This window comes from Oncorhynchus tshawytscha, linkage group LG03 (genome assembly GCF_018296145.1).
Source record: "Oncorhynchus tshawytscha isolate Ot180627B linkage group LG03, Otsh_v2.0, whole genome shotgun sequence".
NCBI lineage: Eukaryota > Metazoa > Chordata > Actinopteri > Salmoniformes > Salmonidae > Oncorhynchus > Oncorhynchus tshawytscha.
Window position 1 is genome coordinate 31,251,572 of NC_056431.1, and position 71,696 is coordinate 31,323,267.

The following is a 71,696-nucleotide window of genomic DNA, read 5'->3' on the forward strand; positions in this document are numbered from 1 at the left end:
GAGAAAGTATGGCTATAAGGACAGAGCTGGTTAGTGTGGCCGAGTGGTCTAAGGCGCTGGATTTAGGATCTAGTCTCTCTGGAAGTTCCACAGCCTTTGTTTCCCTTCAGTCTTTAGATAAACATTACTCTGTAAGCAGACAAGTAGCCAAAGTGCTGACAAGTCAGGATTGCTGTTTAATGTGTTGTCTGCAACCAGGGTATTTTATGGTGATTAAATCCATATCACAGAGCCACTATGATAAGCACTGCTCTGATAAGCCCTGAACCATAGATACCCTGGTACACCGAGACTTTTCCATGGCACACATTCAGGTTTCCAAACATTCTCCACAATTGTATACTTTTTCCACAATAGAAGCTTAATATATCTATGTATAATATTACCAACATATTTCAACACTATTTATATGACTGATAGCAGCTTGCAAAATATTATTTTTTTCTGCTATCAAATGTGGACAGTGAGTTCCTGATGTAGATGGGAAATTGATACAGGCTACATAAAGAATTGTAGTACAATCATGTAGCCTATATGCACCGCACATCATCAGAGAGATAGAAAGGCAACCAAGTCCAAAGGCCTGTTCAATCATTTACCTCAAAATCTGGTCATGACCTCATGCATGGTAAACTATTGAAATGTGCATGCAGGCCCAAACATTGTAAAATGCTGAGGCGGTGGTCTCACTGATCTTTGGACTGGCTGACCACTCATGCACTTCTTTCCCTGGACCCACCAACATACAACGTCAATAAGAACAGAACAGGATGCACCGAGAGCCATATTAGGGAGATTGTTTCAGCAATCTGAATCAATATCGGACCCAGTCAAGATGAAAAATGCTCCTTCAAGATTAAGAAATGGCTACACTTGGGTTACATTGGGGCCGAAAGTCTCGCAGGGTGCAAAGAGCTTATGCATTTATTATATGTCATAATAAACAACTGGCAGGTAGGTGTGACCCACATATAAAATGGTCTTACATATGTGGAAAGGAGACATGCAGACATAGCAGTGAGAAGTAGGGGTGCTGAGGGTGCTGCAGCACCCCCTGAAAAATCTGAATAAGTATTTTATTTTATTTCTGGAAGAAAAAAATCTCACAAAAGCAGTGCCTTTACTAGTCCTTTATTAGTGGACAGATATAGCCATCTGTAGCGCCATCATTGTCATCAACAAAAAATTCTCAGCTCCCCCACCCCCAAACGACTTCCCACGGCTATGCATGCAAATAGGTTCACCCTCAATGTCCAGCTATTTAATAAAACATTTCGATCCATCAGGTGTCAGTAGAAAGCAAGCAGAGCGAGCATACCTTCAGGTACCCAAGGCTCAGTCTAATCCAGTAGGCCTACATGCCACACTATTGATCCAATTACTTTTAGCTGGATCTCTGCATACACACACACCCAGCCCACCAACCACCATGCACACACATACAACTCACACAGAGATAATAAAACCCAGGTTACACCCATTAGAAAGACATGGTACACATATATATTGAAATGCACACAGTAAGATCAGATAACATGCTAGTGCAGAACTAGCCCAGAATTTCACTTCAACAGAGCTTCCTGTTTTAGTTCATGTTCTTACACTCCACAGGCCTAGTTGGCTTTGATTCATGTACTGTATGTGGGTGTCCTCACCTTCCATTCTGACAAATGGAACTGCCCCACCTACTGCACTTTCACACATAACCCAGCTAGCACATTTGGTTCCTTGGAAGTTGTGGAAACATACATTTTTGGTTCTCCACTGGTTCTGGGAATGAAGCCATAAATTTCCTGACCAGTAAAATATAACATTTTTTAAACGTTCTGAGAACGGAAGTGAAAATGTTGCCTGTTCTGGGACCCTTCATTTTAGGGTGCAAGGAGGTTGTTTGAAGGTAATTAAATTAACATTCCCAGAACATGTTTCAATAAGACTTTTAATAACACTGCTAGCTTAGGTTAACTATTTTGAACTCCAAGCACAGATAGGACACTTGAAAATTAATTTGCTCAGGCATTAATGCAAACATCATGCATTCACATGTATTTTTTATTGTGGCACGGCATCAATAAGTTCAAACCTATGATCTTCGATTCTCTATCCATGGAATAGGTCCACTGCCCCACCAAGATGGAGCTAGCATGCCATGTTTATTAACTCATACAAAGCTGTTCATTTTTGTCTATTCAAACAGACCCCATTTCAAAGGAAAAAAGCACTCATTAAGCTCAAGTGTGACCAATTAGTGGGCGCGGCCAACACACCTGAACACACTTAACAAGATAGAGAGTTTTGTTGAGGTTGAGAATGTTGAAAACATGTTTTTCAATAACATTCTTAGAACGTTCTATGAATATTACTAATGTTTTCTTGTGGTTTTTATGGAAAGTTGTCTTAATGTTCTGAGAACATAACATTAAATATAACCATGAGGAAATCTGCAGAAAATGTTATGCTGAAGAACTGAAATCCCACAGAAGAACGTTGTTTCTTAACATTCTCGGAACGTTCCCCAGAACATGACTTTAAATACACCCATGAAGATTTATTGTATTTAACCATTATTTAACTAGGCAAGTCTAGGCAACTAGGCAACAAATTCTTATTTACAGTGCCTTGCGAAAGTATTCGGCCCCCTTGAACTTTGCGACCTTTTGCCACATTTCAGGCTTCAAACATAAAGATATAAAACTGTATTTTTTTGTGAAGAATCAACAACAAGTGGGACACAATCATGAAGTGGAACGACATTTATTGGATATTTCAAACTTTTCTAACAAATCAAAAACTGAAAAATTGGGCGTGCAAAATTATTCAGCCCCTTTACTTTCAGTGCAGCAAACTCTCTCCAGAAGTTCAGTGAGGATCTCTGAATGATCCAATGTTGACCTAAATGACTAATGATGATAAATACAATCCACCTGTGTGTAATCAAGTCTCCGTATAAATGCACCTGCACTGTGATAGTCTCAGAGGTCCGTTAAAAGCGCAGAGAGCATCATGAAGAACAAGGAACACACCAGGCAGATCCGAGATACTATTGTGAAGAAGTTTAAAGCCGGATTTGGATACAAAAAGATTTCCCAAGCTTTAAACATCCCAAGGAGCACTGTGCAAGCGATAATATTGAAATGGAAGGAGTATCAGACCACTGCAAATCTACCAAGACCTGGCCGTCCCTCTAAACTTTCAGCTCATACAAGGAGAAGACTGATCAGAGATGCAGCCAAGAGGCCCATGATCACTCTGGATGAACTGCAGAGATCTACAGCTGAGGTGGGAGACTCTGTCCATAGGACAACAATCAGTCGTATATTGCACAAATCTGGCCTTTATGGAAGAGTGGCAAGAAGAAAGCCATTTCTTAAAGATATCCATAAAAAGTGTTGTTTAAAGTTTGCCACAAGCCACCTGGGAGATGTGGTCTGGTCAGATGAAACCAAAATTGAACTTTTTGGCAACAATGTAAAACGTTATGTTTGGCGTAAAAGCAACACAGCTCATCACCCTGAACACAACATCCCCACTGTCAAACATGGTGGTGGCAGCATCATGGTTTGGGCCTGCTTTTCTTCAGCAGGGACAGGGAAGATGGTTAAAATTGATGGGAAGATGGATGGAGCCAAATACAGGACCATTCTGGAAGAACCTGATGGAGTCTGCAAAAGACCTGAGACTGGGACGGAGATTTGTCTTCCAACAAGACAATGATCCAAAACATAAAGCAAATTCTACAATGGAATGGTTCAAAAATAAACATATCCAGGTGTTAGAATGGCCAAGTCAAAGTCCAGACCTGAATCCAATCGAGAATCTGTGGAAAGAACTGAAAACTGCTGTTCACAAATGCTCTCCATCCAACCTCACTGAGCTCGAGCTGTTTTGCAAGGAGGAATGGGAAAAAATTTCAGTCTCTCGATGTGCAAAACTGATAGAGACATACCCCAAGCGACTTACAGCTGTAATCGCAGCAAAAGGTGGCGCTACAAAGTATTAACTTTGGGGCTGAATAATTTTGCACGCCCAATTTTTCAGTTTTTGATTTGTTAAAAAAGTTTGAAATATCCAATAAATGTCGTTCCACTTCATGATTGTGTCCCACTTGTTGTTGATTCTTCACAAAAAAATACAGTTTTATATCTTTATATTTGAAGCCTGAAATGTGGCAAAAGGTCGCAAAGTTCAAGGGGGCCGAATACTTTCGCAAGGCACTGTACAATGACGGCCTAGGAACAGTGGGTTAACTGCCTTGATCAGGGGCCGAACGACAGATTTTTTACCTTGTCTGCTCGGGGATTCGATCTAGCAACCCAACGCTCTAACCACTATGCCCCATTATGCTGAAGTACTGAAATTCCCACCTAAGAAACATATGGTTCTCAAAACGTTAGGCACTAGCTGGGTATCCGCCACCATTCCCAAAACATTGAGGGAAGGTTGTATGCAACATAACCATAGGACAACCATGCTCTCATCAAGCTTTAAGAAAAATATGTGCTAGCTGGGAACCTAAAGACATGGCTAAAGAATAATCAGGTGTGTGAACAATCTCTAGCTGTGTATAGCCACTTTCCATGTTGTACATTGTTAGACATGGACACATTTTTGTAATTTTGTTTGCTTGCTTTTTGTGTTTTTACTTTGTCTATCTGCATGGCATAGTTTTGCTAGTTATATGTTGCTCTGTATGTGCTTATTGTCAGTCTGTATTGTCAGTGTTTTTAATAACCTGCCTAGGGACTGTGGTCGAAAATTAGCCAACTGGTTAAAACGGGCACTTTTACAGAAATGTTGATTAATGTCCATGTAAATAAATTACATAAATATAGGTGCGAACAGCAATGAACAGGGTTCACACGATGACAGAAAGGACACACGATCCATTGGATAACAAAGCAGGCACTCTATCATGTAGGAACTATAGGTAACTGACAAAATAATGGGAACATTTGATTGAGTAAATGAGGGATACAAAGTATATTGAAAACATGTGCTTCCACACAGATGTGGTTCCTGAGTTAATAAAGAAATTAACATCCCATCATGCTTAGGGTCATATATAAAAATTCTAGGCAAGACATTATTTTTGGCTACCATGGTTATGCCCCCATAGGATGACAATTACGCCATACACAGGGCACAAGTGGTCACTGAATGGTTTGATTATCATTAAAATGCTATAAATCATATATGCCTTGCCTGTCTCAGTCACCAGATCTCAACCCAATTGAAGACTTATTGGAGATTTTGGAACGGCGCCTGAGAGAGCGTTTTCCACCAAAATCAACAAAACACCAAATTGTGGAATTTCTTGTGGAAGAATGGTGTCACATTCCTCCAATAGAGCTCCATACACTTGTAGAATCTATGCCAAGGTGCATTGAAGTTATTCTGGCTTGTGGTGTCCCAATGCCCTATTAAGACACTTCATGTTGGTGTTTCCTTTATTTTGGAAGTTAGCTGTATCTTCCTTTATGTCCAATCAATGTAAATACAAAATCTGGAGTGAATCTGACATGGTCCATGAGGAGAAGATGATTTTGAGCATTAGCATTATATAGTTGAATGAGTTGTTAATAGTTTCCTTATCTTTTGCGATATCAATACCAAATTCATTGTGGTTCATCTTAGGGACGTCCGTGATAGCAATGACAAGTTTCAAGTTGATCGGCCACTGTGGAGTGGATTTACAGTGGTTCAACTGGACACGTAAAATGTTATATTTTAATTGTGAATAACTCAGCCGTCATTTCACCAATCCCCTATCTTTTCTCAAACTAAGTTAAGACGTACCATGGCCCTACATTTCATGGTGTCATTTGGTCCTGTAGTTCATGAGAAGAAGATTTTAATCTTTGAATGCATCAACATTATTTTCTCAAACACTTCAGGGACTATTGTGATGAGTTCAAAGACCAAATTTTGAGTGAATCTGACTTTGTCCATGAGAATATTATTTTTAATGATTATTTCAAACAGTAGTGTTACATAGTAATACAAGTGAATTGTTAATAAATATCAATGCCAAACTCAACATGGTTCATCAAGTATTGATGACGCTAAAATGATTCAAGTTGATAGCCCATTGTGAAGTGGATTTACAAAGGATTTAAATGGACATGTAAAATCTGATGTATCAGTAACTCAACTATATCTTAACCAATTCCTTAGCTTTTCTCAAACTACATCATGAGATGTGTACGTACCATGGTCGTTTTTTGAAGATGGAGGGAAATCTATCCTGACGGACCTTTTGGGTTTAAATTCTCTAGGTCAAACGGGGTGGTGGATACAAAGGTTTAAGTGAGACTGCTTATAACAGCACCACCTATCGGCCAATCGGTGTCATTCTTTTTGACCAAATTCTTGGCCTCCAGTTTACAGTAAGTGTGCCAAATTAGAAACAATGTTACCAATCTATGCTTGAGTTATTTGACCAATTTTTAATCAAAGAATGCAGCTGCCACTAATCTTAAAATGTTGGATGCCATCTACCATAGTGCCCTTCGTTTTGTTACAGTTGACAGTTTTGATAATCATCATATAATCAAAATGCATTCTGTATCAGAAGGTTAGTTGGACTTTGCTAAAGACCCGTAGATCTCTACATTACTCCCTTTATGTTTACAAGGTCCTACTTCATAGACTTCTGTCTTATCTAACTTTGCTGTTGAAGTCTAGACAGCTGAGTTTCCTAAACCATTGACAGGATTGAACTCTTGAGGTTCCTAGGGTCTATACTGAATTAGGTATATCTGCTTTTAGTTTTAATTCACTGTATTGCTAGAACAAAATTCTAAATACAGTGCTTTCGGAAAGTATTCAGACCCCTTGACTCTTTCCACATTTTGTTACGTTACAGCCCTATTCTGATATGGTTAAAAGTAATTGTTTCTCTCAATCTACACACAATACCCCATAATGACAAAGCAAAAACAGGTTTTTAGAAATGTTGGTAAAAACAGAAATATCACAGTTACATAAGTATTCAGACCCTTTGCTATGAGACTCAAAATTCAGCTCAGGTGCATCCTGTTTCCATTGATCATCCTTGAGATGTTTCTACAAATTGATAAAAGTCCAACTGTGTCAAATTCAATTGACTGGACATGATTTGGAAAGGCACAAACCTGTGTATATAAGGTCCCACAGTTGACAGTGTACGCGAGAGCAAAAACCAAGTAATGTGTCAAAGGAATTGTCCATAGAGCTCCGAGAAAGGATTGTGTTGAGGCACACATCTGGTGAAGGGTACCAAAAAAGATTCTGCAGCATTGACGGTCCCCAAGAAGACAGTGGCCTCAATCATTCTTAGACGGAAGAAGTTTAAAGCCACCAAAACTCTGCCTAGAGCTGGCCGGCAGGCCAAACTGAGCAATCGGGGGAGAAGGGCCTTTGTCAGGGAGGTTACCAAGAACCCCATGGTCACTCTGACAGTTCCTCTGTGGAGATGTGAGAACCTTCCAGAAGGACAACCATCTCTGCAGCACTCCATCAATCAGGCCTTTATGGTAGAGTGGCCAGACAGAAGCCACTCCTCAGCAAAAGGCACATGACAGCCCGCTTGGAGTTTGCCCAAAGGCACCTTAAGACTTTCAGACCATGAGAAACAAGATTCTCTGGTCTGACGAAACAAAGACTGAACTCTTTGGCCTGAATGCCAAGTGTCACATCTGGAGGAAACCTGGCACGATCCATACGGTGAAGCATGGTGGTGGTACATTCCGGCAGCACTTGTAAAAGAGTCTCAATATGTCCTACCTGTTAAAATAAAGGTAAAAAAAAAAAAAAAAGTAGTCACCGGGAATGCATTTCAATAAACAGGTGTGCTTTATTAAAAGTTAATTTGTGGAATTTCTTTCATTCTTAATGCGTTTGAGCCAATCAGTTGTGTTGTGACAAAGTAGGGGGGTATACATACAGAAGACAGCCCTATGTGGTAAAAGACCAAGTCCATTTTATGGCAAGAACAGCTCAAATAAGCATACAAACGACAGTCCATCATTACTTTAAGACATGAAGGTCAGTCAATACGGAAAATGTCAAGAACTTTGAAAGTATCTTCAAGTGCACTCGCAAAAACAATCAAGTGCTATGATGAAACTGGCTCTCATGAGGACCGCCACAGGAAAGGAAGACCCAGAGTTACCTCTGCTGCAGAATATAAGTTCATTAGAGTTACCGGCCTCAGATATTGCAGCCCAAATAAATTATTCACAGAGTTCAAGTAACAGACACATCTCAACATCAACTGTTCAGAGGAGACTGCGTGAATCAGGCCTTCATGGTCAAATTTCTGCAAAGAAACCACTACTAAATACACCAATAAGAATAAGAGACTTTCTTGGGCCAAGAAACATGAGCAATGGAGATTAGACCGGTGGAAATCTGTCCTTTGGTCTCATGAGTCCAAATTTGAGATTTTGGGTTCCAACCGCCGTGTCTTTGTGAGATGCAGAGTAGGTCAACTGATTATCTCTGCATGTGTGGTTCCCACTGTGAAGCATGGAGGAGGAGGTGTGATGGTGTGGGGGTGCTTGCTGGTGACACTGTCTGTGATTTATTTAGAATTCAAGGCCCACTTAAAACTTGTTAGGGAGGATGTTCCGTTGTGGGGATCAAATCAGCGGATATTTTAGAGCGTCACTGATCGTTTTTCGTTAAAATTCAAACTTTCATGAAAACACACAAACAAGGTATTGAATTAAAGCTACACTCGTTGTGAATCTAGCCACCGAGTCAGATTTGTAAAATGCTTTTCGGCGAAAGCATGAGAAGCTATTATCTGATAGCATGTAACACCCCAAAAGACCCGTAGAGGATGTAAACAAAAATAATTAGCATAGTCGGCGCTACACAAACCGCACAATAAAATATAAAACATTCATTACCTTTGACCATCTTCTTTCTTGGCACTCCTTGATGTCCCATAATCAATACTGGGTCTTTTTTGGATTAAATCGGTCCATATATAGCCTAGATATCGATCTATGAAGACTGTGTGGAAAACGGAAAAAAATAGCGTTTCATAACGTAACGTCATTTTTTAAAAGTTAAAAAGTCGACGATAAACTTTCACAAAACACTTCGAAATACCTTTCTAATGCAACTTTAGGTATTACTACACGTCAATAAGCTATAAAAATCATCAGTGGGCGATGTAAATTCGATAGCCTGCCGTGTGGAAAAATGTCCGAAAAAAAAAAAAGACAGACAATGCCTCGGGTCGGTGGTCGGAGAGAATCGGTTCCCTTTGGTCGGATCTACCAAGAATCAATTCAGATTCAAATGAGGAGACTCTATAGATCCTGTGGAAGCTGTAGGTACTGCAAGCTCGGCCCCATATATTACGGTTCACCTTTAACAATTCATGGGAGTGGCGCATGGATATTTTTTTCCATCTCCAGTGATCAGATTTTCCTGCGCTTTTCGATGAAACAGACGTTCTGTTATAGTCACAGCCGTGATTTAAACAGTTTTAGAAACGTCTGAGTGTTTTCTATCCACACATACTAATCATATGCATATACTATATTCCTGGAATGAGTAGCAGGGCGCTGAAATGTTGCGCGATTTTTAACAAAAAGCTGCGAAAATTCGCATCATCCCAAACAGGTTTTAACCAGCATGGCTACCACAGCATTCTGCAGCGATACACCATCCCATCTGGTTTGCACCCAGTGGGACTATCATTTATTTTTCAACAGGACAATGACCCAACACACCTCCAGGCTGTGTAAGGGCTATTTGACCAAGAAGGAGCGTGATGGACCGCTGCATCAGATGACCTTGCCTCCACAATCACCGGACCTCAACCCAATTGAGATGGTTTGGGATGAGTTGGTCCGCATAGTGAAGGAAAAGCAGCCAACAAGTGCTCAGCATATGTGGGAACTCCTTCAAGACTGTTGGAAAAGCATTCCAGGTGAAGCTGGTTGTGTGCGAGCAAATATAACACATAGACAAATGCATAAGATGTATAAAATAGCTGAACACTAAAAACAGACTACATGAAGGGAAGGTGACACATAGGTGCCAGGATAGCTGGACATACCAAGGCCAGAGGGATATACAAAGGAGGGGGTCAGTCAAATGACTAACTGATGACCAATAGACATAGTTCGCATATTTTTAGGACTTAGAGATGCAGAAGGAATGACAGAGGAGACACATAGTCTGTTGCTCTGAGATAAAGATACACATACAAAGGAACATATTGAGCTAAGTGCAGAGCCAAAGCATAGGGCTGTAAAATAGAGGAATGTATAGTATTTTTAGTATAGCTGGACACGCTAGAAACTGAGGAGACACATAGTCTGCTGATCCTAGATAATACACAAACAAAAGAATGCATTTAGCTAAGTGCAGGAACAAAGCAAGGGTCTTGTCATCATTATAATCTGACGGAAAGCAGGTATGGGCGTTATTGAGCTGAACAAGCAGGATGCACGGATTGGAATGTGGGATTCATTTGCATGTGGGATGGGCTCATATGCAATATGTGGATAAGTACTGGAGCCAGGGCTCTGGAAAAGGTGTGTGTTCCGCGGACCACTCCGGCTTGCAATACCTTTTTATTAAAAGCCTATTGATTTTCACAAAGTTCTTGATTGTGTCATATTTGAACCAATTTTCTACCACAAATGCCAAGAGTGTGAAAAGCTGTCATCAAGGCAAAGGGTGGCTACTTTGAAAAATATCAAATATATGCTGATTTGTTAAACACTTTTTTAGCTTCTACATGATTCCACGTTGTGTTATTTCATAGTTTGATGACATTACTATTATTCTACAATGCAGAAAATAGTAAAACCCTTGAATGAGTACGAAGGTCATTAATGTCCAAACAGTTCTATTTTTGTTTCATCAGACCAGAGGACATTTCTCCAAAAAGTACGTCTTTGTCCCCATGTGCAGTTGCAAACTGTAGTCCGGCTTTTTTATGGCTGTTTTGGAGCAGTGGTTTCTTCCTTGCTGAGCAGCCTTTCAGGTTATGTCAATATAGGACTAGTTTTACTGTGGATGTAGATACTTTTGTACCTGTTTCCTCCAGAATCTTCACAAGGTCCTTTGCTGTTGTTCTGGGATTGATTTGCACTTTTCGCACCAAAGTACATTCATCTCTAGGAGACAGAACGAGTCTCCTTCCTGAGCGGTATGACGGCTGCATGGTCCCATGGTGTTTATACTTGCGTACTATTGTTTGTACAGATGAACGTGGTACCTTCAGGCGTTTGGAAATTGCTCCCAAGGATGAACCAGACTTGTGGAGGTCTACAATTTTTCTGATTTATTTAGATTTTCCCATGATGTGAAGCAAAGAGGCACTGAGTTTGAAGGTAGGCCTTGAAATACATCCACAGGTACACCTCCAATTGACTCAAATTACATCAATTAGCCTAACAGAACCTTCTAAAGCCATGACATCATTTTCTGGAATTTTCCAAGTTGTTTAAAGGCACAGTCAACTTAGTGTATGTAAACTTCTGACCCACTGGAATTATGATGCAGTGAATTATAAATTGTTGGAAACAATTGTTGGAAAAATGACTGTGTCATGCACAACGTAGATGTCCTAACCGATTGCCCAAACTATAGTTTGTTAACAAGAAATTTGTGGAGTGGTTGACAAACGAGCTTTAATGATTCCAACCTAAGTGTATTAAACTTCCGACTTCAACTGTACAGTATATACTTACATACACACACACAGTTGCAAGAAAAAGTATGTGAACCCTTTGGAAATACCTGGATTTCTGCATAAATTGGTCATAAAATTTGATCTGATCTTCATCTATGTGACAATAGACTAACAAAATCTGCTTAAACTAATAACACACAAACAATTATACATTTTCATGTCTTTATTGAACACACCGTGTAAACATTCACAGTGCAGGGTGGGAAAAGTATGTGAAACCTTGGATTTAATAACTGGTCGACCCTCCTTTGGCAGCAATAACCTCAACCAAACGTTTTCTGTAGTTGCGGATCAGACCTGCATAGCAGTCAGGAGGAATTTTGGACCATTCCTCTTTACAAAACTGTTTCAGTTCAGCAATATTCTTGGGATGCCTGGTGTGAACTGCTCTCTTGAGATCATGCCACAGCATCTCAATCGGGTTGAGGTCAGGATTCTGCCTGGGCCACTCCAGACGGCATATTTTCTTCTGTTGTTGATGTACTTCTGTGTTTTGAGTTGCTGTCCTGTTGAATCACCCAACTTCTGTTGAGCTTCAATTGGCGGATAGATAGCCTAACATTCTCCTGCAAAATGTTAGCAAGCTGTCCAAGCCATGAGGCAGCAAAGCAGCCTCAAACCATGATGCTCTCTCCACAATAAATTACAGTTGGCATGAGGTTTTGATGTTGGTGTACTGTGTCTTATTTTCTCCACACATAGTAGTGTGCATCAATGTTTTTTGGGGACAGCATCAGCTTCTTCTGTGGTGTCCTCCTACGAACACCATTCTTGTTTAGTGTTTTACATATCGTAGACTCGTCAGAGATGTTAGCATGTTCCAGAGATTTCTGTAAGTCTTTAGCTGACACTCGCATGCTGCTCTTGCAGTCATCTTTGCAGGACAGCCACTCCTAGGGAGAGTAGCAACAGTGCTGAAAGACAATTTGTCTTACTGTGGACTGATGATCAAGGCTTTTAGAGATAATTTTGTAACCCTTTCCAGCTTTATGCAAGTCAACAATTCTTAATCTTAGGTCTTCTGAGATCTCTTTTGTTCGAGGCATGGTTCATACAAGGCAATGATTCTTGTGAATAGCAAACTCAAATTTTGTGAGTGTTTTTTTATAGGACAAGGCAGCACTAACCAACGTCTCCAATCTCGTCTCATTGATTTGACTCCAGGTTAGTTGACTCCTGACTCTAATTAGTGTTTGGAGAATCATTAGCCTAGGGGTTCACATACTTTTTTCAACCTACACTGTGAATGTTTAAATTATGTATTTAATATAGACAACAAAAATACAATAATTTGTGTGTTATTAGTTTAAGAATTGCTGTCTATTGTTGTGACTTATATGAAGATCAGATCAAATTTTATGTAAAGTTTATGCAAAATTCCAGGTAATTCCAAAGGGTTCACATACTTTTTCTTGCCACTGTATATACTGTATATATAAACAGTATATGAACTATGTTGTGTACATTCTTCAAGTACATATGATGCAAAATCAATAAAAGATATTTCATCAATCCACTCCAGTTAAATTACCCTCCACTGTGGAATTTCTCTATGTTCAAAATCATAAGCCTGGCTTCAATTTGACCAAAGACATATGTATTTATCCAAGGGAGGCACAGCCTTTTAAAATTAAAGACTTTTCTGCTTTAACCTACATTTTCCTTTTGCTTATTTCTCATTTAGAAAATGTGAATCTCTGAAAGTTGTAGACAAACAAATGTGAATTACCTCAAACCATTACCATCAAACTCTGAAAAACACTATCTGCATTATACTAATGTCATTCCATTCAGATATTGATGCCAGCAGATCCTTTTGAATGGAAAATCCCTAGGCAAACTATATATATAAAAAAATATTTAAAAAATAAGCTGAAGCGTTTCTTAATTGGCAAGTTAAGCCTAGTACCTTCTCATTTAACTCTATTTCAAAACACTCCCATTCCCAGCCTACTGAAGACAATGCTGTTGCCAAATTGTTCTACTGCAGTCAGAAGTCTCACATGCAGACCCATCAAAAACAGGGCCAGTTGTCGAGCAAGCCTAAACCCTACCATCAATACCTCTACATTTTTACATTTTAGTAATTTAGCAGACACTCTTATCCAGAGCGAATTATAAGAGCAATTAGGCTTAAGTACCTTGCTCGAGGGCAAATCGGCAGATTTCCCCCCTGTTTGGCTCAGGGATTCAAATCAGCGACCTTTCGGTTACTGGCCCAATACTCTTAACTGCTAGGCTACCTGCCGCCCATATGGTTGGATGGTATCAAGATTTTCATATTGTCATACCGTTTCTGTACGAAACCTGGATATACGGTACTACCAGAAGTGCACACAAGGGCACTATTTCAAAATATATATATTAAAAAACTATCTTAATCCAGGAAGGTATTGAATGTCTCCATTGTAACCAAGAAGCTTGATCTTGACATCTATCCACTTAGCTAGCAAGATGCCAAAACAAATGCATAGCTGGAGCCCTGACTGGATATAATTTATTGTGCACGCACATCTTAGATTTCTTCTAGTTATCTTTAACTTACACATTGAAAATCGTACCGTCAGTATATCGCCCAAACCTACAATCCTCTGAGCCCTGGAGGTGGATCAGTTAATCTGAAACACATTAGACGCATCTGTTTCTCACCCCTATCATTGGCCTGGACACCTACTTGTAAATGCTGCCCCTTCTTTCTGATCTGCTCCCTCCTTACGTCCCCATGTGCTCTCCCTCAGCTCCAAACATGCCCTCCAGCTCAACCCTCAGTGGTAAGGCAGGCCATGCGCCCCCAATACTCTGGTTGGCCTGAGCTGGCCTCTGTCCCGTAAAATATTTGGGGTTATGTATCATAGTAAGCCTCAGCCTCGCCATCCAAACCGAGTCAGCTATAAATCCAGGCTGCAACACATCCGTCTGTGATTGGGAGTCCCATACGGCGGTGCACAATTGGCCCAGCGTTGTCCGGGTTTGGCCGTCATTGTAAATAAGAATTTGTTCTTAACTATCTTGCCTAGTTAAATGAAGGTTACACATAAACAGCAATGAAACATCTACCGGTTAATGTTTTCTGGTCCAGATGTCACACAATGGCACAACTAGATGTTACTCTGATTCTGTTTGATAGTAAGGGTGGTAAATATTAGCCAAATAGAACAACAAAATTACAACATCTGTTTTAAAGTAGATTATGGTCAAAATGTAACATGCTGAAACACCTGATGCCATGGCTTCCTCATTTTGTGAGGCGCATCTACTTGATTTCTGACCAGCCATTTGAAGTTAGGATATGTATTTATAACATTGACATGCTGCAGTGAGAAGGCTTTTGATGTGGGATGAGATACAACATACAGTTTTAGAGGGAGTTATGTAATAGTAACTAGTCTAAGATTTGTTTGTTCACGCTCCAGTTTCTCTTTTGTGTGTATATGCAGAATCACTTGGGAAAAGGACACACACAGAACCTACAATACAGGCTCTTACTTACAGCCTCTTAAATAATATAATACAGGAAATACAGTATTAAAAGTTTCCATACCCCTCGACTTATTCCAGATTCTGCTGTATTACAGCCTGAATTCAAAATGGATATTACGGTTCAATTTTTTTCTCACCCATCTACACACAATACCCTATAATGACAAATGTTTTCAGAAATGTTTGCAAATGTATTGAACTACAGAACAATCTCATTTCCATAAGTATTCACACCCCTGAGTCAATACTTTGTAGGCAATCTGTGAGTCTTTCTGTTTGAGTCTCTAAAGGGGCAAATCCAATACAACACATTACTGAGTACCACTCTCCATATTTTCAAGGATTTTTTTCAGGATAAAAAATTAATGGAATGGAGCTAAGCACAGGCAAAATCCTAGGGGAAAACCTGGTTCAGACTGCTTTCCACCAGTGACTGGGAGATGAATTCACCATTCAGCAGGATAGTAACCTAAAACACAAGGCCAAATGTGGAAAGCTCTTTTTTGCACTATTACTTTAGTGCCTTGTTTCAAACAGGATGCATGTTTTAGAATATTTTTAATATGTACAGGCTTCCTTCTTTTCACTCTGTCAATTAAGTTATTGTGGAGTAACAACTGCTCTGTTTTCTATCACAGCCATTAAACTCTGTTTTAAAGTCAGTATTGCCCTCATGGTGAAATCCCTGAATGGTTTCCTTCCTCTCCAGCAACTGAGTTAGGAAGGACCCCTGTATCTTTGTAGCGACTGGCTGTATTGATTCACCATCCAGTGTAATTAATAACTTCACCATGGTCTAAAGGGATATTCAAGGTCTTTATCAATCTAGCAATAGGTGGCCTTTGCAAGGCATTGGAAAACAACCATGGTCGAATCTGTTTGAAATTCACTGCTCCACTGAGGGACCTTACAGATAATTGTATGTGCGGGGTACAGAGATGAGGTAGTCATTCAAAAATCATGTTAAACACTATTATTGGACACGGAGTCTAAGCAACCTATGTGACTTTACTCCTGAATTTATTTAGGCTTGCCATAAAGGGGTTGAATACTTATTGACTCAAGACATTTCAGCTTTCATTTTTAATTCATTTGTGAGCATAATTCCACTTTTACATGATGGGGTACTATGTGTAGGCCAGTGACAAAGAATCTCAACATCAAAAGGTGGAAAAAGTCAAGGGCTATGAATACTTTCTGAAGGCACTGTATAATGGCATGGCAAAAATGTATGGGAGGATAAGAGATTAGTTTCAGAAATGTATTAAAAAATGTTTATACAAACAGCACAAAACTGCTCAGAGAGCGTCGCTCAGTAGCAGAGTGACAAAACATTGTGCAACGTTGTGCAACCTCTTATCCGTTCCTATATACACACACACACACACAGTGGAAGTCGGAAGTTTACATGCACTTAGGTTGGATTCATTAAAACTCATTTTTCAACCACTCCACAAATGTCTTGTTAACAAACTATAGTTTTGGCAAGTCGGTTAGGACATCTACTTAGCGCATGACAAGTCATTTTTCCAACAATTGTTTAGACAGATTATTTCACTGTATCACAATTCCAGTGGGTCAGAAGTTTACATATACTAAGTTGACTGTGCCTTTAAACTTGGAAAATTCCAGAAAATGTCATGGCTTTAGAAGCTTCTGATAGGCTAATTGACATAATGTGTGTCAAAAGGTGTATGGAAACTTCAACTGTGTGTATATATATATATATATATATATATCTTTGTACCCGTATCATAAACATACACCCACAAACTCTGTCAGGAAACTTGGTAATCTATGGTCAGGCCAGGGTATCACACATGCACAAGACCCTTTTCATTATTGGATGTTCCCCAAGCAAACACATGGGGTTATCATACACTTTCTCATTGTGTGCTCTTCATAAGAGGGAACCCTCCGATTATTTAATTGAAAGTGGCCATGTGCCAGTTTGGGAGCATTGTGGTCTGACCCAATTGGTCACAGAGATTCTGTGTGCTCATAGAAAGCCTGGGTATACCGTAGAAACAGTGGAGGCTGGTGGGAGGAGCTATAGGACAACAAGCTCATTGTAACAACTTGAATGGAATAAATAAATAAATAATGAAGTCAAATATGGTTTCCATACGTTTGATGCGTTTCATACCATTCCAGCCATTACAATGAGCCTGTCCTATCGTGCCTCCCACCAGCCTCCACTGAGTAGAATTGTCATGTCAGTGTTGCTACTGCAAAACCTCACAAATGACAACTGAAGTGGAAAACAATCTGAACGAGACTCCTCTGAGGCAGGGGAAAAAACAGGTAGAAAGCAATGGTACAGTTCCTCCGTTTAATCCTCACAGGAATGATCTACAGACTACAAAACCAAATCAAACAGCCCATAATAGTACAAGCACAGCTTATAGTCATAATAACAGTTGTAGGAGCGCTGAACATCTTTGATACAACTGACCTAGTTATAAGGTTTCAAATGAACAAATACACAAAATGGTTGACTACCACACAGCGGTCCTCCACAACTACACACACAGTTCATTTAAGTATATTGAAGGAAAATTAGGCATCAATGGACCTACCCCAATTGCTCTACAGTCTATAAAAAGGTACCTAGAACGTAATAATGGTGTTATTTGAGGAAAAAATAACGCCCCCTTGTGGCCAACGGCATTACCTTCAGTGTAATGTCACATTACAGATATTAGTCTATGATAAACGACCAGTCCAAGGGATATATGGTTTCATGCCACTAGCAGCACAGGCAAAGTTCACTTCAAGGCAATGCCTGCAAGCGGTATCATCTTACACTTCTAGATGTTCTGTGCTTCAAACAGTTACATATCACATTATTAATCTGTACCTTACTTCTCTACAAAAAAACAATATGCCATTACAGTAAAAATGCATGAGGAAAAACAGGGAACCAGGTGTCACATTTCAATATCCTTCGCAAGTTAATTGAATAGTTAACATTGTGTCAAAATATATTAACTGGCCTCCAAAACAAGAAACTCAGCAGGCAGTAGTGGATCTGTATTTGGATCAGTGCTTAAATTAGAATACATGTAAAAGGAACATTTAAAAAGGACAATCAAAAATGCAAGCTCACAATGAACTTTTTTCCTAAAGCACATGTTCATTTAGCTTGGACAGTCAAAGTCTAGTACCAGTCAGTTCAAACACAGAATACCAGAATAGATTCCCTATCACATTTACACCCTCTCTCTGCCTCTGACACTCTCATAAACACAGTGAGAAATAAATATAGTTTAAATCCAACAATCAATCTGAACACTTTGAGCCTAAGTAGAAGATAAATAACAAACAGAGGCCCAACAGATTACAATGTCAGTCATCAGCAACCTTGGGAAACAGCCCACTACGGACAATAAGCTTGTCTCATCCAATCAAAATGAGTCACTGTCTCAACTGCAGCCAAGGACTAAATCATACGTAACAATGTCCACAACATGGCCGATCCAAAAGCCAGTAGAGAAGGAGGGAGTGGAACTTCAAAGAGCCCTTTTACACTGGGAGACCTTGGGTGTTTTCACTACAGCTAAGACCAAGAGCATAGGAAGCCAGGTAGCCCAAAACCTACTTATCCACTAACAAAAGCCCTTTCACACACCCCTATTCTGCCATAAGTGTATGAATGATTTGCATAAGAGGTAATACAACTGAGTACATAAAAGGCAAAGAGACTGCTTACTTAGTTACTATGCTGGAACACCAGCCAAGTGAGTACATATGGCTTGAAGCTTTGTGAAACAATGTATAAAACTTGTATAAAATCTATGCTTGTCAGTGTTACCAAGTTTAACTTGCTGCCAGTAGGATATCTTTCCTTTGAGGAATAAAACATTCTATGAAAATAATGTTTACCAGCTAATTCATCACCAACAGGACAGGGGAAAACAGTGGCTTAAGTCCTGAGTTTAGAAGAAGACGTAGTAAGTTCCATGAAAAAGAGAATGGTTAAAAAAAATGCCCGTACAAAGGTTAATGGCAGTGTAGCCACTAATGAGTTCCAGGGAGCTGTGTGGAAGGGGAATGTTCACTGAAGCAGTCCTACTGGAGCCACTGAGTCCGCTCAGTGCAGTGGGATGAAGCCCATGTCAGGAGCGTCTCCCAGGATGATGGTATTGTGGGTGAAGGAGGGAGAGGGACTGGCCAGGCGGAAGGCCGGGTTGTTGGAGTGCAGTGAGGGTCTCTTGCTGCTGTTCACAGGGGGACATTCCATGGACGGGGCCTGGCGCCCTGAGCACCCTGTGGGGGGATGCACATTGGCAGAACTAGAGCAGCCCGTGGGGGGAAACCCATTGGCGGACCCAGAACAGCCGGTGGGGAGAGGCCCATCAGCAGACCCTGAGCAGCTCGAGGTGGGAGGCCCAGCGGAGGAGGAGGGGGCTGGGGACCTGGACTCTGGTCTGACTCGCAACTCCTGGCCTGGGGCAGTCTTGGGGGTGCCAGAGGGCCAGAGGCCCTGGAGCTCAGAAGAGCGGAACACCCTCTCCAGAAGGTCCTTAGTTCTCCGAGTGCACTGTGTGAAGAAAGGAGGAAGGCAGAGAAGTCAAGAAAAAGGGAAAAGTGAGAAAAGGAAACGCAAGAGAAGGAAAAAGATGAAGGGATATGAAGAAGTGAGAGACAGACAGCAATGACATGGCAGAACATGGTTAATGAAGGGAAATGCACAGGAGCTGAAAACAAGCATTAGTTTGGAGCGGCACAGTGAGATTAACGTAAGAGCAATAACCAGGTTAGGTGTGACAGCATGGCATTATGGAGAAAGAGTAAGTTGTTGGCGACAATCCTGTTAGCACAGGAAAGGGAGGAACAAAGGCGAAAGAGACAATTAGATACAAAGCTTGGGGAAGCTTCCCTTCCCTCCTGTTAGGGGAGTGATGGGATATGTAGGAAAGGACAAAGTGTATGGTTCCCCTTGGGTCACCGGGGTTGACAAGATGGGCTCGTTTATACCAGGGAAAGTATCCATTATTTGCAACAGCAAGGAAAGCAATACTGTAGTAGTAGAGGGTAGAATGTCATGAGTTACAGTTAGGCTACTTTAGTTTGGCTGCTGTGACATGAAGTTTATTCTGTCCAAAAGTACAGTAAATAAGAATAGGGTATGTTCGTCAGTACACCATCATGCCATATCCTCATTACACTGGGTTATATGATACTTTCCTCCCTCAATTGCATATGGGTAAGTACCTTTCCTTATCAAACTGGATAAGAGACAAACAATAGATGAGTGTTTAGCATTAAGGCTACCGTAACCTCTGACCTTACCACATCTGCTCAGCTGCCCCAGGGCATAAGAGACAATGATTGATAATGGGAATGGCCCAAGTTTGAGAATATGATGCTACAGTTGTTCTAAGCTGTGAGTTCTACATCAAGTCATCAACATGACATCCACATACCTAGAGATGAAGGATAAATTATGGCTCAAATAGTGGCAGAGTGGCATGCAGTTCCAGAGGTAAGGCACATCATGATGCCCCACAACATACCATGGCTCAATTCACAACACCTTTCCACTTGCTCTACTGAGTGATGAATACAATGTACTAACTGAAATTAAAACCCTAACATTGGATGGGTGATAAGCCAGTATCCCAACAGATATTTCTCACAAATTGTGATGTAATTTCACAGTTACTTATGATAGCAGCCACACATGATGAGCATGCAAACTGAACAGATAACAGCAAAAATAAACGTGTGGTGATGGATTGGAGCTTGAGCCCTACTCTTACCATCGACCCTCTACATGCAGAAGTTACCCTTCAGGCTGTGCAGGACAGAGCAAAACCCTGACAATTCTCCTCCTATAGTGGGGTGGGAGGGACACATAAAACTGAGAGTTAAAAGTGTTACACACTGTGGAGCAGAGATGAGCAGTTTAGTTCTGGAATAAAAAGGAGAATCACTCAAATTGTAAAAAGCTACCAAGGGAAAAAAGGCCTCAGGACTGCAGGATAAACTGATGGTAATATGGAGTTACTGAAAGATTAAAAACATAGAATCATTGAATAAAAACAGGTAAAGATCATTACTAAGCCAAGATGAAGGAAACTTAGAGGCCAACCTTAAAAATACATATTTAAGATGGGAACACTTTATAATTATGCTTCTACAATGCCTCATATTATAGGATAAAAATATATAATTCAGAGGGGTGTTTTCACCCACTCTGCCCAGAGTGGGTGAAAACACACTTTGGTTATGACATTTCACTTCATTATGTTATAAAATCAATTTTACCAAGACAAATATGATATTTCATGTTCCGAATCGTTCACTGGGGTCTTTCACATATCACTCACATTATATCTAAAAAGTCAGATTTCGTGAGCTAATGCATCCGATAATAAGCACTGAGCTCAGTGGACAGAGCGGTGCAGCTTTCAACGAAACTTAAGGATCTTACATTTTTGGGCCATTGTCTTACAAGTTGTTTCTGCGGGCCGCAAATAGATAAATTAGCATGACAAGGCTTTGAAAATAAAGAGCTTGCAGTACGCACAGTGCTCCATTGACAATTCAGTCTCTTTGAAAAAATAACAAGAACTTTGCAGTAATATGAACAGCATGTACTAAAATATGACAACCACGTCATGTCTCAAAATCGATATCCATCTTACCTCTATATTGTTTTATGTCCTCCGGATTTGAGAAGATGACGGTCCAAAGGGTAAGCCTGTCAAGTAGCCTTCATTTTTGCACAGCATCCAGCCTAGCTGACGCAGTGCTATTTTCCTGATTTGAGACTAGGGCTGTTACGGTTACCGTAATACTGCCACACCGGCGGTCATGTGTCATGACTGCAGTCAAATTCCACCTGACCGTTCAGTCACGGTAACTAAGCTTCTCCAAAACTGCGCTCTGATGCTGCTGATGTTCATTAACAGCCTACCAAACTCGCTAACAGCCAGGTACCCAGCAATCTATTGTCCCTCTAATCAAAAATAAAAATGTTATGAGTTTAAGCACACTGTGTTTGTCTGTTGTGAATTAGAGGTACATCAGATCAAAAATTGACCAATTTATACAGAAATCCAGGTAATTACAAAGGGTTCACAAACTTTTTCTTGCGACTGTACATAATCTATGCACTTAAATAGCAAATGGAGGACACTTTTCCTGCATTTCATTTTCGACAGGTAGGCTATACCCCTGTTGTAAAGTGAAGCACTGCGCTTAATATTAGGAAAGTTTAGAGGTAAATATTGTAGGCCTAGCCTATAGAAAGCTGATGGGATCCTCTTTTTAAGAGTCGATCAAAACTTAGTTCTCATGCAATTGCATAGCCTATAGAAATGTTGCACAACATGAGCTCATGGGCTCTCATGAATTGTTTGATTAGATTTGCCATTATACACTGCTCAAAAAAATAAAGGGAACACTTAAACAACACAATGTAACTCCAAGTCAATCACACTTCTGTGAAATCAAACTGTCCACTTAGGAAGCAACACTGATTGACAATAAATTTCACATGCTGTTGTGCAAATGGTATAGACAACAGGTGGAAATTATAGGCAATTAGCAAGACGCCCCCAATAAAGGAGTGGTTCTGCAGGTGGGGACCACAGACCACTTTTCAGTTCCTATGCTTCCTGGCTGATGTTTTGGTCACTTTTGAATGCTGGCGGTGCTTTCACTCTAGTGGTAGCATGAGACGGAGTCTACAACCCACACAAGTGGCTCAGGTAGTGCAGCTCATCCAGGATGGGACAACCCAAGCAGCAGGACCGCTACCTCCGCCTTTGTGCAAGGAGGAGCAGGAGGTAGCACTGCCAGAGCCCTGCAAAATTACCTCCAGCAGGCCACAAATGTGCATGTGCCTGCTCAAACGGTCAGAAACAAACTCCATGAGGGTGGTATGAGGGCCCGACGTCCACAGGTGGGGGTTGTGCTTACAGCCCAACACCGTGCAGGTGTTCTCTTTGCCAGAGAACACCAAGATTGGCAAATTCGCCACTGGCGCCCTGTGCTCTTCACAGATGAAAGCAGGTTCACACTGAGCACATGTGACAGACGTGACAGAGTCTGGAGACGCCGTGGAGAACGTTCTGCTGCCTGCAACATCCTCCAGCATGACCGGTTTGGCGGTGGGCCAGTCATGGTGTGGGGTGGCATTTCTTTGGGGGGCTGCACAGCCCTCCATGTGCTCGCCAGAGGTAGCCTGACTGCCATTAGGTACCGAGATGAGATACTCAGACCCCTTGTGAGACCATATGCTGGTGCGGTTGGCCCTGGGTTCCTCCTAATGCAAGACAATGCTAGACCTCATACGGCTGGAGTGTGTCAGCAGTTCCTGCAAGAGGAAGGTATTGGACTGGCCGCCCGTTCCCCAGACCTGAATCCAATTGAGCACATCTGGGACATCATGTCTCGCTCCATCCACCAACGCCACATTGCACCACAGACTGTCCAGGAGTTGGCGGGTGCTTTAGTCCAGGTCTGGGAGGAGATCCCTCAGGAGACCATCCGCCACCTCATCAGGAGCATGCCCAGGCGTTGTAGGAAGGTCATACAGGCACGTGGAGGCCACACACACTACTGAGCCTCATTTTGACTTGTTTTAAGGTCATTACAAAGTTGGATCAGCCTGGAGTGTGGTTTTCCACTTTAATTTTGTCTGTGACTCCAAATCCAGACCTCCATGGGTTGATAAATTTGATTTCCATTGATAATTTGTGTGATTTTGTTGTCAGCACATGTAAAGAAAAAAGTATTTAATAAGAATATTTCATTCATTCAGATCTAGGATGTGTTATTTTAGTGTTCCCTTTATTTTTTTGAGCAGTGTATTTGCATTAATGTCAGAGTGATTAGAGGGACAATAAATCACTGGTTACCTGGCTGTCAGCGACTGGCCGTTAGCGAGTTTGGTAGGCTATTAAAGAGGAATGGTCCAAAATTCCTCCTGACCGTTGTGCAGGTCTGATCCGCAACCACAGAAAGGTTATTGCTGCCAAAGGAGTTCAACCAAGGGTTCACATACTTTATCCACCCTACACTGTGAATGTTTACACGGTGTGTTCAATGAAGACATGAAAACGTATAATTGTTTGCGTGTTATTAGATTAAGCAGAATGTATTTGTCTATTGTAGTGACTTAGAAGATGACATTGTATGACCAGTTTATGCAGAAATCCAGGTAATTCCAAAGGGTTCAAATACTTTTTCATGCCACTGTATTTTTGACTCCCTGCCCTGTTCCGACAGGTGCATGACAATGGTCTATTCTAAATCAGAACTAATTTCACATGTATTATTTAGTATATTGTTGGGTTCTGAAAATATTAAATATACTTATTCATGTGACTGAGGGAGAGGGGGGAATGTATAATGTTTACAATCTGTCCTATTGTTAGCCATCAGGGTCCTCCTATGGGAGGAGAAGAGACACAGTCTTGTACACGTCAATATGACAGCCGTGAGTTGGGGAGGAGTGAGCAATTTGGGGCCGAAGCCAGGTCAAATGAGGTGAGGAAGAACAGATATCACTAAGGTTCTTGAGAGATACATTGGCTGTTCAGATGTGTAGGAGGAAACTCAGTATAGTGTTCAAGTGTTCAATATCAGTGCTTGTGTGAATATATATTGTCTTGTGCAGCTGTATGACCCAATGGGTGAATAAACTTGGTTTAAGCTTTACTAATCGTCTGAGTTTTACTAGATTCATTTAGAACCTAACAATATGTAAAGACAAGATTAAATTAAGAATAGTCTGATGAGTGACAATATCACTTGTGAATGATGCCCAGCATGTGCAGTAAGGCAAGAAACAGCAACTTTTTCAAATCAGTCACACACATCATGTAGCCTAGCTCATAGGCCTGCCTACATGTTTTGATATGGTTTTTAACTAAAGTGGCCAAATAACTCCAAATGTAAACTATAGGCCTAGGACCCCTGGAACACGGTTAGAGAGCACATAGCCTACAGAGTCTAGTGAAACGTGTTCTTATAAGAGTTATGACTGGCCACTATTTGAAAGAGGATCCCAGCTTCTTGTGCGACCATCTTTACTGCTCAATTCTTAAAATTAAGCACACAACCTAGCGTACATAGGCAGCACGTGAGTTAAGTTTGAGGAAGCTAATTTTCATCTTTAAAAAAATGCACCTTTATAATAAAGCGTTCCATGCATCCACGCATTTGCAGACTTATTATGTAAGATACATTATAAATAATAGGTTGATGAGTAGATTGCATAGCCATAACATTAAAGTAGCACTGACCCAACAAGGATAAATGGTGAATATGCAGAGTGCGCACTCACCAGGGATCGCAACTAAAGTTGCATAAATAACTGTAAATCAAGCATATAGGAGGACCTGTTTCTTTGTTAACTGCGCAACACAGAATAGCCACATAAGCGCACTCCCTCGAAATATCCTTTCAATTTTATTCAGTTATGTTCAATTGTATTCTTCATACTATAAAATAATGCCACAGAATTCTACGGAAATCATCTCTGCTAAATGAACTAGTGTAGCCCACAGCCATATAGCATAGCCTAAGATGAGGACAATTCCAAATATGCCATTCTGTTTGTCTGAAATAGACTGGTCTGAAAAAAATGTAGCCTAAGATAAATAATGGATTTATTGCGCTGGTGTAGGCTATGAATTTATTAGACTTTTTAAAATGTAGATGTTCCATGGTCTGCATCAGTTGCTTGTAGGCTATGTGTGGAAGCCAGGAGACACTAAAAGTGTTGATATTAATTAAATGGTCAATTACAGTAAAATAGGCAGTTATTTTGCATGACAATCACCAGCTGACAAAATTTCATGACTACCACAGCACTATTTCAGACAACTTTTTTTCCCTCTGGACTCGACTGATTTGGTCCCCCTAATTTTGACTACCCTACAGGGTGAAAACTCCAATACATTTTGAACGAATTATGATAGAGACATAAGGTTTGGACCATTTGTTATTTTACCAATTGGTCAAAAAGATTCGTTTTTGATTGGACACCCCAAATATTGTTTTGGGAGTCCAAACAATATTGCTGCGGTCTAAGGCACTGCATCTCAGTGCTAGAGGCATCACTACAGACCCTGGTTCGATTCCAGGCTGTATCACAACCGGTCGTGACTGGGAGTCCCATAGGGAGGTGCACAATTGGCCCAGCGTCATCCGGGTTAGGTTTCAGCCGGGGTTGGCCACCATTGTAAATAAGAATTTGTTCTTAACTGACTTGCTTAGTAAAATAAAGGTTCAATAAAATAAATAATCAAGACAAATTAGATGAACATGATGCAACAATATAAAGTGACTTGAATTTTCAAAGACCTGTCAAAAGTGAATACAATATGACTGGTGATAAAGTGCTTAATAAAAAACTTCTATGTAAACCCAGAGTTTACCCATGTAAACCTAAACTTTCAACCGTTTGCTGAAAGCACCTCTGTTGCAAGAAATTAGCTTCTACAAACCTAAGCCATTTCATTTCCATTGTGGATATCTACATTTATAGCCTGGTCCACACAAGTGCAATAAACACGAGTGTGGAAACCTTTCAACTATACAAACTTGCAAAAAACAGGTACAGTTAAGAGGTAGTTCCAATTCAGGCAAATAACAATTATTTAAAAATCAGGTTAAAAAAAACAAAACACTAAAAGCAAGACGTAATGTTCATGGATGCAGTGTCCTATCCCTAATGTGCATTATAAGAATATTATGTGCACCATCCTCCCTCTTATGACACAATATGTAACATACATAACATGTAAGCACATTTGGGGAAGGGGGGGGTCTGAAGGGGATATAGTGGGCTCATGTACGACAGGCACAGGGGCAGATTCTCCAAGGATCAAGGTGAACACTTTTGAGCTACAGCACGGTCAGGACATGTAGCCACTAGATGGTGGCCCTACCATGTTTGTGTCATTCTTGGCCAGGAAAGGGGGCCGCCCCATGTCCACTGCAACAGCAGGTGGAATGTCTTCAGGGGGTAAAAAGCCTCTTCTGTCAATTAGACTGAAAGACATGAGAAGAAAAGAGAATGTTAGAAAGATACATAGACAATTTCCATACCCAAGAGGACATTTCATTGATTGCAAGTTGTATCCTTGAGGTATTTATTTATTTTTTATTTAACAAGGCAAGTCAGTTAACTTCTTTGGGGTAGGGGGCAGTATTTTCACGTCCGGATGAAAAGCGTGCCCAGAGTAAACTGCCTGCTACTCAGGCCCAGATGCTAGGATAAGCATATTATTAGTCGATTTGGATAGAAAACAATCTGAAGTTTCTAAAACGGTTTGAATTATGTCTGAGTATAACAGAACTCATATGGCAGGCAAAAATCTGAGAAAAAAATCCAAACAGGAAGTGGGAATTCTGAGGTTTGTTGGTTTTCAAGTCTTAGCCTATTCAATATACAGTGTCTGTGGGCTCATATTGCACTTCCTAAGGCTTCCACTAGATGTCAACAGTCTTTAGAACCTTGTTTCAGGCTTCTACTGTGAAGTGGGAGAGAATGAGAGCTGATTGAGTCATGGGTCTGCCAGAAGGCCATGTGCTCAGTCAGGCTCACACCCGTGAGAGTTAGCGCCGTTCCCTTTCATTTCTAAAGACAAAGGAATTCTCCGGTTGAAACATTATTGAAGATTTATGATAAAAACATCATAAAGATTGATTATATACATCGTTTGACATGTTTCTACGAACTGTAATATAACTTTTTGACCTAGTGCCTGCGCATTTGGGTTACTGTACTATATGCGAACAAAAAGGAGGTATTTGGACATAAATTTACTTTATCGAACAAAACTAACATTTATTGTGTAACTGGGATTCCTGGGAGTGCATTCTGATGAAGATCAAAGGTAAATGAATATTTATAATGCTATTTCTGACTTTTGTTGACTCCATAACATAGCGGGTATCTGTATTGTTTGTTTTGGTCTCTGAGCGCTGTACTCAGATTATTCCATGGTGTGCTTTTTCCGTAAAGCTTTTTTGAAATCTGACACAGCGGTTGCATTAAGGAGAAGTATATCTTTAATTCCATGCATAAGTTGTATTTTCATCAACATTTATGATGAGTATTTCTGTAAATTGATGTGGCTCTCTGCACTTTCACCGGATGTTTTGGAGGCAAAATACAAACGCGCCAATGTAAACAGAGACTTGTGGATATAAATATGAACTTTATCAAACAAAACATACATGTATTGTGTAACATGAAGTCCTATGAGTACCATCTGATGAAGATCAAAGGTTAGTGATTAATTTTCTCTATTTCTGCTTTTTGTGACTCCTCTCTGTGGCTGGAAAAATTGCTGTTTTTTTGTGACTAGGTACCTAACAATCGCATGGTATGATTTTGTCGTAAAGCCTTTTTGAAATCGGACAGTGTGGTGGGATTAACAACAAGTTTATCTTTAAAATGGTGTATAATACATGTATGTTTGAGGAATTTAATTATGAGATTTGTGTTTGAATTTGGCACCCTGCACTTTCACTGGATTTTGGTCAGGTGGGACATTTAGTGTCCCAAGTACCCTAGAGAGGTTAAGAACAAATTATTTTTTACAATGACAGCCAACCCCGGCCAAACCTGGACGACGCTGGGTCGATTGGGAGTCACATAGGGCGGTGCACAATCACAGCCGGATGTGATACAGCCGGATGTGATACAGCCTGGATTCGAACCAGGGACTGTAGTGACGCCTTTTGCACTGAGATGCAGTGCCTTAGACCGCTGCGCCACTCGGGAGCCAAGTTTAACAAAGGGTGAACTGAGATACATTTCATATGACAGTAGCAACTTTGACTGACGTGGGGGTTTAGCCATACATACTGACCTGGGGGGCATGGGCCCACACAGCGTTGCACAGCAGTTGGTAAAGATGTTGTCGTAAGTGTAGGGATTCCCAGAGTCCTCTGCACCTCTTTTACTCAACCAGGAGCCTTTTATCTGCACAGGAAAGACAAGTTAAGAAGCAGTCTGGAGACCAAGCAGGATCAAACATTCAAGTACTGTATATTTAGGTTAATAGAATGTGTAGTGCGGCCTTGTGGTCTAGCAGGAAAACCGCTTCCTCCGGCACAATGTCTACCGTGTCTGAATAGGTTGAAATCTGCCACCTGCCCTTTCACCCAACCACTCTTATCTTCGACCTCTGTCTCCCTCACCATCTGTTCAGTAACATTTTAGAAACAATCCTCAAAAAAAAGTAAGTGTAGTGTACTAAACAAAACATAAAGCAAAAAAATAAACGGCCCCTTTTCAGGACCCTGTCTTTCAAAGATCATTTGTAAAAATCCAAATAACTTCATAGATCTTCATTGTAAAGGGTTTAAACACTGTTTCCCATGCTTGTTCAATGAACCATAAACAATTAATGAACATGCAAATGTGGAACGGTCGTTAGGACACTAACAGCTTACAGACGGTGGGCAATTAAGGTCACAGTTATGAAAACTTAGGACACTAGAGGCCTTTCTACTGACTCTGAAAAACACCAAAAGATGCCCAGGGTCCCTGCTCATCTGCGTGAACGTGCCTTAGGCATGCTGAAAGGAGGCATGAGGACTGCAGATGTGGCCAGGGCAATACATTGCAATGTCCGTACTGTGAGACGCTCTACAGGGAGACAGGACGGACAGCTGATCCTCCTTGCAGTGGCAGACCACCTGTACCAATATCTGCACAGGATAGGTACATCCGAACATTACACCTGTGGGACAGGTACAGGATGTCAACAACTACCGAGTTACAACAGGAACGCACAATCACTCAATCAATGCTCAGACTGTCCGCAATAGGCTGAGAGAGGCTGGACTGAGGGCTTGTAGGCCTGTTGTAAGGCAGGTCCTCACCAGATATCACCGGCAACAACATCGCCTAAGGGCACAAATCCACCTTCGCTGGACCAGACAGGACTGGCAAAAAGTACTCTTCACTGAGGAGTTGTGGTTTTGTCTCACCAGGGGTGATGGTTGGATTCGCATTTATCGTCAAAGGAATGAGCATAACACCGAGGCCTGTACTCTGGAGCGGGATCGATTTGGAGGTGGAGGGTCCGTGGTCTGGGGCGGTGTGTCACAGCATCATCAGACTGCCTGCAATGACGACAAGCTCAATCTCAACACGGTGTTACAGAGGAAACATTCTCCTCCCTCATGTGGTACCCTTCCTTCAGGCTCATCCTGCCATGACCCTCCAGCATGACAATGCCACCAGCCATACTGCTCGTTCTGTGTGCGATTTCCTGCAAGACCGGAATGTCAGTGTTCTGCCATTGCCTAGCGAAGAGCCCGGATCTCAATCCCATTGAGCACGCCTGGGACCTGTTGGATTGGAGGGTGAGGGCTAGGGCCATTCCCCCCAGAAATGTCCAGGAACTTGCAGGTGCCTTGGTGGTGGAAGAGTGGGGTAACATCTCACAGCAAGAACTGGCAAATCTTGTGCAGTCCATGAGGAGATGCACTGCAGTACTTAATGCAGCTGGTGGCCACACCAGATACTGACTGTTACTTTTGATTTTGACCCCTTTGTTCAGGGACACATTATTACATTTCTGTTAGTCACATGTCTATGGAACTTGTTCAGTTTGTGTCTCAGTTGTGGAATCTTGTTATGTTCATACAAATATTTACACATAAGTTTGCTGAAAATAAACCCAGTTGACAGTGAGAGGATGTTTATTTTTTTGCTGAGTTTATTATAGGTAATTAATCTTCAGTTACTTGTGAAGCCTCTAATTTCTCCAATGCAGTAATGAGTTATGTCCTGAGTAGCAACCTAGGGGTACCAAAAGCCCTGGTCTTCCCTAGAAAACCTATGTAAATTACCATCGCCAAAACAGGCCAAACACTTTTTTAGACAGAGGTTTTGGACTTTAAAATGTGCGTGATCAACTAGCATGATCAAGTTCGATCCCCACTGAATTATTTTAAGGTTCGCTACAAATCGAGATATTGTATTAAATAGGGATCCATTCTGACTACTACATTTGTCGTCACACAGGACCACGTGCTGACAGACCATTCACAGGCCGGCAGGCTATCAGGCAGGATGAAAACAACTACATTGACCATGATCCTTAGTGATTTTTGATGCCATTCAGCAATATGGGGCGCTTCAAATTCAAATAGTTCTTGCCTCATACACCATCTGGAGTTTTCTATAGGAATACATGGATGATGTCAGCGCTATCACTATCTACTATTTTCAGGATCTATGGTTGGTACTCACATCTTCATTTGTTGTGAGGTTGAAGGCCACCAAGTATGTATGGAAACCTGAAAGCCCCAGAATAGACCAAATGGAAAAGAAGCAAATAACTAGTTCAACCACAGTGAGAGGGCTTGTCAAGGCTTCAACATACAATAGCAAAGGTTATCAACAATGACTATCAATAACAAGAGCTACATGATCATCAGAAGGCCTTATTGTGTGAATTTTAGGGAATCACAATCAGTCACAATATCAGAGCCATGAAGGCCTAACTACTGGTTTCCCTGAACTGCAATTATACCATATTACTAACTGTTCTGGGTTTATAAGAAATCACAAAACCCACTATTGTAAACCACATAATGTGTCAAGCCAGCCAGTGTGACAACATTAGGTTGCACACCTGCTTCTGAAGTTTTGCCATCTGTCTAAAAGCCACAGGCTTACACCATTGCCAGTGTGTGAAGAATGGACTACAGGGAACTGATCCTATTAGGAATTAGTGGGCTTAGGCCAAAGTCTTAGAACCAGGAACAAAATCCTTGTCAACTTCTATCTCTGGGCTAAGAGCAAGAGCAGCAACGTGGGCATCCAAGTCACTATAGGGATTGTAATGAGATAGAGAGAATGTTTGGTGTGAAAAGGATATCTGGCAGGATTCTCCTGTAAGGCCAGAACTAAGCCATTCCCTCCTTGGGATCCTGAAAAACAGGAAGTTAAAAAGTCAGCAACCCAATACAAACACTCCACAGTCAATATTGTCACAGAACAGCAGGGAAGGAAACAACATTGTGCATTCGTGTTTGTTTGCGAGTGAGCATACATACGTAGCGTGAGGTGTGTGACAACACAACCGAAGATGAAGGAGGTGTGGAAGGAGAGAGAGACTATGAAGCTGTAGAAGAAGCGGTAGTTACGCTTGCCCACACAGTTCCCCACCCACGGGCAATGGTGATCGAACCGCTCTGATGGCAGAACATTAAAAAAATTGAGATATGGTATATTTGGACACTTTGAACAACAGTCACTACCCATACAGTCCTTACCCACACAGTTGTCACACATGCTGCAGTGTGAGGTTCGAGGAGGGCGGAACATCTTGCAGGTGAAGCAATACTTGAGCTTCACCACCTGCTGGTTAATGAGGATTTCTTTGGTGCGCGGAGGGGGGTGGTACGTGGAGGAACCTGAGGTGTCTTGAATCAGGGGAGGGTTAGAGGGAGGGATCGATTCGCTGACATCAATACAATTGTGTTGTTGACATCAACAAGATCACATATGAAACAAAATGTTAACTGAATACAAATGCCGCTGAAGGATATTAATCTCTACTATGAACACCACTGAAACAGTTGACCCCATATATACCCCAGCTGGTCTAGCTCTTCAGCCGTCACCCCAGTCGGTTACACTATATCCATCTTACCTATCTGCTTCTCAATGTCTGCAGCCTCATCTGGCAAGGTCCTAGGCAGGATTCCAGGGTCTGTAAAGCTGGTCTGCAGTAGGGAGGTGACCACAAACACAAACAACACTCCACCAATCACAGGTATGCAGACGGTCAGGTGAGTCACCAGGAATGGGCAACTGCAAGAACAAGAGTGGATATGAGAGCTTGTAGGTGCCTGGCCTTGAGTGGTTGAGACACCCATTCTAATAGGCCTACTGTACAACCCTAAAATCGACATGAGCCAGAGACAAGCTCAATTCAAATAGACAAAATAAACTACAGTAAAGACAGATGTTTAGGTAAGCCTGTATGGCCCTGAGCTTCACTGTTAGTTAACTAGTCAGCAACTTTGAATAACTGAGGAAGCCTACTCAACGAAATAATGTTAACAACCTAGTTAGCTATGCAACTAACGTTCGATGGCTGTCTAGACTGGTAACATTAAGTTAAACAAAAGCGAAGCAAAATTATGATGCATAGCCACTTACTCGAATGCAAAGAAGAGGCCACTTGTGACAATGATAAGGCCGAGTGTCAGAGGCAGGATACCATTTTGTCTGGCCAGAATAATCCGTCCATCGCAATAAAAGCGATTTTTCCCTGGAAATACTTCCCATTTTCTCCGAGGCCTCTGCACATTTTCGGTACAGGGTTGCGTTGACGAGGGTGTTGAAAGTCCCCGTGGGTCAATTTGCTGGTACTCACAGTTTTTCATAATGTAAAAGGGTCCGGTGATCAAATTAAGTTAGTTAGCTAGCTACAGTAGCTGTTTACGTTAGCTTACTAACCACCGGGCTGGCTAACGTTAGGTATTTATCTAACGTTAATCGAACGTTTCTGCTAGCTACGAGATCATTAAACGACCATGCAAGCAAACCAGTTAACGTTAGCTAACTATCACTATTCTTCTAGCAATTTATTTAGCCAATTATCAAGCTCATTGCAGCCAAAACAGCGACCGCGTTCCCATTCATACTAACGTTAGTTAGCTAGCCATCGACACGCCACCAAAACAGCTTCTGACGGTGTATCATACATACATACATACAATCGTTCGTTGTATGCTACTGCCAGAATCCACTATTTAGTCCTTTGCTTCACAATTAACGACAAGCTTATATTATGTTCTAGCTAGATAAATGCTCAACAAGCGGTGTGGCCATCTTTGCCTTCCGCCCAAAAAACTCAATAGTGTGCAACTGCAGCCTGCATTTCGAGGCGTTCCTGCATCTGCCTGCCGAACACATACCCTCACGGTCGTTAATAACATAACTGCGGGGAACCAGTAAATCCAAATCAAATCAAATTTTATTTGTCACATAGAAATGGTTAGCAGATGTTAATGCGAGTGTAGCGAAATGCTTGTGCTTCTAGTTCCGACAATGCAGTAATAACGAACAAGTAATCTAACTAACAATTCCAAAAAAACTACTGTCTTATACACAGTGTAAGGGGATAAAGAATATGTACATAAGGATATATGAATGAGTGATGGTACAGAGCAGCATAGGCAAGATACAGTAGATGATATCGAGTACAGTATATACATATGAGATAAGTATGTAAACCAAGTGGCATAGTTAAAGTGGCTAGTGATACATGTATTACATAAGGATGCAGTCGATGATATAGAGTACAGTATCAACGTATGCATATGAGATGAATAATGTAGGGTAAGTAACATTATATAAGGTAGCATTGTTTAAAGTGGCTAGTGATATATTTACATCATTTCCCATCAATTCCCATGATTAAAGTGGCTGGAGTAGAGTCAGTGTCATTGACAGTGTGTTGGCAGTAGCCACTCAATGTTAGTGGTGGCTGTTTAACAGTCTGATGGCCTTGAGATAGAAGCTGTTTTTCAGTCTCTCGGTCCCAGCTTTGATGCACCTGTACTGACCTCGCCTTCTGGATGACAGCGGGGTGAACAGGCAGTGGCTCGGGTGGTTGATGTCCTTGATGATCTTTATGGCCTTCCTGTAGCATCGGGTGGTGTAGGTGTCCTGGAGGGCAGGTAGTTTGCCCCCGGTGATGCGTTGTGCAGACCTCACTACCCTCTGGAGAGCCTTACGGTTGAGGGCGGTGCAGTTGCCATACCAGGCGGTGATACAGCCCGCCAGGATGCTCTCGATTGTGCATCTGTAGAAGTTTGTGAGTGCTTTTGGTGACAAGCCGAATTTCTTCAGCCTCCTGAGGTTGAAGAGGCGCTGCTGCGCCTTCCTCACGATGCTGTCTGTGTGAGTGGACCAGTTCAGTTTGTCTGTGATGTGTATGCCGAGGAACTTAAAACTTGCTACCCTCTCCACTACTGTTCCATCGATGTGGATGGGGGGTGTTCCCTCTGCTGTTTCCTGAAGTCCACAATCATCTCCTTAGTTTTGTTGACGTTGAGTGTGAGGTTATTTTCCTGACACCACACTCCGAGGGCCCTCACCTCCTCCCTGTAGGCCGTCTCGTCGTTGTTGGTAATCAAGCCTATCACTGTTGTGTCGTCCGCAAACTTGATGATTGAGTTGGAGGCGTGCATGGCCACGCAGTCGTGGGTGAACAGGGAGTACAGGAGAGGGCTCAGAACGCACCCTTGTGGGGCCCCAGTGTTGAGGATCAGCGGGGAGGAGATGTTGTTGCCTACCCTCACCACCTGGGGCGGCCCGTCAGGAAGTCCAGTACCCAGTTGCACAGGGCGGGGTCGAGACCCAGGGTCTCGAGCTTGATGACGAGCTTGGAGGGTACTATGGTGTTGAATGCCGAGCTGTAGTCGATGAACAGCATTCTCACATAGGTATTCCTCTTGTCCAGATGGGTTAGGGCAGTGTGCAGTGTGGTTGAGATTGCATCGTCTGTGGACCTATTTGGGCGGTAAGCAAATTGGAGTGGGTCAAGGGTGTCAGGTAGGGTGGAGGTGATATGGTCCTTGACTAGTCTCTCAAAGCACTTCATGATGACGGATGTGAGTGCTACGGGCGGTAGTCGTTTAGCTCAGTTACCTTAGCTTTCTTGGGAACAGGAACAATGGTGGCCCTCTTGAAGCATGTGGGAACAGCAGACTGGTATAGGGATTGATTGAATATGTCCGTAAACACACCGGCCAGCTGGTCTGCGCATGCTCTGAGGGCGCGGCTGGGGATGCCGTCTGGGCCTGCAGCCTTGCGAGGGTTAACACGTTTAAATGTCTTACTCACTTCGGCTGCAGTGAAGGAGAGACCGCATGTTTCCGTTGCAGGCCGTGTCAGTGGCACTGTATTGTCCTCAAAGCGGGCAAAAAAGTTATTTAGTCTGCCTGGGAGCAAGACATCCTGGTCCGTGACTGGGCTGGGTTTCTTCCTGTAGTCCGTGATTGACTGTAGACCCTGCCACATGCCTCTTGTGTCTGAGCCGTTGAATTGAGATTCTACTTTGTCTCTGTACTGGCGCTTAGCTTGTTTGATAGCCTTGCGGAGGAATAGCTGCACTGTTTGTATTCAGTCATGTTACCAGACACCTTGCCCTGATTAAAAGCAGTGGTTCGTGCCTTCAGTTTCACATGAATGCTGCCATCAATCCACGGTTTCTGGTTAGGGAATGTTTTAATCGTTGCTATGGGAACGACATCTTCAACGCACGTTCTAATGAACTCGCACACCGTATCAGCGTATTCGTCAATGTTGTTGTCTGACGCAATACGAAACATCTCCCAGTCCACGTGATGGAAGCAGTCTTGGAGTGTGGAGTCAGCTTGGTCGGACCAGCGTTGGACAGACCTCAGCGTGGGAGCTTCTTGTTTTAGTTTCTGTCTGTAGGCAGGGATCAACAAAATGGAGTCGTGGTCAGCTTTTCCGAAAGGGGGTGGGGCAGGGCTTTATATGCGTCGCGGAAGTTAGAGTAACAATGATCCAGGGTCTTTCCACCCCTGGTTGCGCAATCGATATGCTGATAAAATTTAGGGAGTCTTGTTTTCAGATTAGCCTTGTTAAAATCCCCAGCTACAATGAATGCAGCCTCCGGATAAATCGTTTCCAGTTTGCAGAGAGTTAAATAAAGTTCGTTCAGAGCCATCGATGTGTCTGCTTGGGGGGGATATATACGGCTGTGATTATAATCGAAGAGAATTCTCTTGGTAGATAATGCGGTCTACATTTGATTGTGAGGAATTCTAAATCAGGTGAACAGAAGGATTTGAGTTCCTGTATGTTTCTTTCATCACACCATGTCACGTTGGCCATAAGGCATACGCCCCCGCCCGTCTTCTTACCAGAAAGATGTTTGTTTCTGTCGGCGCGATGCGTGGAGAAACCCGCTGGCTGCACCGCTTCGGATTGCGTCTCTCCAGTTAGCCATGTTTCCGTGAAGCAGAGAACGTTACAGTCTCTGATGTCCCTCTGGAATGCTACCCTTGCTCGGATTTCATCAACCTTGTTGTCAAGAGACTGGACATTGGCAAGAAGAATGCTAGGGAGTGGTGCACGATGTGCCCGTCTCCGGAGTCTGACCAGAAGACCGCTTCGTTTCCCTCTTTTTCTGAGTCGTTTTTTTTTTTGGTCGCTGCATGTGATCCACTCGGTTACACTGGTTGTGAGGCAGAACACAGGATCCGCATCGCGAAAAACATATTCTTGGTCGTACTGATGGTGAGTTGACGCTGATCTTATATTCAGTAGTTCTTCTCGGCTGTATGTAATGAAACCTAAGATGACCTGGGGTACTAGTGTAAGAAATAACACGTAAAAAAACAAAAAACTGCATAGTTTCCTAGGAACGCGAAGCGAGGCGGCCATCTCTGTCGGCGCCAGATCATTGTACCCGACATACCAACGTGTTCTTATCCCTCGGCGTCCTAACCTGACGAATGGACATAGTTCCTTTAATTAAAACTTCTTTGGGATAGACCCCCTTTTTTTTTCTCCAATTTTTGCCTAAAATGACATACCAAATCTAACTGCCTGTAGCTCCGGCCCTGAAGCAAGGATATGCATATTCTTGATACCATTTGAAAGGAAACACTTTGAAGTTTATGGACATGTGAATTGAATGTAGGAGAATAACACAATAGAGCTGGTAGAAGAAAATACAAAGAAATACCGCCATCTTTGGAAATGCAAGAGAAAGGTCCCAGTTCTAGTCATCACTCTGGTAATTCCGATGGTGTCCAAAAGATGGCAGCAGTGTATGTGCAAAGTTTCAGACGGATAACTTGAAGTATGAGCATTCTCTATGACATTTAGTGTGTAGTCACCCAGCTACATATGGGCAAATCGTGAAGGAGACAGTTGCATTCATATGAACTTTTCTGCAAGAATATCGTCACATCTGTATACTTCGACTTTGATTTAGCTTTTCCAGTATAAGTAGCCATATTATAAGTTCGACATTTGCAAAACAACCAGTTGTCATACCTCTGAATATTCTTTGAATTTTTGTCCAAAAGGGAAAAGGCATGCTCTCGCAAACGGTTAGCACCTACATTTTGCGACAGACACATGGTTTCAGGATACTCCCATAAAGCTCAGCTCATTGGCTATCTAGCTAGATTTGTTTGACCCCGATTGGTGCTTGTTTGACAAAGTTAGAGTCGTTCAGGTAAAGACCGCCAGCGTCATCGGAGTGCCATGAATGGCGTCGCTCTCTGACCAAATATGGTGTCCTATAGGATATACACTGCTCAAAAAAATAAAGGGAACACTTAAACAACACAATGTAACTCCAAGTCAATCACACTTCTGTGAAATCAAACTGTCCACTTAGGAAGCAACACTGATTGACAATAAATTTCACATGCTGTTGTGCAAATGGAATAGACAACAGGTGGAAATTATAGGCAATTAGCAAGACGCCCCGAATAAAGGAGTGGTTCTGCAGGTGGTGACCACAGACCACTTCTCAGTTCCGATGCTTCCTGGCTGATGTTTTGGTCACTTTTGAATGCTGGCGGTGCTTTCACTAGTGGTAGCATGAGACGGAGTTACCAACCCACACAAGTGGCTCAGGTAGTGCAGCTCATCCAGGATGGAACATCAATGCGAGCTGTGGCAAGAAGGTTTGCTGTGTCTGTCAGCGTAGTGTCCAGAGCATGGAGGCGCTACCAGGAGACAGGCCAGTACAACAGGAGACGTGGAGGAGGCCGTCGGAGGGCAACAACCCAGCAGCAGGACCACTACCTCCGCCTTTGTGCAAGGAGGAGCAGGAGGAGCACTGCCAGAGCCCTGCAAAATTACCTCCAGCAGGCCACAAATGTGCATGTGTCTGCTCAAACGGTCAGAAACAAACTCCATGAGGGTGGTATGAGGGCCCGACGTCCACAGGTGGGGGTTGTGCTTACAGCCCAACACCGTGCAGGATGTTTGGCATTTGCCAGAGAACACCAAGATTGGCAAATTCGCCACTGGCGCCCTGTGCTCTTCACAGATGAAAGCAGGTTCACACTTAGCACATGTGACAGACGTGACAGAGTCTGGAGACGCCGTGGAGAATGTTCTGCTGCCTGCAACATCCTCCAGCATGACCGGTTTGGCGGTGGGCCAGTCATGGTGTGGGGTGACATTTCTTTGGGGGGCCGCACAGCCCTCCATGTGCTCACCAGAGGTAGCCTGACTGCCATTAGGTACCGAGATGAGATACTCAGACCCCTTGTGAGACCATATGATGGTGCGGTTGGCCCTGGGTTGCTCCTAATACAAGACAATCCTAGACCTCATGTGGCTGGAGTGTGTCAGCAGTTCCTGCAAGAGGAAGGCATTGATGCTATGGACTGGCCCGCCCGTTCCCCAGACCTGAATCCAATTGAGCACATCTGGGACATCATGTCTCGCTCCATCCACCAACGCCACGTTACACCACTGACTGTCCAGGTGTTGGCGGATGCTTTAGTCCAGGTCTGGGAGGAGATCCCTCAGGAGACCATCCGCCACCTCATCAGGAGCATGCCCAGGCGTTGTAGGGAGGTCATACAGGCACGTGGAGACCACACACACTACTGAGCCTCATTTTGACTTGTTTTAAGGACATTACATCAAAGTTGGATCAGCCTGTAGTGTGGTTTTCCACTTTAATTTTGAGTGTGACTCCAAATCCAGACCTCCATGGGTTGATAAATTTGATTTCCATTGATAGTTTTTGTTTGATTTTGTTGTCAGCACATTCAACTATGTAAAGAAAAAAGTATTTAATAAGAATATTTCATTCAGATCCAGGATGTGTTATTTTAGTGTTCCCTTTATTTTTGTAGCAGTGCATGTACTGACATTTGTTGTTTCTCTAAAATCTGCAATCTTGACACAAGGCGCTGCACGATTTACAACTGTTCCTTCGACGGAATGTCGATCCCTAACCTATACAGCAGACGCGGAAGGTGTCTGTAATGCGTCTTTCTTTTTACCAATGAGTTAAGTTGGGGCGGAAGGTAGCGTTGGGCCAGTCACCAAGAGGAAAATACTTTAAGTGTTGCAACCCCTGGAGTTGGATCCCACTCTGTGTATGGGTTTTTGTTTCGATGGCGCTTCAGTCATGTCAGGGAACAGAGGAGGGGTACATGTCCTACTAAAGCAAACCTTTAAGCAAGCGGTATATGTGCATTATTACTCCCACCGTCTGAATTTAGTTCTGTGCACCACGGCAAAAGTGTCGGGACATGACAGTACTTTGTTTGACACAGTAAACCAGCTACACACATTTATGAGTGGATCTCACAGACATGCTTGATTCATAGAAGTACAGAAAGAGTTGCATCCCGATAGACCATGTATCGAGCTAGAAAGATCCACGGATGAACGGTAGAGTTCAAAATCAGGGTCTGTGAGTAAAGTGCTGTTACTGCTAGAGGTCATTTTAAAGGTTTGTGGACAAAGAGCACAAGAGGCATGTGGACAAACCAAATTAGAAGCCGATGCCCTCTTACAACAAATCCAGAACAAGAAGTTTTTATTCCTATTAGTCACGTTTAAGTAAATTGTTTGACACTAGTGATTTTGCTACGAAGGGATTACAAAGCTCTACATTATCTGTGACGGACTGTATTGGCTCAATTGAAATCCTCAAAAGCAGCTTTTCAACGTTCAGAGAAAACTCAGGGGGAGACTTTGATAAAGTTCTCAAGCTTACTGAAGAGATGATGATTAAGCATGATATTTTTCTGGGCGTTTCTTCACTCTGCCAACATGTCAGGCTAGTCATCATGTTCAAGAAGTATTCACCTGCAGGTTATGGCTGCGAAGTACATTCTGATATGAGTCTCCAGTGCTTGTCAGTACCCTTCATTTGATGCATAAAGTGCTTTATAAAGTTTGTACTGAGAATGAGATCATCATGCTGACCTGGGTCTATGAGCACAGGAACAAAACAACCAATTCCGTACACGTTAAGGTCAACTTCATACATGCATTTTGGTTGTGCCGTTTTCCCCCCTACATCAACAAGAATAACTGGCTCTGATAGTGGCTTCTTCTCTAGACTAATACTTTCCGCAAGCATTCTTTGTTCTGCTGCTTCGCTTAAAGTATAGGCCATGGAGCTGGTGTCAAGCATCCCTTTCAATTGGAACTGGTTATTTACAGTGACTGGGGCATCAAACAAATGGCATTACTCTTTGTATATTCTTCGCTATGACCCAAACCCCTTCTGGTGCTGCACTTCATGCGTTCACATATCGTCGTTCTAAATCTTCATCACACTCGAGGGTTTGTTTCTCTTGACCCACAAAACTGACCATCCTACCGATCCTCGACTTCGGCGATGTAATTTACAAAATAGCCTCCAACACTCTATTCAACAAATTGGATGCAGTCTACCACAGTGCCATCCGTTTTGTCACCAAAGCCCCATATACTACCCACCACTGCGACCTGTACGCTCTCGTTGGCTGGCCCTCGCTTCATAGTCGTCGCAAAACCCACTGGCTCCGGGTCATCTACAAGTCTCTGCTAGGTAAAAGCCCCGCCTTATCTCAGCTCACTGGTCACCATAGCAGCACCCACCCGTAGCATGCGCTCCAGCAGGTATATCTCACTGGTCACCCTAAAAGTCAATTCTTCCTTTGGCCGCCTCTCCTTCCAGTTCTCTGCTGCCAATGATTGGAACGAACTGCAACAATCACTGAAGCTGAAGACTCATATCTCACTCTCTAACTTTAAGCATCAGCTGTCAGAGCAGCTAACAGATCATTGCACCTGTACATAGCCCATCTGTAAATAGCCCACCCAACTACCTCATCCCCATATTGTTATTTATTTTTTTGCTCCTTTGCACCCCAGTATCTCTACTTGCACATTCATCTTCTGCACATTCTACCATTCCCGTTTTTAATTGCTATATTGTAATTACTTCGCCACCATGGCCTATTTATTGCCTTTACCTTTCTTATCCTACCTCATTTGCACATGCTGTATATAGATTTTTCTACTGTATTATTGATTGTATGTTTGTTTATTCCATGTGTAACTCTGTGTTGTTGTATGTGCCAAACTGCTTTGCTTTATCTTGGCCAGGTCGCAGTTGCAAATGAGAACTTGTTCTCAACTAGCCTACCTGGTTAAGTAAAGGTGAAATAGATAAATAAAATATACACCCTCCAAATGCGGGCCTGCTAGTTGAGCGGCTCCGCTGCATGGGTTGCTTGTGTGGGCTCCTCACTATATCTAGACCCAGACTTCGGACAAATTTTCTACCAGTGACCTGACTCAAAGCATGACAAACACAGACCCTCCCTTCTAGTGTGCAAGCATAGTGGTTTGTATCGTTACACACCTTGCAATATTTCCTGTAAGAGTACCCTTGGTTAGGTGGGTGCTGCAGTCTTACTGTTGTCTGCGTGTTCTGCATTAGCACACGATCAAGTAAGCTTATCAAGGTTTGCATGCAGTTTCCCTCAGTTTGATTAGAGGGTGTGACCTCACAAGTACCTCACTCTGGCTAGAAGACACTGGCCAAGATGGCACTACATCTTCAAGTACAGGCATCTGGACATGTGTGGTCATCTGTCTCACAGCAGCAGGGCACATTGACCTGGTCAGCATTTGAGCTATCATTTCAGACTGATACTCGTCTAGAAGTTCTTGTATCTCAGCTGCTGTCCACCTATCAGCTGTTTTGAACTTTAAAACCGCAGAAAGAAGGATCTGGGCAGTGTTTCACAAACATCATCGTTACCTCTCGGCTGGAGTCCTCGATGCTCCAACCCTGCCTCCTCAAACACTCATCGGCCACATCTACTGCCTTGTTCAGACGGATCCAGTACTCCATGACATTTTCTCCTAATACTGGCAAAGTGTTCGGTAAGAGGCATGGATGATGGATGAGTACGTCAACTCACTGAAATGCTGTTTCAGTATATCTATTATCACTTTAGGGTTCTCGTGAGGTGTCAGAGATGTATTGCTGCAGAGTGTTATCTTTACGATGTCTCTAGCTCTCCCCATAAGCTTGGACATGATCTCCTGTGACTGTTCTATGACCGCACACCATGTATTTGTATTTTACCATTATACCCGAGGTATACTAATGAAGCAACACCATGTTTTAAATGAACGACAGCTAACTAGGCACATTAAACATGAAATACAAAATCGTCACATTTCACAACATACCCGCATGGAATGGGTACAAATACAAGGCAAACGTTAATGCTGCCATCTGGACTCCCATACAAGTATATTTGCCTGATAAAAGACAAAAGTCAGTGCAGAATTACCTGTAAGAAAATCATCGGAAAACTCAAGCTGTCTGCACCTTGAAGAGACCCACTCCCGCAACAAAGCTAACGGTAGCTGGGTTAGCCATGCAAAGTTGCACTCGAACATTATTCCCATTCACCTAAATATATATTACTATAAACAGTAATGCAACACTAAATCAGTGACAATATAACTTTTGCTTGTCTTTTCTTGTGCATTTGTGAACATGTGTATTCAAAAGACCGGAGCATACATAACACATAGCTCCCCTCATCAGGCTCTGTAAAATCATGGCTCCCGTTGATGACATCACCGCATTAACATAAATTAGATTAAATAAATACAATAAAATAATTCACTCTTGAAAGTAGGGTAATACTTCTCAAAATAACTTTTAAATAATAAATTTAAATAAATTAGGGATTTTCGGTGTAATACATAAAGTATATTTTACACCTGTTACACGTCGTGTGTCTGCAGGCTTTATCCGCACATTGCATATGATTACACGTTATGTAGTTTAGTCACACAACCAACATATTTTGTTAATTTAAAATCCGGCAGTCGTGGACTTGGTTGTAAAAGTGTTCCAACAGGAGAAACACTGTAGACTCCTATTCAAGACTCCTGTATTTGTGTCAATTGTTGGGTTCATTGCAATTACTCAAATGCAACACAGAAGATAGACTCTGTGTGTGTGTGTGTGTGTGTGTGTGTGTGTGTGTGTGTGTGTGTGTGTGTGTGTAAATATAATGAAACAACGAGGGGCCATGCAATCAGAGCTTTCTCACCTTGCCAGGGTTGCCAGGAAGCTTTTGTGCATTTCAGCAACCAGCGTGCCATCAGAGAGTGTTCAGTGCCAGCGGGCACATTGTCTCCCCTTGCAGGTCACTGCTTAAACCAGACAAAGTATATATGCTGACATTTTTACATTTCAATCTCAAGTGAACAAATATGCATACATACAGGATGTTAGGCCAGAAGCATCTAATTTCTTTATGAAGGAGAGAACAGACAGACAATCAGTGCTGTTAATTTCATTTGTTTACATATTTTGTGTTGTTATTTTAATGTCAACACCTACACATTGGATTTGTTTACATATGGTTGTATTGTTCTTACATGCACATTGGATGTGTTGACATATGGTTGTATTGCTCTTACATGCACATTGCTTTACTTGTGTTGCTTTTATATGCACATTTGATTTGCTTACTTAAGGTTGTGTTCATTCAAACCTGCACTAGGGAAACTTTTACCTCTCATGGCCACATGGTGCCATCTTTAATGTTAATGTTATTATTTTGATGTTTATGCACAATGCAAAAAGTGCATATTGCTGCTAATTTTATTTGTTGTTTGTTAGTTTTGGTCACTATAATCTATAATCGTGATATGAAATTTTCATACCGTTTCATCTCTACTTGTGACATGACATAAAACAAATTTGACTGGCAGCAATATGCCACCGCACCATATAACTCTACTAAGAAAATTAAAAAGAGCTCTACTAACTTCTAACAGACCTTCCCCCCCATCCCCCAAATAAAAAAATATTATTTTTGCTGTCACACTAATTGTTCTTCGTTTTATAGCATTTCAAAATATACAGTGCCTTCCAAAAGTATTCATACCCCTTGACTTATTTCACATTTTGTTGTGTTACAACCTGAATTCTAGTTTGTTTTCTACACACAATACCCCATAATGACAAAGTGAAAACATGTTTAAACATTTTTTTTGCAAATATTATGAAAATGAAGTACAGAAATATCTCATTTGCATATTTGTAGAAGCACCTTTGGCAGCGATTACAGCTGTGAGTCTTTCTGGGTAAGTCTCTTAAGAGTTTTCCACACCTGGATTGTGCAACATTTCCTCATCATTTTTTCATTTTTTTTTCTCCAAGCTCTGTCAAATTGGTTGTTGATCATTGCTAGATAACCATTTCAAGGTTTTGCCATAGATCTTCAAGCAGATTTAAGTATAAACTGTAACTATGCCACTCATGAACATTCAGTGTCTTCTTGGCAAGCAGATTCCGGTGTAGATTTGATTGTGCATTTTAGGTTATTGTCCTAGTGAGAATACTTTCTGAAGGCACTGTATATTTTTTTTATGGAATGTTTCTGGCACTGTGTTCATAATAGGTTATACTGTTGTTCAGGCATCATTCAAACCAACAAATAATCTTTGCTTCATATACTTAGCTAGCTGTGGAAGGTCGGCAGCCGAAATGACTATACATATTGTAATGCAACAGCAGGAGCAGGTCTCGAACCCTCGACCTTCTAGTCTGAGGTCCAGCGCGCTATCGACTGTGCCGCAAAAGCATGCTCATGCATATAAACCCAGGGTCGTTACAATATAATGAAATGTGTGAATACTTTCTGAAGTCACTGTATGTTTTTAAATGGAATGTTTCTGGCACCGTGTTCATAATATGCTATGCTGTTGTTCAGGCGTCATTCAAACCAGCAACCAGTTTGTGTCATATACTTAGCTAGCTATGGAAGGTCGGCAGCCGAAATGACTATACATATAATGGAAATTCTATGACTTACTGAAACCACGGTGAATCACCTGTTACTGAATCACAATCATAGGTCAAAGTAGTCTTGCTTTGATTTATTTACATTCCTCCACCTTAGGTTTGAATGTTTGGTTACACTCAAACATTACTTGAACCAGTGGATGTCTTCAGTGCACATAAGCTTAGAGAGGAGCCATCCAAAACACCCTCTTCTGTGTCCATGGCTTTCAGAAAACATCTCCACTGAAACTGAGAATATAATTAGACAGTCAATACTTTCTACAACAATTTACCAGAATATAATTCCTTAAGAAGTAGAGATAAACTTGTTGAAAGCAAATAGATGGTTCAAACCTGATGAGACCTCAGAAGATGACTCCCTCTGCATTTCCTTCAACCGAATTATCCTTTCTGATGGTGTGATATGAATTCCTCTGTGAGAGTGCTGTATTGACATACAAACCCATGGTTAAATCCTTCAGCTGTGAAAGAATGTCTACTAAACTGCATAAAATAAAGTGTATGAGATTTTAAGTCAAATAAACATGAAGTCACTTCAGTGAAATTTATATTTGAAATGAAATGTATATTTACTGCATAAGCACCTACTGTACCTTTTTTATTTTCACACTCAGGACTGTGTGCCTTCTTCTGCCAGTGTATGTTTGACCTGGCATCTGTGGTAGGCCCTTGGTTGCAAACACAGTGGAAAAGCAAGCCCTAGGTGACAAGCCCTTGGATGCAGAAATGGTGGAATGGCCCTTTGATACAGTGATGTTTGACTGACGCATGGGCCATTCTTCATAATTGACTTTGCTGCTCACTACATATGGTGGCGTTTGACCTGGCATCTGTGGTAGGCCCTTGGTTGCAGAAACAGTGGAAAGGCAAGCCCTAGGTGACAAGCCATTGGTTGCAGAAATGGTGGAATGGCCCTTTGGTACAGTGATGTTTGACTGACAAGTGGGCCAATCTTCATAATTTACTTTGCTGCTCACTACACATGGTTGTGTTTGACTCTCAGGTTGATGGTGGGAACCTGAGTCTACTTCAGGGGAGCTGCCATTGGTCTGATTTGAGATCAACAGCAGGGTCTCTTGCACAAGATGAGCAACAATAAAGTAGCTGAGAGCCTCATCTTGGGCATCCAGGGCAGAGCTTAAATTGTAGCCCATGAGGTTAATCTGAAATTGCAGGCACTCCAGAACACGGCCGCAGATTAACTCAATGGCCTGTGGATGGCGGCAGACGTCACAGATAGTCTCATCAGCACATACTGCTACCCCTGGAGACTCAGACAGCTTATTTATAGCACTATGAAAAAGATCCTGAGCATAAAGTTGGGGCTTTTCATCCATGGGCACGTTAGGACAAAGCTCCTGCAGCAGTCTGGAGATGATCTCCCACACAGCCTTGCAGTTCACTATGCACTCACTGGCAGATTGAGCAGCAGCAAGCTCAGGTGTGAGATGTCTGTTACTGTGGCTTGTAACAGGGCAGTCATCTTTGTGGCTGGTTTGGTCTGGGAGATATGTGGAGTCTGACTCCTCTTCTGAGAAGAGCTTGTACACTTGCTTTGCCACTACGTCAGCCAGTGCTGTGACTACACACTTCCTTTTGAGCTTGAGAGCGTCTTGCAAAGCCTCAGCTGAGCCAGTTTCCTTTACCATCTTCTTATACACTAATCTGGCAGCTTTCTCCAGATCTGTAGGGGAGGGTTTACACCATTTTTTCTGGTGCTCACCTACTGGAATCGTCAGCATGGCTGTGTTAGTGAAGAGCTCCACCATGACTGCATCCATGAGATCTCCGGTCATGTCAGTGGAGCATCGGCTCTGTGGCCCATTCCAGGTGCTGTCTGGTGACCGACAGTATGATATGAAGTCTAGGATTCTGAGGACAAGATCTTCAGAGATGTCTGAGGCTGCACAGGACACCCAGGAAGCATTTGTGTCTGTTCTGGGGCCGGGTGAGATTGGATTATCAGTGTGATCGACACTAGTGTGATAGACAGCCCCAATCCTGCTGGTTACTTTGGACACCTCCAGAGAAATTGAGCTGGCAATCTCTTTCACCATGTGTCCCGATGATACAGCCTTCCACAAGCTTTCTTGGGAACCAGTGCAGGAAAGCAATTCTTTGTGAACACTCTTGGCCACATGATGTTTATAACTAGATGGGAGGACCAGAGACTCGTCGGTATGTAAACCAAACAGATCACTTGGGGTGTTATTTAACTCATCAACCACATTATCAATGAGGTCCAAAGCTGTTTCACTCAGGCCAAGAATGGGGGTGTCTAGTTGGGTACCTGTCTCATCATAATAGATTTCGCTTATTAAGCAGGTCACAATATCTTCAATTGTTTCAACTTGCTGAGCGTGTTGATTCTCAAGAAAATAAAATAGACTGACGTCATCTGGTGTCATCTGATGGACCCTCACACTCTCCCGGGCTGACTTTGTCCTGGGCTGGTTCTCAAGTACATTAAACCATCCTGCCTTGTTGCTACACTCAGGTGTTTGTGGTGCAGTTGTTAAGGTTGGCTCCTTATTGGCTGGGGATTCCAGGGGCTTCAATGCACTTTTAATTTGCTCCTTGGCTCTCTGGGCCCATACAGGTGTCTCATGGTGTTTGGCCTGTGACTGGCTGGGTTTTCCCTCATTCTGGGTGGCTTTGATGTGAGGCTCCTGTTCAGTGTGCACGGCGGTCTTGACTGGTGACATCTTCCCAAAACACCTTCTCACACTGCTGGCAGCCTTACTGTGCCAGGGAAGTTCAGGTTTCACGCATTTAGACCACATGATCCTTTTCACATCTGAAAAACACAGGGAAACATAATCTGTGGTGTTGAAGTCCTACAACATGGTGACCAAAAAATGACCACCAAGCCAATAATCTTCTTTAACATGACTAGTGTACAGATCATGACAATGTTGCGGATGCGATAGCTTCTATTTCTATTTTGTTTGAAAAAGGTCTTCAGTGGATACGTTTCTCTTACCCTCAGGAAAAATTGATCCAGTTATTGATAACCATCACTCTCTGTTATAATAATGCCACACTGACAAACCACTTCTATGATGTAATAGTGATGTAACAGTCACTATCTTTATGGTACAAGTGCACATGATGTAATAATGCATCGGAATTTATCCAAAATCTCTTTGGTCACTTTCAAATAAACTACCAGTTTCATTTTTTAAGTATATTTTTGATTAACCAAATAGTTTATAGGAAATAACATTGTAGCCTTAATTTAATAAAAATGTAATTACTACTGATCAATGCACACATTGTTTTTTTTGTGATCATTTACTGCTCAATGCTCACAACGTTTGATGTTTTTCAGGTAACTTCCATTCCACAAAAGCAGCCTATTTTAACACCTACATAACATGAATCATAAAAGCATAGACTACAAATTATTAACATGGACAGGCGCAAATAGATATTTTATTCTCATACTTAAATATCTCATTTCTATTGAGGGAATTCATTCTGTACTTATTAGTAAAGGTTAATGTGAGTAAATACGCTCAAGTCTGTGAACCCACTCTCCGAGGGATATGCAAAAAGCTAATTTCCAATTCACACATGCGTATTGATACACACTTGTACATGTGTGAAATAGGAAAAATAGCAGCACCCACCAACCCTCTCCATAAAGGATACATTTGCTCTACAAAAACTGAAGCTGTGGTAGGCCTATGTAATAATATTATTTGGTTGGTCAGAAAAGTGCCTCGCCAAGAGAGGCCCTAACTTTTTACCTTTTAAATAAGATGATAGTTGTGGACTTACCTGTGTTGCTTGTTGAGGCCTGGGGAGAGTTATCCCACAGCAAATCATAGACTTGGTCACAACATCACAGAGTGAAGGTGATGAATCATTGAGCTCTTTGTGTTCATCTTCAGCTCCTCCCCTGATGCCTGAAGTCCAGACGTCACCACTCTAGGAATGCTGCATTTCGCTCAAAGCACTCCCTACTCTGACTGACATGAGAGGATGTCCGGTAGCTTGCACTGATCCATCACCTTCACAAACTTCTCCACTGTGGATTTGAGTAAGTACATGGAGGATATTGGCAGCTTTGCATGTAGTTTCGCTGACAGGTATCTGTAGTACGACTGCAATCAGTGTCAAGGGCCAAGGTCCGTTTGTTCTCAGGGGCACTGCATTGTTTGAGGTATTGTCTTAGTCTTGACTTCAGACAAAGGATGTTGAGCTTCCTGGTTACACTCCTTTGTGTGTCCATGTGCAATAGGGAACAACGCCTCTACTGTAACTCTCGGTACAATGATGTCTATGCTATTTACATAAGGCTGTATCACTCTGTTATTTTACATACATGTAAGGCTGTATCACCAGGTTTTCAAATCTTTGATATGAGATGCAGGCTGGAAGTTCCCTTTCCATCTTGAGGTTTGTGGATCGCTCACCATATGTCTCCTTCAGAAGAGACGTACTGACTTTGACAGCGAGTCACGGAATTTGGCCAGCTCTGTGCTAGTCACGCAGGGAATTAGAGAGCAGGTGATCTGTTTTATTTATAAACTTTTATTTATTCAGGGTAGCCCAATTGAGACCAGGGTCTCATTCCCAATGGTGACGTGATGTTTACTAGGTGTCTTTGCATTGTCTTTATGGAGGTGAGTCTCACTTGTGTGTTTGAATGTCTAAGAAATAGAGGAGGAAACATGGCCAATTGCCTTTGGCCCATACTGACTAATGTCTGACCCTGGACTGTGTCATTTCTTCAACAAAATCCTGAGCTTCACATGGAAAACCAAACTCTATTTGTTCCCCTGAATTACTCAAACTCCTGTCCGATTATCTTTTTTTTTTAGCTTTCCAACAATATTTTGAAGTATTTCCTCTGACACCAATTCAATTTGAGACCCTGAATCTGTCGGAAGAGATTCTGGGTTTTTGGAAGACAATGCTCAGACAAGGTTCTTAATCTCCATCTGACCTGAGCCAGCAGCTGTTTTACCACCAGAGATCTCCACGAGCTTATTCAGGACCACAGATATGATATCGGCAGCCAAAGAAGAGAGCACTCTCCAACTCCTTACAGCACACACGGAAACTTTTGGGCTGTAGTGGTTGTATGGAAGTTCAGCGATGGGGTGTCTTCACTAGAGCTGCCAAATCTTGCCACAACCTTTGAGGACAGCCCTGACTGGCTTAATTGAGATCCTTTTCATCTTTAGTTTGAAGTTCTCTGATATTCCTCGGCTCCTATTAGAAGCATCTGTCTCAGAGGAATCCCTCCTCACATGATCATCCAGCTTCTCCAATGCAGTTTCAACAATCTCAAGAACAAGGATGCCATCCACCTGCTCTTTGCTGTCCACCCCTGTCTGGATATCGCTCTGATCTATCTTGACAGGATGCATTTTGATCTTCTGGAATATACTGTGAGCTACCTTGACTGCATTATTGCATATTTGGAAGCCTGACAACAGAAGATCGCTACCAATGTCTGTGTGGTGTCACTTGTCTGATTTTCATAGGCTCATTCTTCAGTTCACTTACACCTTCGTCCTCAGTATTTTACTCAATGTTCTGCAAGATAACACTGATGATTTCATCAGCACAAGGTTCAATCTCATTGAGTGTCAGTTCTTCTTTCAATGCTAGGGGTGTAGGAGAGGTCATATTGGAGGAATGTCTGCCCAGAATCTTGCAATCAGAGCTGGAGTCCTCCTCTGCCCTCGGTGGTGGGCCTGGCCACCTGACACACAACAAAGTGCCTCGTCTGAGGTCAAAGGAACAGGATGATTTGCTGGATGACCTGCTAGATGACTGGATGGATTTCTCAAACCTCCATTACCTCAATTCCCTCCTTGGCAATCATAGAGCTAACCTTCTCCAGCATGGTTTACCAGCTCATTGGACATCAAGTTTGTCCTGGACAAACTTGCTGGAGAAGGTTAGCTCTATGATTGCCAAGGAGGGAATTGAGGTAATGGAGGTTTGAGAAATCCATCCAGTAAATCATCCTGTTCCTTTGACCTCAGACGAGGCACTTTGTTGTGTGTCAGGTGGCCAGGCCCACCACCGAGGGCAGAGGAGGACTCCAGCTCTGATTGCAAGATAATTTAATATTAATAGCCCTTATGCACATTCCATGATCGAACGTTCTAAACACACTTCCTATCGGTGTGACAATTTCCTGTCAGTCTAGTTGTTATCGACGATATAACGTTACTACCACTATGTCGCAGTTTTTTTACTAGGGGTCTTCAGGACTTGCCTCGAATTAATATCAATGATGTACATCGAATTGTTAAATCAGCCTCAGAGACTCCAGCTAGCAAGAATGAAAAGGGGTTCAAGATGTATATAGGAAGCTACATAGACAACTATGAAGGTGAGTACCAAGTCGGTGACAGATATAACGTTAGCTAGCTACAATCATTAGCTAGCTAATTTAACTATTAACTGTAGCTAGCTAGTTACTTCGTAAAATGATGTAACGTTGACAGAATCTACCTGAGAATGTGTGTATTTTCGTTAGCTTGCTTAAGTTATGCTTGGTAGCTATATTTGCTAGCTAAAAATAATTGTTATTCATGTCTTCTACACAGTATCTAACAAAGATACATTGACAGGGGAGATCACCGTGAGGGCTGCCTGTCACAGGTCCATGAGGAAGAGTGAAAAGCCACACAGCATGAGAGTAGGGAAAGGTTATAGATAGCTACTAGGGACCTTGTTAAACATCTTTTGTGAGAGACACTGTCATCATGGTCAAAATGTGTTGGGGACAGTGTCAACGTTTAATCTTATCAGTAGATAGATATTAATGATGGGTCCCAATCACAATTTAGAATTGCCCACTTTACCAAATAACCTGTTAAGATCTGTTGATGCAGTGTTTGGTAATTGTGTTACTGAGACACAATCTATTCCTGTATAGTTAAATGAGCCCCTAGTTAATAAGACTAGACACTACTATGTTTATTGTTATTTATGGGCCACATCATACTTGTTTCTCACTTCAGTCACTTCACTTATCTTCAGATGGAGTTAAAGCACCAGTGATAGTGGTCCAAAGCCACTGCTCATGTGTTGCAGGAAGTGCTCTATGCAATCATCTGGTGGCCCTTCTTTACCAGACAGCGCACTACTCTCAACTAAACATTCCTGCTGCAACACCAGTTCACAGCTGCACAAACACAGAACAGCATTGGCACAAGCCAATGTAACAGTATAGACTTTAAGTCCGTCCATCCCCTCGCCCCGACCTGGGCGCGAACCACACATCAACAGTCACCCTCGAAGCATCGTTACCCATTGCTCCACAAGAGCCGCGGATCTTGCAGAGCAAGGGGAACCACTACTTCAAGGTCTCAGAGCAAGTGACGTCCCAGATTGAAATGCCACTAGCGCGCACCACCGCTAACTAGCTAGCCATTTCACATCAGCTACACCAAGAACACTTGTTAGTCTATCAATATCCATAAAAAAATGCACCTGAAAAGTTTTCAGCCAATGTAACAGTAAATCTGTGTTAATTAGGGTGTGAAACCAGGTCCGATTGATGGGATAGAGTTCCGTAAACCTACTAACTCGTATGCTGATGGAATAAGGTAAGTTGGAGGTTCCTAGAATGGAAACATTTTAGAAAACATTTTCTTGTGATTGTATCCAGATGATAATGACAAATGTTTGGGACAAAGACTGGGGGTAAATATATAATCTATAAATCTGTATATTTTAATTCATTTTATTTGAACTTTCGGGCTTGTGCTGTTTCTGTAAAAGTTACATGAGTCTTTGTCATAGTAATCTCTCCAACATGATGTTAAGGTTTTAAAATGTTTTGCAGAAGTTCTCTCTACAAAGCACTCAATGGATACATGCCTGACATGGACCTTCTCCGCGTCTCAGAAACGTATGCCAACTTTTCTCCACTTTACTGCCCCTCGTGACAACAATGGAAATGTCAGCTGACCAAATGGTTGGTTGAGTCTGCCTTTGGGCCAGTGCAAGCCGGCAGTGTTCTGTCCTATCAGCTTCCACAGCCAAAGACCTGTTAAATTGTGAAGATTGCCAATGCCACTTCTCCACCAATACTTCCATTAGATGGCTACAGGCTTCAGGCTTCCCAGTGTGCTTACTGAAGCCATCAGGAGCAGTTACACCTCAAGGCATTAGAGACAACCTACGAGATGTCACACAAAGTTGAGGTTGCTACAAGGGAGCAGAGCAGCAGCCCAGAATGGCATCAGCTCAGGAAAATAAGAATTATCATCCTCTCATTTCCGAGAGGATTGCCATGTCCAGGGAGACACCTCAGCTGACCACCTAGCTGAGCGGATGTTCAAGGGATCTGGTATGCAGACCATGGAGGTGAAGGGGGCTAGCCATGGAGCCAGTGGCTGTACAGGAGTACTGCACACTGAAGAATGTTAACATCTTTCCGTGTGGCTTCGTAGTGCACCCAGATGCTCCATGGTTAGGATCCTCTCCAGATGGAATCATATTTGATCCCAGTGTGAGACCAAACTTTGGACTCTTAGAGGTCAAGTGCCCAAATGTACCAAGTTATGTTGACGGCCCTTACCTGAAGATACAGAATGGAGAGCTGAAGTTGAAGAGATCTCATGCTTACTACTGGCAGGTGCAAGGTCAAATCCTTCTCACAGGTTGTAGCTGGTGTGACTCTGTCAGCTGTGCACAGGAGGACATCCTAGTTGAAAGGATATATAAAGATCTACAGGTTTCAAAAACTATGAGAGGTGGTTGACCACTTGTATTTTTACCACTACTTGCAGAAGTGTCTTTCGCACCTGAATGGATCCCCTGCATGGGTGCCAAGTTTAGTGGTTTTATGAAAAATAAGTAGTGATGTTCTTGTGAAGAAATCTACAGTAGAATAGATTTGTTAAAAAAATTAAAAAAAATCAGCAAATGTTCAACAGTTCAGTTAATCAATTACACATCTCTAACATTGTATTCAATCTTGCATTCTGGCTATTCTGTGTTTACTTGATTTCTTTCCCCCCACCCCTGTCACTCATTGTCTAATTAAAGCTGTTAGATTTGCGTCAATTCGAATCTGGTATCAGGATAAATATGACAATTAGTCACCGATTTTATACTATGTATTTTTTATTAGCCAAGCAATAAGTGGTAAATGCAATTTTCGTATATACGGGCTCTCTGTCCCACCTCGCAGGGCAAACGGAGAACTGACAAGATGTATGTAAACAGTATTCTTTATACTGTGATAGACAGTTCCAACCCGTCTGTTGGCCTATCACAGTAGAGGCTGGGCGTGGTTTAAACTTGCTCAGTTTATTTATTGCAGGCGCTCATGCGGGTCCCCGCCTCTTGGCGCTTCTGTTGATAGATGTAACTGTTGCTGCGAAGAACATCCATGCGCTCATACCGTTATCTCGCACCTGGCTCCTGTTATCTAACAAAAGACCGCTTGTTCTCGCAACACCCCGCTCTGAATGTGCCCCCAAACACCAGGTCTCTTTTGAATGTGCCAGTTTCACGCGAAGACAGTAGGAACAACACCTCTTTTAGGTGTCGTCGCCTCCCCCCATTTTTCCCTCAACAAAGTCACTTTCGAACGAAATGTGTACTACACACCATTGTGTGTTTGGTGACAGCAAAGTTGTCACGACGTACTGCCACCAACCACCTTTTTCTGAGCTCTACATCGACCGGGAAACGATGGAAGCTCACAATACCATTACATTTGGAAGAAACTGAACACAGAGGCACTGAACAATGTTCATTAACACCTCCTTCGCGGGGCTGTAATTTAAATGTAGTCATTGCGAACTATTTCTGTCAGAAATGCATTGACGATAGCTAGTAAGCTAATGATAAAATCAATAGCAGAACTCGCTCCAGAAGTCATAAACCCGATCGGAAGTAAATTAGAACGTTGGAGGCGGTATAATGCATAGAGCCTATTTCTCTACCATAATGTCGTTTTAGAGAATTTGGCAGGGCGCTTAACCGGCCTCACAACCGCAGACTACGTGTAACGATGCCACCCCAGGACCTCCACATCCTGCTTCTTCACCTGCGGGATCACCCAGACAGCTGATGAAAGTGTGGGTTTGCACAACCGAACAATTTCTGCACAAACTGTCAGAAACCATCTCAGGGAAGCTCCAGTTTGGCGTCATAACTGACCAGTGGGAAGGCCACTGGCACGCTGGAGAAGTACGCTCTTCATGGATGAATCCCAGTATGGCATCGTGTGGGCAAGCAGTTTGCTGATGTCAACGTTGTGAACAGAGTGCCCCATGGTGGCATTGGGGATATGGTATGGGAAGGCTTAAGCTACGGACAATGAATACAACTGCATTTTATTGACGGCACAGAGATACCGTGACGAGGTCCTGAGGCATCACCTCATGTATCAGCAAGATAAGGCACGGCCCCATGTCCCAGTTCTTCCATGGCCTGCATACTCATCAGACAGCTACCACTTCCAATTCAAATAAGCTTGAAAAAAAGTGAATGACATTTGTTTTGTGACTACCAGCGCCAACGCAAATACGCAAACACGTTCTAATTGAGCTAGGCGTCAAAGTAGACAACCCGCCTGCGCGGCTTCGGTTGGGTCATAATTCAAAACAATACATTCACACTCACCTTTGAGTTTAGACCATCTGTTTTTAGACGCTCGATAATTATGTGCACTGCTCACCTTTCAAGTTTCAATGTCATTTGCTAGTAATGTTCTAGAGTAATGATGCAAGTTTTATCAGGTCAGCTACAGTAGCATGCACGGTCTGTATAAAATACAGCAAGCTCGCTAGCTTCATTTAGTTAAGATCTTAACTTTCTAGGTGTTTCAACTAGAAAGGCTTGCTGTCGGTGGTGCTGAAATCAATGGTTGAAATGCTGCAAGCAGAATCTATCAACAAACGCTAATTATTTGTGACGCATACTATTTGAATTGTTAATTTAAAAATCACAGCAATGCTTTATTACAGTATCTCTTTAGTAAACAAACACATGCACAAGCTGCACTCTGTACATTTTCAGAGACAATTTGATATAATCAGTGCATCAATGCTGGATTACGAATCAATCCAATGTTTTTCTTGTTAAAGAAATATTAAAAATATACAATTTTCTGAAAATTAGATGAGTGCAAATAAAACGCTTGAACTTTATTGCCGAACACTAACAGAGGGGAGTAGCCAGTTGCGATCTCAAAACGGAACTGTCTATTTATGAAGCAGGCAGAAAATGAGACGCTTCAGAGCTATTATTATTGCCCTCAAATAGTATTTTGTGCACACATCAGATCTTCAGTAGAAAGTGTCAGGTCAAGTCCATGGTAAGAAGTTACAGTGCAGTGCCAGGCCCATGAGCCAATAGGAGATGAAGTACCCTAGAATCCATTGTGTGGGAATAGAGCATGTCTTCCAGCGGGACAGTAGATGAACAATGGGGTTTTGGGGTAAGTACAAGAAGACAGTCCTAGGTGTCCCCCGCTGCTGCCCCTTATTGTATGTGGGTGGTGACCTTCGCTGAAGGAGAGGCTCGTAGAGTAAGAGCAGGTGGGCACTGATCCAGAAAGGTACAGGGGAGGAGGAAGACAGAAACCGGGTCAAAACCTGGAGAAATCAGTAAAAGAGAATAACATTAATGGACTAGACGAGCTGCCTGTATTTCATAAAAATCTTCAAACACAGCAATTTGTTTAACATTGTAACTGTTGTTCCCCCACTAGACCTGTTAAAATCCCCTTACATAAACATTTTCCACTAATTCCTTCCTTACCTGCACATGCATGCAGAATGTTCCAAATCCCAGGAGCATTGTAGCATGCACCACATACAAAAACACCCTGGGGCTGTAAAATCCAGGTGTGGGTTTGTCTGGCTGTTTATTTGCCCCTCCGTCCCACAGCCCCAATCTCAGACACCTGGTTGGGTTAGCCCTATAGTACATGTAAGCTGCCGCCATGCCCAGAGTTGCCATGGGCAGTGCCAGCAGGAAGTTGGGTATCTGCTTAAGCTGGAAGTAGCGCAGGAAGCCCACATCCCAATACACATCCTGGATATGAGAGTAGAGCAAGGGGAGGGGTCGCAGGCACCAGAGGGGTGGGGGTGCGTTTTCGTCAGGGACCCTGTAGCCTTTATCCTCAGCAAGCTGGATGAGGGCAGGGGAAACCTGCTCCAAGGAGAGGGAGGGTGTACAGAACACCCTGTACCCATAGTACTGGAAGACCAAGAAGGGGAGCGCAATAACCGCTGTGCCCAATGCAGCCGTGAACAGGAGACGTGCGACGATCCAGGTGTAGTGGAGGCATTTGTTGTGCCTGTTATTGTCCTTACGCAGTCCCCAGATCTTGGACAGGGCCTGTTGCAGGGGCAGATACAGCAAGAATCCTACATTAACAAGTCCATTGGCTCTCGCAGCAGTAGCTATACTCAGAGCCAGACAGGCTCTGAAGGTGTATCCTCTCTCAAGGAGAAAGAGGCCACCGAAGGTCAATGCAGCAAACAGGCTCTCTGAGTAACCAGCAGTCATGAAGACATTGGCAGGGGTGAGACAGTAGAGTAAACTTGAGACTAGAGCAAGACGGCGATCCTGCAGCACCACACGGCCGAGTCCATACAGTGCTACCACACTCAGCAGGAAGAGGGCGCTGTTACCCAAGGCAACAGCCAGTAGCAGGCGTCCACGCAGTGTAAGACAGCCACTGAGGGGCCGTAGTATAGTCTCTGCAAGCCCCCGCAGTATGACAGGGAACAGGGGGAAGAAGGCGTAGTTGTGCTCATACAGGTAACCCCTCTCAGCAATGAAGAGGAAATGCTCTGCATCCCAGTGGGAAAGGCCCCCTAGAAACCATTGCACTGCAGGGTCCAGAAGCCGAGGCTCCTCTGCACGTGGAGGAGTGAATGCATCAGCTTCGTGATCTGGGATTGCAGCATTTAGGAGAGCCTGAAAGGGAGGCATAGCAAACATGAGACACAAGCACACACTAATGACACTTTTCAAATCGATTAACATCCAAGTCCTTCAGTCTGTGGACGTCATGTTTTAGTTAACCAGCAACTATTGTAAATAAATACAATATTATTACTGACCTGTATTAGTAGTGACAAGCCTCTTGTGGTGGCGGCGAATTGCAGAACCGTCTTCACGTCCATCTGTCATTACAATGAACAGCCTTTCCCATAACAATATCTAGCGCAAGCTAGCTTGGTGTGGATGGTACGAAGGCAACACGATTTTCAGCCTCTACAAACTCGAAATAGACGGTGGCAAATGGGACGAAACGTTGACATTCATTTACACACGGTCTATTTTTTGCTTTAAAAAAAAATGAAACGTTACACGTATCTTTACCTTTTGATTAGAGGAGCCAGGTCAGAACCATAGACATTAAGGTCAGAAACCTTCATGTTCTATTGTTGGAACTGGTTGGTCCGCTAAATTTTTACTTCCGGTGGAATTTTCTTTATTTCAAAATAAAAGTTAGTGAAAAAGATCGTCTCCAGCTGTTAAGAGGGGAATACTATTTGCTTTGAATGATCAATTATCATTATTGCATAATGAAATACTACAATAACTTATGACCTTTCACAAATATACTAATTACGATACCATATAAATTATAGATGTATCTTACAATCGACTAGTTTGTCTTGATTCAAATCCTAGAAACTAGGAAGCTGAGACAAAGGGGATTGCACACCAGTGTGCAGGATTTTATCCCAGCCCAGTTCTAACATAATAACCTGATTCAGTTTATCAAGCTTGACTATTAGTTAAATCAAATGTTCTAGTACTGGGCTAAAAACAAAACAAAACAAACAAACATGCACACCCAGTACTTTCACAGGGCCAGCCAGGGATTGTAGAAAAATTGTGAAAGACAAACTGCTTTTTAATAAATTGTACATCTGAGAAAGACACCAAGTCCAACGGAACAAAACCAAACATTTTATGAAGATTTAATGTACATTTATTCTTACCACGTGGAACATATAGTATAAAGATTTCATACTGAATGATATTCATTGAGCAAAAAAAAGGAAAAGGAGGAATTTACATGTTTTTAGCTACATAGTTTGAAATACAAATATGCAAAATCCTGGAGAAATGAATTGTTAAGTGTGTTTCTTCATCTAGAGTTTTTTTTGTTGTACCAGGAGATAACAGATTTGATCTGAGTCTGCCGTACTATGGAGCCGTGGAGTGAGAGGGTCTATCAGCAGGGACTGGATGACAGGAACCAAACTCATGGGTCACCTTCCATTCCTCATCAACAAAATGAGTGGGAATAGTGACACAGAGACAGACACAGAAAGGAAGTGTAATGTACAATATCATATATATACACCACAGCAAAGCTGCATCTGAAGTTGAAAACCAATCCTAAGAGGTGATTTATTTTACAAGGGTAAATTCATACAATCAAGGACTAAAGAGAGGAGGTAAGGGTGTTGTAGTAGGTTCTCGGTACTTTGGGGAAGGCCTTTTTAGCTTTTAACGTCAAAACTAAAATGACCTTTAACTCTAGTAGAGCTGCATTGGCAACGTTTTTCTGTATGAAACTTTTTTACAGAATGCCTGACACTCGAGCAGTACGGTAGAGAAAATGCCCTACAATCTACTGCACAGGCCTCCCCAGCGAAGGTGTCTCAACAGCCTACTGAGTGGTAGGCTGACTGGTAAGCATCCAATTACAGCAACTATGCCATCAGATCAGGCTGTTCCTCAGTCTGCACTACCTCCAAACATGAACCAGTCTGACTCACTCACTGTGCTCTCGAGGGACACACATTATCCCAAAATTTCCTGTAAACGAGACAGCAACTTTGGTTACAGTTTGTTTTTCAGCTATTTATCTTTATTAAAAATACACCCCAAAAAAAAAAAAAAAACAACAACATGTGGAACACTCCTAAACCCAGGTTCTCCACTCTGTCATCTAGTTGGCATTAATGTTATAAGTTGTGACAGTTTGTGGAGTGTCTGGTTTGTAAATCCACCAGTGTAGCTTTGTGACGTCCCTTCTCCTTGAGTGAGAACAGCGAAAGGGGGCTCAGACAGTGGAATCTGAAGGGTTTGCATAAATTAAAAAACAGTCACTTGAACTTTCCCTTCCCCCTACACACATACAAGCCATGTTGTAACCAGGGGGTGAGGGGGGAAGAAACCAAGAGGAGGTGGAGCCAAAGCTCCCTACAGCTGTCATGACTGGCCAATCAGAAAGAGTACATCGCAGATGACGTGAGACACCACAGAGTTCATGAGAGGTGACACGGAGAGGTCGAGGAGGCGTGACTCGTAGAGTGTGAACTCTGAGTGGTTCTCCTCCACCTTGGCCAAGGCGTGCAGGGCCCGGGCCGCCCGCCGCATCATGTCATTACTGGTGGGCTCAAAGTGCATCCCCTGCAGATGCAGCAGAGAGCTCTGGCTCTGCTGTAGCTGGGTGGCCGCCAGGCTGTCCTCCAAGAAGCCCAGGAGGTTTCCCACGCTTCCCTTCTGCACGGCAATGGCGCGCGCTGCCATGCTGTCTCCCTGGGCCAGGTTGGCCAGCAACACCACCGACATCTCCCTGCAGACGGCCACCTTTCTCTCCCCAACCAGCCGCACCAAGGTCCCATACAGCTTCTCTAAACGACCCAACGGCGGCGTGGCCAGGACCAGGTCCACATTGTTGTCTTGGATGCTCAGCTTGCTGAGGGTCTCCAAGACCAGTCTCTGGGGGGACATTGCGCTGTGTGGCCCCAACGTGGGGAAGGGGTCCTGGGCCTCAGCCGAGGGGCACACAGCCCAGTGGAGGAGGCCGTCCAGCAGAGGAAGGCAGATGCTCTCGGGGTAGATGGAGAGGTCCAGCTGGCCAGAGATGTTGGCCAGAGTGACCAGGCAGTTCTCCCTCAACAGCGACAGGCAGTCCCACCACCATTCGTCCCTCTGGCCAAGACAGTCATCAGACTCCTCCTCCTTCTCGTAGGTGAGCGGGGCCTGTTTCCTCTCAGGGTGGCGGTGGTGCAGCAGCACTAGGCGACCCAGCAGCAGCATGAGGCCAGGGTGTTTGGACATCTCCTGGTCGTTGCCAGGCACGAAGGAGAGGCTGCGCACGATGTTGGAGACGCAGACACAGCGGCGGGCCAGAGCATCCTGCCAGTTGGCCAGTGTAACCAGTGGGCCCTCGTCCTTGCTGTGAGGCTCGTCCTCCACCACACGCTGGGGGACTTGCTGACGAGTGGGTCCGCTCGATTTGTTGTGCTCCTGCTGGCTCTGGGGCTCTTCGGACTGTGACATTTCCTCTGTCTCAGCGTCCGAGTGCTCGGACTTCCCCTCCTTACCGTCGGTTGTTGTTGAGGCCTTCTCTGTGGATGATGGCTGGGAGGGCCTCTGATCCCTCTCCCTCTTCTGTTTGTATTTCTCTGTGGGGATAGCATTGTCCTTGTCCCCCACCTTCTCTGGTTCTGGCCTTTTCCTCTTGGCTGTGGGGACGACCAGCACTCGTTCTCGTGGGACCAGGAATTCCTCCCTCCTCTCAAAGTGGGTCTGGATGTGTTCCGTGCTGTCTCCGCCGCCGGCACGCCAGTGGAGCAGCCCACTGTCAAACTCCTGCACTTTTCCTCTCTGGGTTGCCCTGCCTGCTGGAAACGGGTCCTTCTTCCGTACCATCTTCAGGGGGAGCTTGTCGAACTTGCTAGCCTGTTTGGGTCTCTCCTGGGGGGTAGCCGGGCCCAGGCCAGGTGGGTCCGATGAAGAGCTGGGCTGCTCAAAGGTAGAGCAGCTCTTCTCCTTATCTTCAGCATCCTTCTCTTTCAGAGTGTCCCATTCTGAGCACGACTCTTGCTCATCCTCTTGCTTCACCTGAGCCTGTCCATCAATTGTCGTCCCGGCCGGCTGTTTTGAACGCTGCACCACCACTTCTTCCTCCTCATCATCATCCTCTCCTTCTACCTTCATGTCCTCCACCCCTGGTTCCTCATCTTCCATGCAGCTCCAGTCTCTTTTCAGGGCGTCAGGGTCCAGTAGAGTCCTCTGGCCGGGATCGCCCACCTCGTACTCGCGCAAGATCCCAAAGATCTCGATGAGGCAGCGCCGGAAGTACTCCACCACCAGCTCCAGCAGGCCAGGCAGCTGAGGAGAAGATCAATAGTTTGTATTGTATGATATGATGTGCATGACAGAAAATCTGGAAAAGGGTTTGGGAATAGGTCAAATTTAATAAATTTGTGAAAGGATAAATGTAAAAATAAAAAGCCCTAAATCAGAAAATATTACAGTTCTGATTCGATAGGTTTACCATGTAGGGTTTTTATTAAAACCTTTATCCAACATTGTGGCCAGTGTAGTAATAATAATTTAGTGGGTGCTTATATTTGTCCTATTTACACATGCACATGTGTATAAATGTGTTTTGTATAGCAGACTCTCCCCAAGACACCCTCAGAGAGTGGGGTCACATCTAGGGTCTGGCAAAATTAGGTTTTAGCACCGTCAGATTTTTCACCTTGTCGGCTCGGGATTCGAACTTGCGACCTTTTGGTTACTGGCCAAAACCTCAACCCGCTAGGCTACCTGTCTTGTTAGCTCACCGAATTGAGGTTGAAGGTGGAGATGCTGTTGTCGTCATACAGGAGGATGTTGATGGTGTCGAGGGCCCACGTGCTCTCAGCCAACAGGCCAGACTTTAGGGACATCATCACCCTCCAAGCCTCTGGGGTCCCTATGGAGATACACAGTATTTTAACTCAAGCTGATACCCTTCACAGTACTGATGGACCACACAATACAAACAAGTTCATAGTAAGCCGAAGCAACCTATCTTTGTAATGTCCTAATGTGATCCCTAAATACTGTATAATCCATGTATAATAACATTGATTGTGGCTGGAGTTGTGGGATGGGATAGCCATACCGATATCTTTCGTTGTGAGGCATCGGCGTGGTTTTAGGATGGGGTGGGTGGCCTCCACTGAGCCTGGGGGAAAGGGCGTGTCTCTACGGATCAGAGGGGACTGCACAGACTGGGGCACTATGTGAGAGGCAGGAACCGGGGGCCCTGCCTTTTGCATCTTGATGCCACTGTGCATGTAGGGAGATTTACTGGGCGACGTCCGGCTCTCCATGGGGCCCCCGCGGGGCATGGGGGAGGGACTGGACACCTGTGGAATGTGGTTCTGCATGGCCTGAGCGGATTGGTAGTTGGACTGTAGGGTGCGGGTCATGGGCGGGCCCGTCCCTCCAGGGCCGTAGGGGGGCTGCCGAGGGCCCATCTGACCTGGCCCCCATTGGCCCTCGTGGTTCATGCGCTGCTCTGATGACATTTCCTCCGAACCGCGGTTCATGCCGGGTTGGCCAGGTCCCTGGGCTGGGCCCCCTGGGGGGCCACCCTGCCGGTTGGGGTAGTTGCCGGGATAGTTAATCTCCCCGCGGCCCTGCCACACGCCACCTGGGGGTCCGTCAGGGCTTGGCTGCATAATCTGAGGGGGCATGGAGGGCTGGGCGTTGGGCCCCGTGGCGGCCTGCATGCGCTCTCTGTTGAAGGGGAAGGGGAACTGGCCCTGGGGACCAGGCAGGCGGCGGTCAGTGCCGGTGAAGGAGCCGCTGCTGTACTGGGGTTGGTACATCTCTGGCTGGCCAGCAGGGGGTGCAGAAGCCACCCCTGGCTGCTGCTGCGGTTGTTGTTGCTGCTGCTGCTGCAGCCCTGCACTGAAGGGGGCACTGTACATCTCCCCCTCGTGACGCTTCGCTGGTGGGTAGCCCCCTTCCACGGGACGCTTGTAGTTCTGCATTGAGCAAATACGCTTAGTTAGGCAGTGTCATTACATTGCATCAGATGAATATTGATGGCTATTACTCATCTATACAGTAAGTACTACTTTTTGGGGTGATAACACATGTCTAGTGGTTACAACATTACAGTTTGATTTCCAGTGCTTACACAGTGGGTTAGAGCCATCACCTGTTGTTGCTGTGGGTACATTCCTGGCTGTTGATTGGGATAGGAACCACCAGGGGGAGTACCATGGCCAGGATATTGATTACCATAGGAATCATTCCTGTAAACAACCACAATGCATCAACAAGACATTCCAAATAAGCCGAGTGCCTATGTACCTAATATTGCTACAGTATACTGCTAGAGTGCCAATAAACCCTCTGAAAAACAACCCAATCTTTACAATATTGCAAGACTATAAATGCTGAGACAGTCAGTGCATGGTGTCTGAACAAGTTTGTGCCAGACCTCTCCTGAGAGAGAGTGGTGCTGGGTGGTGAACTTACCGTGGCTGCTGCTGTGGTGGGTAGCGGTTTGGCGAGTACATCCCCGTGTCGGAGTTGACAGGCATCAGGTTTGGCTGCGGAGCACCAGATCCCATGCTGCCCTCTGGGCCCATCCCCTGCTCTGGCCTGGTAAACAACAAGTTTGGTTGACTACACTTAGCACAAATCATTTCCATAAAAAAAAGGAAATGAGCAGACTTATTCGCAGTCAAAGATGGTATAGAATGTATAGAAATAGAATTATACTCAATATGGCCTCCAGTCTACCAATCATAGACACATTGACTTGAATGTGGATGTTCTTTACAGTAATTGTATTTCTACAATCTAAGCGTGTGTAGGGTCTTACCTCCTTTCGTAGCCTTGTCCGTAAGGTCCTGGTCCGTACTGTTGTCTCTGAGCCATCGACATGTTCCCCATAGCACCTGGAGGAGGCCCACGGTTAAACTGTTGCTGTTCAGCCATCCCACTGTTAGGACCCTGACTGGCAGGCAAGAACTGCTCCCCAACTGGAAAGAAATACACACTCCGTCAGCAAGGGACCCAACTTCCCAGCACCATCAGTTTCTAGGGATCTTTCTTGTAGCCTCTTCTACGCACCTTTCCGCATGGCACCAAAGGGGTCTTTGTTAGGCCCTGGACCCTCGTAGGGCCCTGGACCCATGCGACCTGGCATCTCTGGGGTGCTCATGCCAGACTGGTAGCCAGAGTTAGGGGTCATGGAGTTCCTTCTGGGGAAAGCAGGGTCACTACTGTCAGCAAATGGGTCCTGCAGCGCCACATTGCTCCTAAAAGATAGAGGGACGTTTAGGGAGTAAATAGGGGTTTATCAAAGCGGATAGCAAAATTGGGGTGAATTACATTTAAATTCAATAAGTAAATGAAAATTCCAATTGAAGAATTTAATCTCCTGAATGCAATTGATAACTCAAAGAGGATGAGATTGAAGCGCTGCAACTCACCTGGCCCCGGGTGGCATCTGGGTGGGGTGTGGGGTGGAGGCGGGTGTGGGGGGCTTGAGGTCGCTGCCCTCGGCCATGGAGCTGCTGGTGGACTGGGGGGTCTGAGGGCCCTGGAGAGAACCTGACCCAGCTACCGGAACAAAAGAGGGGAATTTCAGTTAGAGAGAGTTGACTTTCATCGGGTGGTTTGAGCCCTGAATGCTGATTGTCTGAAAGTATGACAATGATTACTATTTACTGGTCAAATAACATTGGAAACCAGTTTATAATATCAATAAGGCACCTTGGGGGTTTGTGGGATATGGCCAATATACTAAGGCTACGTGTTGCGTCGTGCCTAAAAATAGCCCTTGACCGTGGTATATTCACACCTTCTCGGGCCTTACTGCTTAATTATACAGGTCATTCAATTTACATTTCTACCGATACTAGACTGTGGCAACATTATCTATATGAAAACAGCTGCCAATTCATTAAAGCCGTTAGATGCATTTAACATAGGGCACTTAATTTTATTATGGCATCAGGTTCATTCTTCACCAGAAAGTCAGCTGGCCCTCTTCGAATTCAAGTAGGTCGATTCAGTGCTTTCTTTTTATTTATAAAGTTCTAACAAAAACTCCCGCCGTACCTAACTTTGTTAATAACGAATAATAAGTATGAGTTAACCATACCGGGTCTCGAGGATGGCTAACTCTGGAAATCTCTTCAGTCTCCTCAGAGTTAGGTAAATCTGCTTTTATTTTCTTTGCACCCCATGTATGGAACAGAGTTCCCTACAACTGGATGTTCTGGTGCCTCTCAGGCAGTTCAAAATGTTGATTGGGGATCTCTTTGCTGACGAATGTGATTGTTATTTTTTACAAAAATATGTATTTTGTAAATGATGTGTATGCAGGTCTCCCTTGTGAAAGAGATCTTGGTCTCAATGGGACTCCCTGTTCAAATCAACAAAAAAATAATTTTGCAACGAAAATTAGCTTTTCATATTGGACAAGACCAGGTAGTCCCAACCAGGTTCAGTCCGCTTTCTTTCGTTTGATGCCTAATAATTACGACCCAGCATAGTGTGGATAACCGTCTGGCACTGACCTGGGGAGGGTGGCTGGACCTTGGCCTGGTTGGCCTTCTTGTTGTCAGTGATGATCTCAGGAGGGGGGTCCTCCCCGCGTTCGATCTTGCACTCGAAGGCGTACAGACACTGGATGTACTGCTTCTTCAGGGAGCTGGCAGCGCTGCTCGACGTGCCAACGTTCAGGTTGGTGGACAGCTCCCGCCACTTCTTGTTCTTGTTCACCTGCACATAGAGCATTAAAACCGGGACATTAAAACAGGGACTAGAAGGGGGATGGAGCAAATAAGAACCAAGAGATTGTGCATGGTGTGTTTGTGCATGTGTTATACTTATTTATTGAACCAATATTTATCCAGGAATTCCCATTGAGGTCAGAAGACCTCTTATAAGGGAAACCTGGCCAAGAGGGCACCTCAATAGGGAAACACATAGATCAAACACACTACAGTGTATGCATGCATAGTACAGCACAAACCTACACTGACCTGTGCGAAGCCTCCAATCTCCTTGACCGAGACGTAGAGTCTGAAGAGGTCTAGGGGCTTGCGGCCAACAGCAGGCAGATTGGTCATGCCCATGGCTTTCTCCTCGATAAAGCCCAGGTAGCGGTCCACCCACATCTTCCTCTCCAGTTCGGGGCCCAGCTCATACAGACGCGTGATCTTCTCGTTGGTCGTCGTGGAAGAGCTTGACTTCTGCAAGGCGTCAAGAGAACACAGGACGTCAAGAGAGCCGTCATGAGGGAAAGGCTTGGGTAAACCCATTGGTCTTATTTCCCTTTAGTAGCTAGCTCAATGGCAACTGTAATAACCATGGAATAAAGTCAAAAGTATGATCGTAACACGTGTGTTAACAGTTTACAAACAATATGGTTTATAACGTAGTTTCTTTTAACGTACACACAAGCCCTTAAACAAAATTGTCCCAAGTGGACAGACAAAGCCATTATCTTATCACCTTGGATTTAGTCGGTTCTGCTTTCGGTGTTCCGTCCACTTTGTTGTTCATCTTCTGGCCCTGGTTCATTTTCCCATCCATACCAAACTCTGGACTGGGGACCAAACCTAGGTACAAGGGTACATTGTGGGGTTGAGCACTGTTCGGCTTTTGAACAACAATTCTCGGGATCAGGACATACACCAAACAATTGCTGAACGAACAGAGGCTGTTGACACTTTTTTGTATTCTAATTTCAGAGGAATACAGACGAACAACAAAGTTTCCCCTGTAGAACTTATTCATACTGCGGCCATTGTTCATTGACCAACGTTACCTTCAAACAGGATTTGAAGTGCTCTGGTGAAACCAATGCAAAACCTTCCTGAAGTGTGACTTAGATTAACAACCACTGCACTAAAACAATATTTGTTTTGGAAAACTCATACTTCGCTACCGCACTATCCATCTATGCTAGAACCTTCAGATGGAAAAAAAGTATATTGTAAAAACACTGCAGACAAATTGCATCAGGCCTTACTAGCCACCCCAATGCAAACCTATTCCACTGACCACCGTCCCAACCAAAGTCATCCTGCCATATCAGAAATACCCGGGGCACCATGGAGCAACAGTATTGGACTACAGTACTCACCACTGGAGTTATTGACCATGTTGGGCCCCATAGGGAAAGGTGGGCCGCCCTGCGTGTTCATCATGCCAGGCATGTTGTTCATGGGAGGGCCATAGGGGGTGCCAGAACCCATCATGCCAGGGGACATGTTGGGGTAGCCAGGCATCCTGAACAATGAGGGACAACCATACTTTTAGCATGTAGCATGATATCAGTGAAAAACATTCCTCTCCTGCTGAGAAATTAATCTCTTATGCTGAAAAACAATCAATCATTTATGCAACAATATCACTAAATAAGAAAGAGTGAGTTATGAGTGCCATTGCAAGGGGGAATTGTTTTGAGTTCTTGATATGAAAATGTCTAGTGACTTTGTACACCTGTGAAGACTAAAGAGAGGGAAAATATGCTGAACCTGCATCTGAATTCTCCAATGCATTTCATGTTTGGATGTAATGTGAGAGCCAGGTATTCCTCGTAGTGACAGGTGCTGGATAACATCTCTTCTGCCTCTGCCTGTCTACCTTTCAGTAAGTCTGTCCTCATCTCATCTGCTCTCTCCTTTGTTTATTTCCTGTTGCTCTAATCACTCCTCTCACTGCCTTCACTGGACCTTCAAAGTAGAGGAAAATCTACTAGTTAGGACCAGATAAGGCATACACAACACATTAACAATGATATAAATATAAGGTCCCACAGTGCATGTCAAAGCAAAAACCAAGCCATGAGGTCGAACGAATTGTCGATAGAGCTCTGAGACAGGATTGTGTCGAGGCACAGATCTGGTGAAGGGTACCAAAAAAAGTCTGCAGCATTGAAGGTCCCCGAGAACACAGTGGCCTCCATAATTCTTAAATTAAAGAAGTTTGGAACCACCAAGACTATTCCTAGAGTTTGCAGCCCGGTCAAACTGAACAATCGGGGGAGAATGGCCTTGGTCAGGGAGGTGACCAAGAACCCAATGGTCACTCTGATAGGGCTTAAGAGTTCCAGAAGGACAACCATCTCTGCAGCACTCCACCGATCAGGCATTTATGGTACAGTGGCCAGACAGAAGACACTTCTCAGTAAAAGGCACGAGAGCCCTCTTGGAGTTTGCCAAAATGCACCTAAAGGACTCTCAGACCATGAGAAACAAGATTCTCTGGTCTGATGAAACCAAGATTAAACTCTTTGGCCTGAATGCCAAGCGCCACGTCTGGAAGAAACCTTGCATCATCACTACGGGGAAGCATGGTGGTGGAAGAATCATGCTGTGGGGACGTTTTTCAGCGGCAGGGACTGGGAGGCTAGTCAGGATCAAGGGAAAGATGAACGGAGCAAAGTACAGATAGATCCTTGATGAAAACCTTCTCCAGAGCACTCAGGACCTCAAACAAAGGTTCATCTTCCAACAGGACAACAACCCTAAGCACACAGCCAAGACAAAGCAGGCGTGGCTTCGGGACAGGTCTCTGAATGTCCTTGAGTGGCCCAACCAAAGCCCGGACTTGAACCCGATCGAACATCTCTGGTGAAACCGGAAAATAGCTGTGCAGCGACACTCCCCATCCAACCTAAAATAACAACCCAATGTTTATATCCCAGGACAAATGAGCAAGCAAGAGCAAGGTAGCTAGCTAAATTGCCTTAAATGTTCAATGCTTTCGACCTGTCTCCAAATTAATATTGTTGGTTCAGAGTTTGTTTTGATTTTCAACCTGCTGATCGCGTCTAGTGTGGCTGGACAAAATCAACAGCTGGTCTGGTCAGCATGTAAGGCTGTAACGTAACCAAATGTGGAAGAAGTCAAGGGGGCTGAATACTTTCCAAATGCACCGTACATGTGTAATATGGGTTAGTAAAGAGTATAGTGTACCTGCTGTGTATGGAGTTGGTAGCAGCGTGTTGCATGACTACAGCTGCAGCCTCCTGGGCCTTCCGGTTGAGGCCGGGGGGAGGGCACATCCCTGAGCCCACCTGAGGTGGCATGTTACTCATATTGGGTGGCATGTTGGGCCCCATGTTAGGGCCATAGGGACGCACTCCCATCTGGCCCGCAGGCATTCTACCAGGGGGGATGCCTGCGTACGGCAGCCCCCCTTGCCCAGACATGGGGTTTATGGGTATGCCCATGCCAGGGCCAGGGTTCATGGGGTTGCCCATGCCAGGGCCAGGGTAGTTTGCATTGGGCATGTTGTTGTATCCAGGTTGCCGGGGGTAACCTGTAATAGAATTAACAAAAACTGTGTGTAAAAACTGTGTGCAAAATAAATAAATAAATAAAACACTGCTCAGATGACATTGGGAAGACTAGTTATAAGTGCAAAACAACAAACTAAATATTGAATCAACTTGGGGTTCTATTGTGAAAGGTGTACCCTACTGATGATGTGTTGTTGCAATAGTAATCCTGCTCAGTACGAGAGGAACCACAGGTTCAGACATTTGGTGTATGTGCTTGGCTGAGGAGCCAATGGTGCGAAGCTACCATCTGTGGGATTATGACTGAATGCCTCGTAGTCAGAATCCCCCCCTAAACGTAATGATACGATGGAGCCTGAGAGACTGCTAATGTCTGTTGAAGTTGTGCAAGGCACTATACTGAGCTGGCAGTGGCGCTGTGCACACTGAGCTAATGAGCCTGCCATCACAGTGGCAGCTCTACTGACAGGGGGGGCTCTGCTATGTCAGCTGACTGTTCTCCATGGCTAAAAATAGCTGCACTAGGCTCAAAGAGGGAGGGATGAGCTGATAGGATGGAATTCCTATGAGGCAAGAATACATATTCCATGGATTTGGCTGGGGGAACAAACAA

At 43.5% G+C, this 71,696-nt stretch overlaps 3 protein-coding genes and 1 long non-coding RNA gene across 12 annotated transcripts in view; all 4 read right to left on the reverse strand.

Annotated features, from left to right (window-relative positions):
* Positions 1-17,502: 17,502 nt before the first annotated feature.
* LOC112234434 (palmitoyltransferase ZDHHC18-A) lies at positions 17,503-34,100 on the reverse strand. 3 transcript variants are annotated; one of them, XM_024402560.2, is made up of 9 exons: positions 33,345-34,100; positions 32,833-32,993; positions 32,453-32,602; positions 32,234-32,371; positions 32,056-32,107; positions 31,425-31,527; positions 29,029-29,141; positions 27,097-27,199; positions 17,503-19,727 (listed from the first exon to the last, which is right to left on the reverse strand). In XM_024402560.2, the coding sequence occupies exons 1-9, from the start codon at positions 33,569-33,571 to the stop codon at positions 19,278-19,280; spliced, it is 1,497 nt and encodes a 498-aa protein (XP_024258328.1). In that variant the 5' UTR covers positions 33,572-34,100; the 3' UTR covers positions 17,503-19,277. The 3 variants fall into 3 exon arrangements, with proteins under 3 accessions (XP_024258328.1, XP_024258345.1, XP_024258336.1); XM_024402577.2 differs by having other exon boundaries at positions 32,833-32,905; positions 33,345-33,622; XM_024402568.2 differs by lacking the exon at positions 32,234-32,371.
* Positions 34,101-46,112: 12,012 nt separating this feature from the next.
* Positions 46,113-46,474, reverse strand: LOC112245357. Its single transcript, XR_002952719.1, has 2 exons — positions 46,384-46,474; positions 46,113-46,278 (listed from the first exon to the last, which is right to left on the reverse strand). It is a non-coding gene; the product is annotated as an uncharacterized LOC112245357 (long non-coding RNA).
* Positions 46,475-56,998: 10,524 nt separating this feature from the next.
* On the reverse strand, positions 56,999-59,465 carry pigv (phosphatidylinositol glycan anchor biosynthesis, class V). The gene is made up of 3 exons (XM_042314373.1): positions 59,118-59,465; positions 57,805-58,971; positions 56,999-57,638 (listed from the first exon to the last, which is right to left on the reverse strand). Exons 1-3 carry the CDS (start codon positions 59,178-59,180, stop codon positions 57,348-57,350), a joined length of 1,521 nt encoding a protein of 506 aa, XP_042170307.1. The 5' UTR covers positions 59,181-59,465; the 3' UTR covers positions 56,999-57,347.
* Positions 59,466-59,971: 506 nt separating this feature from the next.
* LOC112234455 (AT-rich interactive domain-containing protein 1A) overlaps positions 59,972-71,696 on the reverse strand; it is a 21,163-nt gene continuing 9,438 nt past the window's right edge. For 3 of the 7 annotated variants that reach the window (XM_024402636.2, XM_024402620.2, XM_024402603.2), the window contains exons 8-20: positions 70,758-71,103; positions 68,921-69,066; positions 68,287-68,393; positions 67,809-68,024; positions 67,347-67,551; positions 66,255-66,384; positions 65,893-66,080; positions 65,642-65,801; positions 65,293-65,418; positions 64,949-65,066; positions 63,923-64,793; positions 63,600-63,730; positions 59,972-63,141 (exon numbers count right to left, since the gene is read on the reverse strand). In XM_024402636.2, coding sequence (XP_024258404.1) covers positions 61,231-63,141; positions 63,600-63,730; positions 63,923-64,793; positions 64,949-65,066; positions 65,293-65,418; positions 65,642-65,801; positions 65,893-66,080; positions 66,255-66,384; positions 67,347-67,551; positions 67,809-68,024; positions 68,287-68,393; positions 68,921-69,066; positions 70,758-71,103 — 4,655 coding nt within the window. In that variant the 3' untranslated portion in view covers positions 59,972-61,230. The remainder of the gene's footprint in view (positions 63,142-63,599; positions 63,731-63,922; positions 64,794-64,948; positions 65,067-65,292; positions 65,419-65,641; positions 65,802-65,892; positions 66,081-66,254; positions 66,385-67,346; positions 67,552-67,808; positions 68,025-68,286; positions 68,394-68,920; positions 69,067-70,757; positions 71,104-71,696) is intronic. The other 4 variants (XM_024402626.2, XM_024402611.2, XM_024402642.2 and 1 more) reach the window with 3 other exon arrangements.

Excerpts from the sequence above, each read along its gene's own strand:
- LOC112234434 (XM_024402560.2), bottom strand. The coding sequence starts at position 33,571 with ATGAAAAACTGTGAGTACCAGCAAATTGACCCACGGGGACTTTCAACA. Across the intron at positions 32,372-32,452 it reads CATGTGTGACAACTGTGTGG|AGCGGTTCGATCACCATTGC; the intron begins GTAAGGACTGTA and ends TTCTGCCATCAG. Across the intron at positions 29,142-31,424 it reads ACCTCACAACAAATGAAGAT|ATAAAAGGCTCCTGGTTGAG; the intron begins GTGAGTACCAAC and ends TTTCCTGTGCAG.
- pigv (XM_042314373.1), bottom strand. The coding sequence starts at position 59,180 with ATGGACGTGAAGACGGTTCTGCAATTCGCCGCCACCACAAGAGGCTTG. Across the intron at positions 58,972-59,117 it reads GCTTGTCACTACTAATACAG|GCTCTCCTAAATGCTGCAAT; the intron begins GTCAGTAATAAT and ends CCTCCCTTTCAG. Across the intron at positions 57,639-57,804 it reads CATTCTGCATGCATGTGCAG|GTTTTGACCCGGTTTCTGTC; the intron begins GTAAGGAAGGAA and ends TGATTTCTCCAG.